Consider the following 72,089-nt stretch of genomic DNA (forward strand, 5'->3'; position numbering starts at 1 on the left):
ATAAATGTATTATTCAGTAACAGTATGGAGGTATTATTCAGTAACAGTATGGAGGTATTATTCAGTAACAGTATGGAGGTATTATTCAGTAACAGTATAAATGTATTATTCAGTAACAGTATGGAGGTATTATTCAGTAACAGTATGGTGGTATTATTCAGTAACAGTATAAATGTATTATTCAGTAACAGTATACATGTATTATTCAGTAACAGTATGGAGGTATTATTCAGTAACAGTATGGAGGTATTATTCAGTAACAGTATGGAGGTATTATTCAGTAACAGTATGGGGGTATTATTCAGTAACAATATAAATGTATTATTCAGTAACAGTATAAATGTATTATTCAGTAACAGTATGGAGGTATTATTCAGTAACAGTATAAATGTATTATTCAGTAACAGTATAAATGTATTATTCAGTAACAGTATGGAGGTATTATTCAGTAACAGTATGGAGGTATTATTCAGTAACAGTATGGAGGTATTATTCAGTAACAGTATAAATGTATTATTCAGTAACAGTATGCAGGGATTATTCAGTAACAGTATGGGGGTATTATTCAGTCACTATGTGGTTATGGTGTGGCGGTATTATTCAGTAACTGTATGGGGGTATTATTCAGTCACTATGTGGTTATGGTGTGGCGGTATTATTCAGTAACAGTATGCTGGTATTATTCAGTAACAGTATGAGGGTATTATTCAGTAACAGTATAAATGTATTATTCAGTAACAGTATGGGGGTATTATTCAGTAACAGTATGGGGGTATTATTCAGTAATAGTATGGGGGTATTATTCAGTAACAGTATGAGGGTATTATTCAGTAACCTTATGGAAGTATTATTCAGTAACAGTATAAATGTATTATTCAGTAACAGTATGGAGGTATTATTCAGTAACAGTATGGAGGTGTTATTCAGTAACAGTATGGGGGTATTATTCAGTAACAGTATGGAGGTGTTATTCAGTAACAGTATGGAGGTATTATTCAGTAACAGTATGGGAGTATTATTCAGTAACAGTATAAATGTATTATTTAGTAACAGTATGGAGGTATTATTCAGTAACAGTATGCAGGGATTATTCAGTAACAGTATGGGGGTATTATTCAGTAACAGTATGGAGGTATTATTCAGTAACAGTATGGAGGTATTATTCAGTAACAGTATGGAGGTATTATTCAGTAACAGTATGGGGATATTATTCAGTAACAGTATGGAGGTGTTATTCAGTAACAGTATGGGGATATTATTCAGTAACAGTATGGAGGTATTATTCAGTAACAGTATAAATGTATTATTCAGTAACAGTATGAGGGTATTATTCAGTAACAGTTTGAGGGTATTATTCAGTAACATTATGGAAGTATTATTCAGTAACAGTATAAATGTATTATTCAGTAACAGTATGGAGGTATTATTCAGTAACAGTATGGGGGTATTATTCAGTAACAGTATGGAGGTGTTATTCAGTAACAGTATGGGGGTATTATTCAGTAACAGTATGGAGGTATTATTCAGTAACAGTATGGGAGTATTATTCAGTAACAGTATAAATGTATTATTCAGTAACAGTATGGAGGTATTATTCAGTAACAGTATGCAGGGATTATTCAGTAACAGTATGGGGGTATTATTCAGTAATAGTATGGAGGTATTATTCAGTAACAGTATAGAGGTATTATTCAGTAACAGTATGGAGGTATTATTCAGTAACAGTATGGGAGTATTATTCAGTAACAGTATGGAGGGATTATTCAGTAACAGTATGGGGGTATTATTCAGTAACAGTATAAATCTATTACTCAGTAACAGTATGGAGGTATTATTCAGTAACAGTATAAATGTATTATTCAGTAACAGTATGGTGGTATTATTCAGTAACAGTATGGAGGTATTATTCAGTAACAGTATGGGGGTATTATTCAGTAACAGTATGGGGGTGTTATTCAGTAACAGTATGGGAGTATTATTCAGTAACAGTATGGGGTATTATTCAGTAGCAGTATGGAGGTATTATTCAGTAACAGTATAAATGTATTATTCAGTAACAGTATAAATGTATTATTCAGTAACAGTATGGTGGTATTATTCAGTAACAGTATGGGGGTATTATTCAGTCACTATGTGGTTATGGTGTGGTGGTATTATTCAGTAACAGTATGGAGGTATTATTCAGTAACAGTATGGGGGTCTTATTCAGTAACAGTATGGGGGTATTATTCAGTAACAGTATGGAGGTATTATTCAGTAACAGTATGGGGGTATTATTCAGTAACAGTATGGGGGTATTATTCAGTAACAGTATAAATGTATTATTCAGTAACAGTATGGTGGTATTATTCAGTAGCATTATGGCGGTATTATTGGTAATGTTGGTCTTACAATCATTGTACATTACAGTGGTGGGGGCTGTGGGGAAGTGTGAGTGGCAGCGGATGATCAGGCTAAGAGACAGTCCGCAGAGTGGCATGTGATGTACTTTGACATGTAGGTGATACTTACGTGTGGGATGTGGGTCCATAACTTGTGGACCGCACAGGGCCAAAGATCATATTAATCCACCACTGGCATCGAGCCAGCACAGGCAGACCACAACAATACAGCAGGTAGAGCAAAGAAACCAGCCCAGGACGTGCCACTTCAAAACAGCGCTAAGCGCGACCCGTCCTGCACTGGCCTGAATGTAATTGCAGAGAGTTTCGCCGCAAATGAGACTGGCTGCCGAGGAGAGATATGGGGCTGTGCAGACTGTACTATTTGCACTGCACTGATTGGCAGTAAGAATAATTCTTTAAATATTTTCCATACTTCAAACAGCACTTTAAGGCTACGTTCACACTGAGTTTTTTTGGTTTTTGAGGCAAATTTTGTCCTTCCTGCACGTCGTTTGCCGCGATTTTCACCGCGTTTTTCGCTCACGGCCATTGAGTGCTACGGGCAAAAAACTCAGCGAAATACCCTCTCTCTGCCTCCCATTGATGTCAATAGGAGGTCAGAGGCGTAAACGTGCGAAGATAGGGCATGTCCCTTCTTTCTCGGGAGGTATTTTCGGCCGGTTTTTGACGAGTTTTGCGGAGCGGTTTCCGCGCCCAAAAACTCGTCAAAATACTCTGTGTGAACAGGGCCTAACAAATAAACATCAAATGTTTTCCTATTTAAAAAATTTATATATTCCGTGTTTGATGTGTAAAGTTAGGAATGAGAAAACTCCGATAGATTTGTGGGGGGGGGGGCGCCTTTTTATAGTTCGCCTCAGGCGGCAGACTGGCTAGGTTCACCCCTGGGTGTTAGGGTATGTTCACACGAGGGCGTCCGTTACGGCTGAAATTACGGGGATGTTTCAGCCTGAAAACATCCCCGTAATTTCAGCCGTAACGGCATGTGCAGGCGCTTGAACGCCGCGTCAAGTACGGGCGTAATTGGCGCTGCTATTCATTGGAGTCAATGAATAACGGCTCCAATTACGGCCAAAGAAGTGACAGGTCACTTCTTTGACGCGGGCGTCTATTTGACAGCGGCGCGTAAATATACGCCTCGTGTGAACAGACAAACGTCTGCCCATTGCTTTCAATGGGCAGATGTTTGTCAGCGCTATTGAGGCGCTATTTTCGGGCGTAATTCGGGGCAAAAACGCCCGATTTACGTCCGTAAATAGGCCATGTGAACATACCCTTAGGGTCAGTGCTTAGGGATAGATCCAGGGATAAATATAGGGAGAGCTAGTTAGGGTAAGCTTGTTATCATGCATCATTATCAGAAATTCTTCCACCTGAGAAAAAACAGCACTGGTTATAGAAGCCTTAAGGGTATGTGCACACACACTAATTACGTCCGTAATTGACGGACGTAATTCGGCCGCAAGTCCCGGACCGAACACAGTGCAGGGAGCCGGGCTCCTAGCATCATAGTTATGTACGATGCTAGGAGTCCCTGCCTCGCTGCAGGACAACTGTCCCGTACTGAAAACATGATTACAGTACGGGACAGTTGTCCTGCAGCGAGGCAGGGACTCCTAGCATCGTATATAACTATGATGCTAGGAGCCCGGCTCCCTGCAGTGTGTTCGGTCCGGTACTTGCGGCCGAAATACGTCCGTCAATTACGGACGTAATTAGTGTGTGTGCACATACCCTAATAGTAAATAACAAATACATTTACAATCAAATTTCTCATTTTATTCAAGAATTACATTAGTAGTAGAAGTAATATAAATGTCAGTAGCAGTTGTCCTGTAACCTCAGTGACTGCAATAATCCATTTAATTATGTGATATAAAATTCAAATAATGTTTAGTAATTATTTTCATTACTGTAGTTGTAGCTATAAATACCAGCTCTAAACAATCTATGATAGTGACTATAAAGTAGAGCAAGGAATGGAGAATAACATAAGTGTTTCATATTTTCCTGTTTAGTTTCTGCAGAATTTCCAAAATGTACAAATAGGAAAGTGACTAGAACATAGATTTTCTATACTGTTTTTTTTAATCAATTACACAATGTATCAGGAGAGGCTTGGTGTGCAACGTGGAGATTTTAAATACTTGTGAGCGCTTTTTACTTTGTCACTTTGTTAGTATATGAAATAAAGTACCAAAAGATTTTATCCAACGCTGCAGTCTGCGCTATGTTTGTCTGCTTCTATCCTCTGCAGAACAACTTTATGTGAAGGCTGGACGACCATGCAGTAGAAAAATCAAATGTGTTCTGATACTATCTACTACATCTAACCTCCTTGCTATTGGGGATGGTTAGAAACTTTTCCTGGATTAAGTTGACAGTGTTGAATTTTATATAATCTTTATATGTGTATTTTTGAGTGGATTGCTGGACATTACTACTGCAATTGGGTACTCCACTGAATACAGATTAGTGCAAACCACGTCACTAAATTATGTAACGTGTCTCTGTAACAAGTGTCCTTTACTGTTAACTTCAGGCTTTAAAAAGATATTGTAACATTTAGGTAAAAACATGCAGCTCAGTATCCCACCCCCTGAAGCCAATATGGCAAATATCTCCACAGTGACCATATGTTTCCCTGTACTGCTCAGATAGGCCGGGATGGCACAGATCCAGACACTGCAGAACACCAGCAAGCTGAAGGTGATGTACTTGGCTTCATTATAGATATCAGGTAATGTCCTCACCATGAAAGCTAGAACAAAACTCAAAGCCGCCAGAAACCCCATATAACCCAACATGAGGGAAAAGGCCAAGACAGAACCTTCATTACACTGAATGATGATCTTACTAGAATATTCCAGATTAAACTCTTTATATGGAGGAGCAATGGACAACCAAATAAGAGAATTCAGAACTTGTATAGAGGAACAGATCAACACTACTGAATAAGGAAGCTTAACTCCCACACACTTTCTCCAGGAGCTGTTGGGTCTGGTGGCCTTGAATGCTATGCAGACTATGATGGTCTTGGCCAGGACAGAAGACACAACTATTGTGAAGAAGATTCCAAAGCAGATTTGTCGCAGCATGCAGGTTGTATCCACTGGACGACCCATGAAGAGAAACACACAGAGTAAGCTGAACATGAGACAGTAGAGTAGAATGAAGCTGAGGTTCCGATTATTGGCTCTGACAATGGGATTGTTCCGGAATAAAGTAAATATTCCAATTACAAATACAGTTATAAGAGAGAAGAATATGGAGATGGTGGAAAAGACTAAAGAGAGAACATCATTCTCATATGACAAGAACTCATAATCTCTGACAACACAATTGTTTTTTCCCTCATTGGGCCATTTATCTTCGGGACATCTCTGGCAATTTTCACTGTCTATGAATGAAAAAAAAAAATGAACTGTTTTACTTTAGTATATTAATTTTGTTTGCAAAACTTAATGGGGGTATTTTCATCTAATAAAGTGGTGGTATATTGCTAGAATATCTGCGTCACTTATCCTGATAATGAAGGGGCTACAGTGCAGGTTTAGCACTTTGGCCCTTTCGCCACTGGAGTAACTACCGCTGTAGCCCCTTAGGATGCAGATACTACACCGTGTTCAAAATTATTATGCACATTGGATTTAAGTGTCATAAACATTTAATCATTAGTTTCTCAATGAATTGGATCATTGTAATCAATCTCAGACACCTGTGATAATTAGTTTGCCATGTATGCCCAATCAAAGGAAAACTACTTAAGAAGGACGTTCCACATTATCAAGCAGGCCACAGGTTTCAAGCAATATGGGAAAGAAAAAGGATCTCTCTGCTGCCGAAAAGCGTGAAATAAGGCAATACCTTGGACAAGGTATGAAAACATTGGATATTTCAAGAAAACTTAAGCATGATCATCGTACTGTGAAAAGATTTGTGGCTGATTCAGAGCACAGATGGGTTCGTTCAGATAAAGGCATAATGAGGAAAGTTTCTGCCAGACAAATTAAAAGGATTAGGAGAGCAGCTGCTAAAATGACATTGCAAAGCAGCAAACAGGTATTTGAAGCCGCTGGTGCCTCTGGAGTCCCGCAAACCTCAAGGTGTAGGATCCTCCAGAGGTTTGCAAGTGTGCATAAAGCTATTATTCGGCCACCCCTAAACAATGCTCACAAGCAGAAATGGTTGCAGTGGGCTCAGAAATACATGAAGACTAATTTTCAAACCGTGTTGTTTACTGATGAGTGCCGTGCAACCCTGGATGGTCCAGATGGATGGAGTAGTGGATGGTTGGTGAATGGCCACCATGTCCCAACAAGGCTGCGACGTCAGCAAGGAGGTGACAGAGTCATGTTTTGGGCTGGAATCATGGGGAGAGAGCTGGTAGGCCCCTTTAGGGTCCCTGACGGTGTGAAAATGACCTCTGCAAAGTACGTAGAGTTTATGATTGACCACTTTCTTCTGTGGTACAAAAAGAAGTACCGTGCCTTCCGTAGCAAAATTATCTTCATGCATGACAATGCACCATCTCATGCTGCAAAGAATACCTCTGTGTCATTGGCTGCTATGGGCATAAAAGGAGAGAAACTCATGGTGTGGCCCCCATGTTCCCCTGACCTCAACCCTATTGAGAACCTTTGTCGCATCCTCAAGCAAAATATCTATGAGGGTGGGAGGCAGTTCACATCAAAACAGAAGCTCTGGGAGGTTATTCTGACATCCTGCAAAGATATTCAAGCAGAAACTGTCCAAATACTCACAAATTCAATGGATGCAAGAATTGTGAAGATGATATCAAAGAAGGGGTCCTATGTTAACATGTAACTTGGCCTGTTAAGTTTTTTTTTATTGAAAGAGCTTTTGATTTCTGTAAATATGACCTCCTGATGCTGCAAATTCAACAAATTACCATTTTAGTTCTCTTTACAACCTTTAAAATGTTTTGATCTCTGTTGTGCATAATAATTTGAAACAGTGCATTTTGAGGTATTTTTTTCTAAAAAAAAATCTGTTATCATTATGAAATTTGTTCAATAAAATTTGCATTATACTCCAACGGTTGATGGCTTGAAGATTAGGCTGGGTTCACACAACCTATTTTCAGACGTAAACGAGGCGTATTATGCCTCGATTTATGCCTGAAAATAGGGCTACAATACGTCGGCAAACATCTGCCCATTCATTTGAATGGGTTTGCCGACGTACTGTGCAGACGACCTGTAATTTACGCGTCGTCATTTGACAGCTGACCTAATTTGAGCCGTTCTTCATTGAAGTCAATGAAGAGCAGCTCAAGATTTACGAGCGTCACAGACACCTCGCATAATGGGAGGAGGAGCTTTTACGTCTGAAACGAGGCAGCTGTTTTCTCCTGAAAACAGTCTGTCTTTTCAGACGTAAAAGCCTATCATCGTGTGCACATACCCTAATACTGACTGTCATTTGCATCGACTATTTAGGAAAATCAGCGAAAAATAACATTTGCATGATGGCGTCACTGGATCACGCCGGCCTACGAAAGGATCCCATTGGTGTTGAGGAGCTGCTCCGTTCGTGAGGGGAACAGGCCTGAGGTGTGTATATTTTATTTTTGTTTGGGGGCGATATATCGCACTATATACAAGGGATGTGGGGGCGCTATCTACAAGGGGGTTTGTATAGCACTGTCTGCAGGGGAGGCTGTGTAGCACTGTACGGGGGGGCTGTATAGAACTGTCTACAGGGGAGGTCTGTATAGAACTATCTATGGGGGGGCTGTATAGAACCTTCTACAGGGGGGCTGTATAGAACTGTGGAGGAGGCCCCAGTGCTAGCGACGACCAACCCCCTCTTGCAGTAATTGTACCTGCGTCTATAGCACGCAGGTAGAAATACATGCATTAGCGCTGAATGGCTGGGCATGTTCCATGCCCGACCATTCAGCGCCTTACAATGACGCTGATTGGCGGGGTAAAATGACTTGTCCCGCCAATCAGCGCCTTTCAATGATGCTAGCAATGCAATGACGTCATCGCGCCGCTTCCATGTTTGAAAGCCGCTGATTGACGGTGCAAGTCATTGTGCCCTGCCAATCAGTGCCTTTCAACGATGCGCCACTTGCGTCATTCATCTCCAGCAGACCTGCTCAGAAGAGAGCAGATCTGCATTGCCACCAGACGGTGCGGGAACGGGATCAGGGTTAGTATGTAAAGTTGTTGGTTTTTTTTCTACTAAAACTGTAAGTCAAATTATTTAGAGTGGGGGCGCTATCTACATGGGGGTTCTATATGTGGGGATGTGGAACACTATATACAAGGGGAGTTATAGGTAGGGCACTATCTATTGGGGTGGGCTATATGTAGGACACTATATACAGGGGTGGGCTATATGTGGAGAACTACCTATAGGGGAGATATTCGTAGGGCACTACCTATAGGGGTGGGCTATATGTGGGACAATATATACATAGGTGGGTTACCTGTGGGCACTATCTACAGGGGCTTCTATGTAGGGCACTATCTACAGAGGCTCTGTGGGGGCACTATCTACATGGGGGCTATGGGGACACTATCTACAGGGGGCACGGTGTGTGTGTGAGGGACACAGTGTATGGTACTATTAAATCAGGGACACTTTGTATGGTGCTATTATGTTAGAGGTGCAGTGTATGGTGTTATTATATTTTGAGGTGTTGAGAATTTTATCTTCGTTTATAGGTGCAGAAATGTTTTAAAAGTGAGAAGCAGAAGACATCTGAGCGGAAAACTGCAGAAATGGGTTGTGGCCGGGAGAAATCCATCATAGAGGTCTGGACCGGAGGGAGAAGAAAAGAGAAAAAGAACTGGAATCTAAGATGTTACTGGTGAGTCACTTAATGTAAATGTTTATTCTGCCTCTAATCAGTACTGTAGCCACTGTATGAGCTACAGCGAGATGATGGGGGGTATAATTTTTTTTTGTGAAACAGCATCTCCCGGCATACCCTTACTATTGTTCGGGCCATGCTGGGAGCTGTAGTTTTACGCTGTACAAACCTATATGGCAGGGGTTGCACTAAATTGAGCTGTATTTGTTCTGGTGCTGTATATATGTACTGATCTTGGTTCTGATGCTGTATTTAAGTACTGAGCTTTGTTATGGTGCTGTATATACAGATAGTAAAAAAAGAAAAAAGAAAAATGATCCAGAAATATAACTAGGCACTCTTGGGTTAGATAAAAATTTATCAAAATACTTTATTTTAAATTCCAGATAATACCGGCAATATTAATATATACAACAAGAGTTTAAAAAATCTCCTGCCCAGGAAAAGAGAACATACAATAGAACCTCTATGCTTAAGTCAAATCCCCTAATGGATAAATAACATTCATTATATATATTTCTTTGACAAGGTTTTGAAAAGAAAGAAATTTAAAAAAAAACGCTCGGTTATGTTCACACTTGCGGTTTTCAACCATATATATTGTTTTATCCAGAGAGTGGCCAGAGTTCCTATTTCAAGTGGTTGGTAATGATTTTTTGGAGAGAATCTTTTTATATAGTATAGTTCTCAGCATAGAAAAATAGCCCTCCTATATTCAGGGGATAAATTTTGCAGCGTGTTTTTTTCTCTCTTTCTATGAACAGATCCTTGGTTTTTATAGGGATCTTATAGTAGTTGGTAGTCTATTCATAGACCCTTTGGGTCAGTATGTAGCCCTCGCAATCTTAAATTTTAGAGCAGGGCACTTTTATTGCTCATACGTGTTTTTACTTTCAACATCCAGCGAGTGCCAGGAAACCATACGTAAGGGCAGTCAGCTCAACAGGTGGAATGGAAGATCTTCACCAAGTTAGTATCCACTTATATGGCCATGTGTTTCGTTTAAGGCCTCCAAATCTCCACCATCACATAAATTGATGCTCTCCTTTTCGATATACGTGGGCATTCCACACAGCACTCCGAGAGACACAGGACCCGAAAAACGACCGCACGCCGGCAGCCAGGTAAGTTTGAAATTGTATGGTATTTCTCTTTCCACGTGGTGTCTCCAACATTGGACAGGGATTCACAGGGCAGGGTTTAGACGTCACTACCTGCCCTGTTTGATTAGGTCAGCTGACGCGTTTCATCCCTGAACGGGATTTCCTCAGATCTCTTTGACAAGTGCTGCCAAATACATTATATTTATAGTGTCCCGAAATTCATTCATTGGCTCCATAGTTACAGATATGATCTTCCATGGAGGTAATCTAAACTGTTATGAATAATGTATGCAGATCTTTCATAAGACACAATAATCAATTTTAACAGCAAATGAAAACAATTTTATGATCCAACAATTAATTCATATATCCATTAATTCATGTTTGTAAAATATATTCAGTATTCTCATAGAGAGGACAATCAGTGGTGCGTCCCCAAGCAATTGAGATAAATTCCTAAAGTACAATAATTACAGACAAATATAAGTCCTCCAAAAGAATATTCACACTACATCATTTTAGTTGTCAATTTGTATACTTATTTATACATGAATGGAATTGGCCCAAATTGTCGGCATTTAAACCTAATAGTAGTATTATGGAGAGATATAATTCTTCCAACAAAAAATCCTTTGCTACACAGTTTTGATTATTAAATTATATTCTTAACTATACATAAATAAGGTTAGCAAAATTTGTTAACATTTTAATGTAATGGGTAATTTTATATTAAAGAAAACAATAAATTAATTCCCTCATGAATATTTTTTCAAGGTAGAAAAGAGAATTAAATAAATAAAATTTGTTTAATTTATGCCAATCTATATATGTATGAAATTCATGAGCCATTCCAGGGGAAGCAGGGAGAGAGGACCCTTGCCTATTAAGGCATCAGGACCCGAGTCCCCACTGACCCCGGAAATTGTCTCAAAAAAGTCATCAATCAATATAATAATAATAGAGTCTTGTAAGAACAATTTTACTACTTAATTTCGTTGTTACTTTTTTATACAACTGTTACAAATGGGAAGAGTTGCCAAGGCATTCAAGGGGGGGCAGGGAGCGAGATCTCATGCCAAGGGGGGCAATAGATCCCGAGTCCCCACCACCCATAGATAGATACATGACAACTTCCCCTACTACAAAGGATTACAGGGAATGGATATTAGATTATTTATTCACCCAATGAATTAAATATTCCATATTGGGAGTAACATTACTCATTCCTATTTTGCAAAATACATTTCTTGGTACATAGGAGATGGGATATTCATACCAGAAGCACACTGTCCAAATCAATATCAAATTCCAAGGGAAGACTATTAAGCTTATAGATTTCATATTCAATTCCAAAAAGAGGTGTAATTAGTCTCCTACTTTTAATCTAACCTTTTCTTTAGAAAATTATTTATTTCTTTATTTTTTTATTTTTTATTTTTCTTATATTTGTATATTTATTCAAGGCATTGAATATTGGAATAAGTTCTTATAATCTATACTAAATTCTAGATTTTTTTTCCTGGGGAATTCAGGAAATTGGAGAGGGAACATAAGACCTTTGAGACTGAATAACCCAATGCAATTCCACTAAAAAGGAGATGGCTACAGAAACGTCCAAAAGGAATGTTTATGTGTGGTTCATGTAGATGCTGTAAGTATGTGTTAAAATCAGACACCTTTTTCGACAGTGAACGTAAAAAGGAATTTAAAGTCTTCAATTTTATCAACTGCCGTTCAACTATGGTTGTCTACTCTATTGTTTGCCCATGTGGGACAGTGTGCTTCTGGTCTGAATATCCCATCTCCTATGTATCAAGAAATGTCTTTTGCAAAATAGGAATGAGTAATGTTACTCCCAATATGGAATATTTAATTCATTGGGTGAATAAATAATGTAATATACATTCCCTGTAATCCTTTGTAGTGGGGGAAGTTGTCATGTATCTTTCTATGGGTGGTGGGGACTCGGGATCTATTGCCCCCCTTGGCATGAGATCTCGCTCCCTGCCCCCCCCTTGAATGCCTTGGCAACTCTTACCATTTGTAACAGTTGTATAAAAAAGTAACAACAAAATTAAGTAGTAAAATTGTTCTTACAAGACTCTATTATTATTATATTGATTGATGACTTTTTTGAGACAATTTCCGGGGTCAGTGGGGACTCGGGTCCGTCCTGATGCCTTAATAGGCAAGGGTCCTCTCTCCCTGCTTCCCCTGGAATGGCTCATGAATTTCATACATATATAGATTGGCATAAATTAAACCAATTTTATTTATTTAATTCTCTTTTCTACCTTGAAAAAATATTCATGAGGGAATTAATTTATTGTTTTCTTTAATATAAATGTAATGTCGGGGTAGGGAAACAGACAAGTGAGCCCTAATCTACCCGCCACTCAGTCCCTGCCTACTTGCAACGACCCGCCCTAGGCGACGGGGTACAACTGGGCGACGGTCCCTACACTCAATAGGTGCACGACAGATAAACAGACAAGGGTACAAAGAAGCCAGGGAAATGGGGAAGTTGCCCACGGGAACACCGTGAGCAACAAGCGAGGTGAACGAGCCGAGTCAAAGCAGGAGATGAGCGAGGTACAAAAATGCAGAGCAGAAGAGTGGTCAGAAAAGCCAAGGTCAATCACAAGCAGAGGATCAGTAGTTCAAGAAGCTGCAGCAGGGCCAGGAAACAAACAGAGAAGAATCACAAGCAAAGGAGGAACAGGAAAGGCAGGTATAAATAGACAGAGGGCGGGAGCTAGCTCCGTCTGGCCAGGCTGTGATAGGCTCTCCCACTCCTAAGCCTGCCATCCTGAGTGGTGGAAGATGGAGTCAGTCTCACAGACATAGAAGCCGGTGCAGACTGATTACCTATGGGCGTTGACACAGAAGCTGTGTCTGGCAGATCCTTTACAGTACCCCCCCTTTTATGAGGGGCCACCGGACCCTTTCTAGGTGGACCTGGTTTATTGGGGAAACGAAGATGATAACCTCCTGAGCAATACCCCAGCGTGAACATCCCGGGCAGGTACCCAAGTCCTCTCAGGCCCGTATCCCCTCCAATGGACCAGGTACTGGAGGGAGCCTTGGACCATCCTGCTGTCCACAATCTTGGCCACCTCGAATTCTACCCCCTCAGGGGTGAGAACAGGGACTGGAGGTTTCCTCGAGGGAGCCAAGGACGGGGAGCAGCGTTTAAGGAGGGAGGCATGAAACACGTCGTATACTCGAAAAGACGGGGGCAACTCCAGTCGGAAGGAGACAGGGTTAAGGACTTCAATGACCTTGTATGGCCCTATAAACCAGGGAGAAAACTTCTTGGACGGGACCTTAAGGTGCAAATTCTTTGACGATAGCCACACCAGATCCCCGACGACAAACAAGGGGTTAGCAGAACGTCTTCTATCTGCCTGAGTTTTTTGTATGCTCTGGGACTCCTCTAAGTTCTTCTGAACCTGGGCCCAGACTGTGCACAGTTCCCAATGAACGACATCTACCTCGGGATTGTTGGAACTACCAGGTAAACCGGAGGAGAACCATGGATTAAACCCAAAATTACAGAAAAAGGGGGAGACCCCTGATGAGTTACTGACCTGGTTATTAAAAGAAAATTCGGCGAGGCGAATGAATGAGACCCAATCATATTGACAGTCAGAGATAAAACACCTTAAATATTGTTCTAGAGACTGATTAGTCCTCTCAGTTTGGCCATTAGTTTCAGGATGGAAGGCAGAGGAGAAGGACAGATCAATCTCCAAATTTTTACAGAAGGCTCTCCAAAACAATGAAACAAATTGTACCCCTCTGTCAGAAACAATATTGACAGGGACCCCATGGAGACGCAGGATGTGTTTGACAAACAAGGTAGCTAACGTCTTAGCATTGGGTAGTTTCTTGAGGGGCACAAAGTGGCACATCTTACTGAAGCGGTCTACTACAACCCACACCACCGACTTGCCTTGAGATGGAGGCAAATCGGTGATGAAGTCCATGGAGATATGGGTCCAAGGTCTCTGGGGAACGGACAAAGAACATAGTAAGCCCGCTGGTCGGGACCTGGGAGTCTTGGACCTAGCACAAACTTCACAAGCGGCGACGTAGGCCTTAACGTCTTTGAGCAACCCAGGCCACCAATAGTTTCTGGCAATGAGGTGCTTGGTACCCAGGATGCCTGGATGGCCAGATAGTGCAGTGTCATGATTTTCCCTAAGTACCCTTAGCCGGAATTGCAGGGGAACAAACAGCTTGTTCTCAGGTAGGTTCCCGGGAGCTGAACCTTGATCAGCCGCAATTTCAGAGACTAAATCAGAATCAATAGAGGAAATGATTATACCTGGAGGCAAAACACAAGCAGGATCTTCCGCCGAAGGAGGGCTGGCCATGAAGCTACGCGACAGTGCATCAGCCTTAATATTTTTAGACCCAGCCCTATGGGTGACCAAAAAGTTGAATCTGGTAAAAAATAACGCACATCGAGCTTGTCTCGGGTTTAGCCTCCGGGCAGATTCTAGGAAAACCAGATTCTTGTGGTCGGTAAGGACCGTAACCTGGTGCCTAGCCCCCTCCAGGAAGTGGCGCCACTCTTCAAATGCCCATTTAATGGCTAAGAGTTTGCGGTTGCCAATATCATAGTTACTCTCATTGGGCGAAAACTTCCTGGAGAAGTAGGCACTGGGGCGGAGATGGGTGAGGGACCTGGTACCCTGGGACAAGACAGCCCCCACTCCCACCTCGGATGCGTCAACCTCCACGATAAATGGCTCCATTTGGTTGGGCTGAACCAGCACTGGGGCCGAGATAAAGCATTTCTTAAGGACCTCAAAAGCCTGGACAGCCTCAGGAGGCCAGTGGAGAAGATCAGCACCTTTGCGAGTGAGATCCGTAAGAGGCTTAGCGATGACCGAGAAGTTAGCAATAAATCTCCTGTAATAATTAGCGAACCCCAGGAAGCACTGTAACGCCTTCAGGGAGGCAGGTTGGACCCATTCCGCCACAGCCTGGACCTTGGCGGGGTCCATGCGGAATTCATGAGGAGTGAGGATTTGACTCAAAAACTGTATCTCCTGCACCCCAAACACACATTTTTTGGTCTTAGCAAATAGTTTGTTTTCCCGAAGGGCCTGGAGCACCTTCCTGACATGCTCAATGTGGGAGGACCAGTACTTGGAAAACACAAGTATGTCATCAAGGTACACTACAAGAAATACCCTTAGGTAGTCTCTTAAAACCTCATTTATGAAATTCTGGAAGACCGCGGGAGCATTACACAACCCAAAGGGCATGACGAGGTATTCAAAATGACCTTCGGACGTGTTAAACACAGTCTTCCACTCATCCCCCTCTTTGATGCGGATAAGGTTATAAGCCCCCCGTAGATCAAACTTGGAGAACCATTGGGCCCCCTGAACCTGATTGAAGAGATCAGTAATAAAAGGAAGGGGATACTGGTTCCTTACAGTGACCTTATTCAAGTTTCGGTAGTCAATGCATGGCCTAAGACCACCATCCTTCTTCCCTACGAAGAAGAAGCCAGCACCTACCGGAGAAGTAGAGGGGTGAATGTAACCCTTGGCCAGGCATTCCTGGATATACTCTCTCATGGCTTCACGTTCGGGACAAGAAAGATTAAATATCCTACCCTTAGGGAGCTTAGCTCCTGGTACCAATTCAATTGCGCAATCATATTCTCTATGAGGTGGTAACACTTCGGAGGCTTCTTTAGAGAAAACATCAGCGAAGTCCTGAACAAACTTAGGTAGAGTGTTCACCTCCTCAGGGAGAGAAATAGAATTAACAGGAAAACATGACGTCATGCATTCATTACCCCATTTGGTAAGATCCCCAGTATTCCAGTCATAAGTGGGATTATGCAACTGCAACCAGGGAAGGCCTAAAACCAAATCGGACGATAATCCCTGCATCACCAGTACAGAGCACTGCTCCAAATGCATGGAGCCCACAAGGAGTTAAAAAACAGGGGTATGCTGTGTAAAATAACCATTAGCAAGAGGAGTGGAGTCGATACACACTACCGGGACAGGTTTAGGCAAATCAATCAATGGCATAGCTAGAGACATAGCAAATTCCACAGACATAATATTAGCAGAAGACCCCGAATCCACGAAGGCACTGCCGGTAGCAGACCTACCACCAAAAGAGACCTGAAAGGGAAGCAAGATTTTATTACGTTTCATATTTACGGGAAATACCTGTGCGCCCAAGTGACCTCCCCGATGGTCACTTAGGCACGGAAGTTCTTCCGGCTGCTTATTCTTACGCTTAGGACAGTTGTTCACTTGATGCTTGTCATCCCCACAGTAGAAGCAGAGACCATTCTTCCTGCGGAACTCTCTACGTTGTTGGGGGGACACAGAGGCCCCAAGTTGCATAGGTACCTCCGAGTCTTCCGTGGAAGAACGAAGCAACGGAACCTCGGGAGGCATCATGGGGGAGTCAGAGGAGAAAACACAAACACGTTCAAGTCGTCGTTCCCTGAGACGTCGGTCAAGTCGTACCGCTAAAGCCATAACCTGATCTAGGGAGTCAGAAGAGGGATAGCTAACTAGCAGGTCTTTCAGGGCGTTCGACAGACCCAATCTAAACTGGCACCTTAAGGCAGGGTCATTCCACCGAGAAGCTACGCACCGCTTCCTAAAGTCAGAACAATACTCCTCAACAGGTCTCTTACCCTGACGTAAGGTCACCAGCTGACTCTCGGCAAAGGCAGTCTTGTCAGTCTCGTCATAAATGAGCCCGAGAGCAGAAAATAAAAGATCAACGGAGGAAAGTTCAGAGGCGTCAGGAGCCAAGGAGAAGGCCCATTCTTGGGGCCCGTCCTGGAGCCGGGACATAATTATACCCACCCGCTGGCTCTCAGAACCAGAGGAGTGGGGCTTTAAGCGAAAATAGAGCCTACAACTCTCCCGAAAGGAGAAAAAAGTCTTCCGGTCCCCTGAGAACCGGTCAGGCAACTTGAGGTGGGGTTTAAGAGGTGATATGAGGGGCACTACCAGGGTAGCATCAGGCTGGTTGTCCCTCTGAGCCAGGGCCTGGACCTGTAGGGAGAGGCCCTGCATTTGCTGAGCCAGGGTCTCAAGGGGGTCCATAGTAGTGTCAGGGACCAGGGTAGACTAGGTATATGGGCTTGTGATTATGTAATGTCGGGGTAGGGAAACAGACAAGTGAGCCCTAATCTACCCGCCACTCAGTCCCTGCCTACTTGCAACGACCCGCCCTAGGCGACGGGGTACAACTGGGCGACGGTCCCTACACTCAATAGGTGCACGACAGACAAACAGACAAGGGTACATAGAAGCCAGGGAAATGGGGAAGTTGCCCACGGGAACACCGTGAGCAACAAGCGAGGTGAACGAGCCGTGTCAAACCAGGAGATGAGCGAGGTACAAAAATGCAGAGCAGAAGAGTGGTCAGAAAAGCCAAGGTCAATCACAAGCAGATGATCAGTAGTTCAAGAAGCTGCAGCAGGGCCAGGAAACAAACAGAGAAGAATCACAAGCAAAGGAGGAACAGGAAAGGCAGGTATAAATAGACAAAGGGCGGGAGCTGGCTCCGGCTGGCCAGGCTGTGATAGGCTCTCCCACTCCTAAGCCTGCCATCCTGGGTGGTGGAAGATGGAGTCAGTCTCACAGACATAGAAGCAGGTGCAGACTGATTACCTATGGGCGTCGACACAGAAGTTGTGTCTGGCAGATCCTTTACAATAAAATTATCCATTACATTAAAATGTTAACAAATTCTGCTAACCTTATTTATGTATAGTTAAGAATATAATTTAATAATCAAAACTGTGTAGCAAAGGATTTTTTGTTGGAAGAATTATATCTCTCCATAATACTACTATTAGGTTTAAATGCCAACAATTTGGGCCAATTCCATTCATGTATAAATAAGTATACAAATTGACAACTAAAATGATGTAGTGTGAATATTCTTTTGGAGGACTTATATTTGTCTGTAATTATTGTACTTTAGGAATTTATCTCAATTGCTTGGGGACGCACCACTGATTGTCCTCTCTATGAGAATACTGAATATATTTTACAAACGTGAATTAATGGATATATGAATTAATTGTTGGATCATAAAATTGTTTTCATTTGCTATTAAAATTGATTATTGTGTCTTATGAAAGATCTGCATACATTATTCATAACAGTTTAGATTACCTCCATGGAAGATCATATCTGTAACTATGGAGCCAATGAATGAATTTCGGGACACTATAAATATAACATATTTGGCAGCACTTGTCAAACAGCTCTGAGGAAATCCCGTTCAGGGATGAAACGCGTCAGCTGACCTAATCAAACAGGGCAGGTAGTGACGTCTAAACCCTGCCCTGTGAATCCCTGTCCAATGTTGGAGACACCACGTGGAAAGAGAAATACCATACAATTTCAAACTTACCTGGCTGCCGGCGTGCGGTCCTGCTTTTTCGGGTCCTGTGTCTCTCGGAGTGCTGTGTGGAATGCCCACGTATATCGAAAAGGAGAGCATCAATTGATGTGATGGTGGAGATTTGGAGGCCTTAAACGAAACACATGGCCATATAAGTGGATACTAACTTGGTGAAGATCTTCCATTCCACCTGTTGGGCTGACTGCCCCTACGTATGGTTTCCTGGCACTCGCTGGATGTTGAAAGTAAAAACCCGTATGAGCAATAAAAGTGCCCTGCTCTAAAATTTAAGATTGCGAGGGCTAAATACTGACCCAAAGGGTCTATGAATAGACTACCAACTACTATAAGATCCCTATAAAAACCAAGGATCTGTTCATAGAAAGAGAGAAAAAAACACGCTGCAAAATTTATCCCCTGAATATAAGAGGGCTATTTTTCTATGTTGAGAACTATACTATATAAAAAGATTCTCTCCAAAAAATCATTACCAACCACTTGAAATAGGAACTCTGGATAAAACAATATATATGGTTGAAAACCGCAAGTGTGAACATAACCCAGCGTTTTTTTTTTAATTTCTTTCTTTTCAAAACCTTGTCAAAGATATATATATAATGAATGTTATTTATCCATTAGGGGATTTGACTTATGCATAGAGGTTCTATTGTATGTTCTCTTTTCCTGGCCAGGAGATTTTTTAAACTCTTGTTGTATATATTAATATTGCCGGTATTATCTGGAATTTAAAATAATGTATTTTGATACATTTTTATCTAACCCAAGAGTGCCTAGTTATATTTCTGGATCATTTCTCTTTTTTCTTTTTTTAATGATCTTTATCAGAAATGGCACCGTGCTATATTATATTGCAATTTTGGGTTCTCTAGGTATGGTTTAGTTATAACCACATCTTTTTTCTATATGTATATACAGTTAGGTCCAGAACTATTTGGACAGTGTCACAAGTTTTGGCATTTTAGCTGTTTACCAAAACATATTGAATATACAGTTATATAATCAATATGGGCTTAAAGTGCTTAATCCATCATCAATTAAGCAGGTAAAAGGTCTGGAGTGGATTCCAGGTGTGGCATTTGCATTTGGAAGCTGTTGCTTTAAACGCACAACATGAGGTCAAAGGAGCTCTTAATGTAAGTGAAACAGACCATCGTCAGGCTGAAAAAAATTAAGAAATCCATCAGAGAGAAGCACAAATGTTAGGAGTGGCCAAATCAACAGTTTGGTACATTCTTGAAAAAAAAAAAAGAACGCACTGGTGATCTCGTGAACTCCAAAAGGCCTGGATGTCCATGGAAGACAACAGTGGTGGTGTAGCATGTAGCTCTTCCCAGGAGACGCCAGTGCTCACTTCTGCTCCGGTCCGCTGTGTCCCGTAGGGTGCGCCTGCACGCTCGTGCCCACACTTAAAGGGCCAGCGCACGCACATGAAGAAAATCATTATCATCAACACACATGATTTCCTGGACTATAAGAAGGCCACAGCCCATGTGATTCCCCATGTGATTCTTGCCTGAGCATTGTTAGTATATCCCAAGTCTGTCTTGCAAATGGTCCCCTAGTGTTTCCCATTCCAGTTGTTACCCGTGCCCTGTTACCTGTTCCTGTATCCCGTGCTGTGTTCTTGTTCCTGTGCCTACTAGTTAGAGTCGTGTCTACTGCACCTGCTATTGTTTGCCATGTCCTGTGTCATCCGCCATGTCCTGTGTCATCTGCCACGTCCAGAGGGATTTGCCACGTCTGGCGCAACCTGCGGCATCTGCTGTTATCCGCCACGTCTGGCGTTACCTGCTGCACCCACCTCCATCCGTGCCAGAGCTGCTGCCTCTGTCTGGACTATCCAGGTACCCTTGTGTTGGACTTTGTGTTGCTGTGGTTCCCTGTTGTTTGGCCAGCTGCCTCCCTGCTACGGTGGTGCGGCCTAGTGGGTCCACATACCCAGAAACTGTGACAGATGGATTATCGCAGAATCCTTACATGGTGAAGAAAAACCCCTTCACAACATCTATCCAAGTGAATAACACTCTCCTGGGAGTAGGTGTATCAGTATCTAAGTCTATTATAAAGAGAAGACTTCATGAGAGCAAATACAGAGGGTTCACCACAAGGTGCAAACCATTAATCAGCCTCAAAAATAGAAAGGCCCGATTAGACTTTGCCAAACAACATCTAAAGAAGCCAGCCCAGTTCTGGAACAGCATGAAACTAAGATCAACCTGTACCAGAATGATGGGAAGAAGGAAAGAATGGAGATGGCTTGGAACAGCTCATGATCCAAAGCACACCACATCCCCTGTAAAACATGGTGGAGGCAGTGTGATGGCATGGGCATGCATGGCTGCCAAAGGCACTGGGTCACAAGTGTTTATTGATGATGTAACTGAAGACAGAAGCAGCCGGCTGAATTCTAAAGTGTTCAGTTATATACTGTCCAAATAATTCTGGACCTAACTGTATATATGAGCTTGGTTCTGGTGTTGTATATATGCACTGAGCTTGGTTCTGGGGCTGTATTTATGTACTGAGCTTTGTTCTGGTACTGTATATATGTATGAGCTTGGTTCTGGTACTATATATATGTACTGAGCTTGGTTCTGGTGTTGTATATATGTACTTAGCTTGGTTCTGGGGCTGTATTTATGTACTGAGCTTGTTTCTGGTCTTGTATATATGTACTGAGCTTGGTTCTAGTGCTGCATTTATGTACTGAGGTTGATTTTGGTGTTGTATATACAGTGCAGGAAATAAGTATTTGATCCCTTGCTGATTTTGTAAGTTTGCCCACTGTCAAAGACATGAACAGTCTAGAATTTTTAGGCTAGGTTAATTTTACCAGTGAGAGATAGATTATATTTAAAAAAAACAGAAAATCACATAGTCAAAATTATATATATTTATTTGCATTGTGCACAGAGAAATAAGTATTTGATCCCCTACCAATCATTAAGAGTTCAGCCTCCTCCAGACCAGTTACACGCTCCAAATCAACTTGGTGCCTGCATTAAAGACAGCTGTCTTACATGGTCACCTGTATAAAAGACTCCTGTCCACAGACTCAATGAATCAGTCTGACTCTAACCTCTACAACATGGGCAAGACCAAAGAGCTTTCTAAGGATGTCAGGGACGAGATCATAGACCTGCACAAGGCTGGAATGGGCTACAAAACCATAAGTAAGACGCTGAGTGAGAAGGAGACAACTGTTGGTGCAATAGTAATAAAATGGAAGACATACAAAATGACAGTCAATCGACATCGATCTGGGGCTCCATGCAAAATCTCACCTCGTGGGGTATCCTTGATCCTGAGGAAGGTGAGAGCTCAGCCGAAAACTACACGGGGGGAACTTGTTAATGATCTCAAGGCAGCTGGGACCACAGTCACCAAGAAAACCATTGGTAACACATTACGCCGTAATGGATTAAAATCCTGCAGTGCCCGAAAGGTCCCCCTGCTCAAGAAGGCACATGTACAGGCCCGTCTGAAGTTTGCAAATGAACATCTGGATGATTCTGAGAGTGATTGGGAGAAGGTGCTGTGGTCAGATGAGACTAAAATTGAGCTCTTTGGCATTAACTCAACTCGCCGTGTTTGGAGGAAGAGAAATGCTGCCTATGACCCAAAGAACACCGTCCCCACTGTCAAGCATGGAAGTGGAAACATTATGTTTTGGGGGTGTTTCTCTGCTAAGGGCACAGGACTACTTCACCGCATCAATGGGAGAATAGATGGAGCCATGTACCGTCAAATCCTGAGTGACAACCTCCTTCCTTCCACCAGGACATTAAAAATGGCTCGTGGCTGGGTCTTCCAGCACGACAATGACCCGAAACATACAGCCAAGGCAACAAAGGAGTGGCTCAAAAAGAAGCACATTAAGGTCATGGAGAGGCCTAGCCAGTCTCCAGACCTCAATCCCATCGAAAACTTATGGAGGGAGCTGAAGATCCGAGTTGCCAAGCAACAGCCTCGAAATCTTAATGATTTACAGATGATCTGCAAAGAGGAGTGGGCCAAAATTCCATCTAACATGTGTGCAAACCTCATCATCAACTACAAAAAACGTCTCACTGCTGTGCTGGTTTTGCCACCAAGTGTTAAGACTTGTTTGCCAAAGGGATCAAATACTTATTTCTCTGTGCACAATGCAAATAAATATATATAATTTTGACAATGTGATTTTCAGTTTTTTTTTTAAATATAATCTATCTCTCACTGGTAAAATTAACCTAGCCCAAAAATTCTAGACTGTTCATGTCTTTGACTGTGGGCAAACTTACAAAATCAGCAAGGGATCAAATACTTATTTCCTTCACTGTATGTCAGAGCTTGGTTCTAATGCTGTATTTATGTACTGAGGTTGGTTCTGGTGCTCTATATATGCTTTAAGCTTGGCTCTTGTGCCATATATATATGTATGAGCTTGGTTCTAGTGCTTTATTTATGTACTGAGTTTGGTTGTTGTACTGTGTATATTTCAGAGCTTGGTTCTAGTGCTGTATATATGTCAGAGCTTGGTTCTAGTGCTCTATTTATGTATTGAGTTTGGTTGTGGTACTGTGTATATGTCAGAGTTTGGTTCTGGTGCTGTATATATGTACTTAGCTTGGTTCTAGTGCTGTATATATGTATGAGCCTTGTTCTAGTGCTTTATTTATGTACTGAGTTTGGTTGTGGTACTGTGTATATGTCAGAGTTTGGTTCTGGTGCTGTATATATGTACTTAGCTTGGTTCTAGTGCTGTATATATGTATGAGCCTTGTTCTAGTGCTTTATTTATGTACTGAGTTTGGTTGTGGTACTGTGTATATGTCAGAGTTTGGTTCTGGTGCTGTATATATGTACTTAGCTTGGTTCTGGTGCTGTATATATGTATGAGCTTGGTTCTAGTGCTTTATTTATGTACTGAGTTTGGTTGTGGTACTGTGTATATGTCAGAGCTTGGTTCTGGATCTGTAATTATGTAGAATATATTTATAATAACAAAATTGCAGGGCAGATGGAATTGTTTTCAATTCATTCTATATTTAATGGGAATCTGTCTGGTAGTTTCAACCCCTTGAACCGCCACCATGTGGTAATCCACTATTTCCAAATGTATGTTTTTTCGGATGCAGCAAAATCTATAAAATGAACTTTTAAAACAGCGCACACTATATGCTAATTACTAATTAAAGGGTCATGGGTCGGTGCCGCTATCCTGATAAGTCACATCTGCCTCCAAACCCTTCCATGTTTGATTGACATCCCCCTGGCTGATACAACTTTCTCGGATGCGCCATTGCTTTGTACTATTTGGGGGACTGTGTGGCACTATACATAAGGGGGGACTGTGTGGCACTATACACATAGGGGAGCTGTGTGGCACTATATACAAGGGGCTGTGTGGCAGTACTAAGGGGGGCTATGTGACCCTATCTACTAGGGGGCTGTATGGCATTATTTACAATGGGGAGGGCTGTGGCTCTATCTACAGGGGGTTGTGTGTGGCGCAATATACAGGGGTCTGTGTGTGGCACTATCTACTAAGAGGGGGCTGTGTGGCACTTTCTAGTAAGGGGGGCTGTATGGTACTATATATAAGGGAGGGGGTTGTATAGCGCTATATACAGAGGGTGCTTTATGGTGATATCTACAAGGGGGAGGTTGGGGGCGCTATCTACAAGTGGGGTGTGACACTGTCTACAGGCGGAGCTGTATAGCACTGTCTACAAGCTACAGGGGACACTATCTATAAGGGAGGCTGCGTGTGGCACCTGGGGGGGCCCCAGTCAAGAGTTTGCTATGGGGCCCAGTCTTTCCTAATTACGCCCCTGGCTGTATACTATTGTCTACAGGGTGGCTGTATAGCACTGTCTATAAGGGGGCTGTATGACAATGTCTACAGGGGGCTGTATAGCACAGACTACAGGGGGACAGGCTGTATAGCACTTTCTACAGTGGGGGCTTTATAGCACTGTCTACAGGGCAGGCTGTATAGCACTGTCTACAGGGCGGTTCTGTATAGAACTGTCTACAGGGGCAACTGTATGGCACTATCTTCAGGGGGCACTATCTACAAGGAGGGGCTGTGTGTGGCACCAAAGGGAGTGGGGGCCCAGTCAAAAGTTTGCTATGGGGCCTAATGTTTCCTAGTTACGCTCCTGCCTTTTGCTTTTTATTCCTGCACCCATCCAACCACTGTGAAGGGAACTGCAGCACAGCTCCAATCAAGTGAATGGGGTCATGCTGCATTTACCTGCACAGCCGGTGGCCAATATCTTTGCTATGCAGGGTAAAATTTAAAGGACGTGCAGCACTAAATTAGCACTGTAGCCCCTTCATGCTCAAGATTGGTGGGGGTCAAAGAGTTTGGACCACACTGATCATAAAGTGATGATATAGCCTAGCGATTCACCATCTCTTGGGAAGACACGTTAAATTCAAGCTAAGAATAAAATTCTTTCTTTTTTTTCTTTCAATCTTTTTTTTTTTACTGTATTAACAATGCTGTATCGGTTACATAACTATATAATCTATATTAATATGTTACTTATTACATAAATGGATATAGCTTATGACACTATATATCCAAATAAGCATCTAAGAATAATAGGGGTTTTCACACCTTTTCGGGAATTCCCTCTCAACTAAAGCAATGACTAGTCTGGTGTTAGGCCTCATGCACACGACCGTATCTGCAAATACTGACCGCAAATACGGTTCCATATTGCTTTCTAGTCATCAGCAAATCAACAGCAACGTACCCATTTCTGCTGAATGGTATCCTCAAATATGGTCCGTAGTGCATCCGTATTACAACCGTATATACTGATCCGCAAAAAAAAGAGGTCTGGTTGATGGGAAATCTCCTTTGTGTCGCTTAGCAACACTTCTGTATTTGCGGATGGCTATCCGTATTTGCGGACGCACCTCCGTAGCCATCCGCAATTTTGGTTTCCCCCATAGACTTCTATGGAGGAGTCCGTGCCGCAATTGCGGACCAAGAACGGACATGCTCCATAATTCCCGGCACAGTTCTGCGGAAAGGACACTCATCCGTAGCGATACGGAAAGGTGTCCGCATTCAATGGAAGTGAATGGGTCAGTTTTTGCGGACCGCAATTGCGATCCGCAAAAACTGAGGCTTTTTACGGTCGTGTGCATGGGGCCTAAGACTGGAGAACTGCTTTATTATGTGGGATGTTTGCATATTTCATGAGTCAATTAGCAATATAACATTATATGGAGTGATAACATGATATATTGGATTGTGTATAGTGTTTCCATGCTTGTGTATATTACTGTGAAATGATGAACGTAAATATGCACATAAGTATAACTCCAATAATGTTCTTGATATGTCTCTGCAATTGATAAAGTGAATTAAAAGGTTGAAGATGAATCAATCTACCAAAATGATCTGTAAATTCTCCTTCTGAGCATGAGATGCAGTTGTAGCAGCATATGTGATATCCTTCCTGGAGAACTTTTCTGGTTCCGGGCAGACAGGGTTCAGAACATCGACCTTTTGGAATCTATATATAAGTGATTTCAATTAATAGTTTTATACATAATACATTGAAATAAAACAAAACATTTTAATATGTAAAAGTAAATATTGACAATAAAGCAAGTGCATCAATGGAGGATAAGGCTTATTTTTTGTGGGTTGAGGAAAACTCCATTCCGCATGATGTGGGCACAGTGTTTCATTTTACACCTTCATTCTGTTAATCAACATTTTATCCAGGATAAATGATAACTGTGTACTTGTACTGAAGGTGTACAGCTTTCTAGAAGGCACAAAACTGCACAAACAAATGGGTAGTTGGGTGAAGCAGAGATGGGGAGCAAGTAAATAGCTTAGCCAAGGCCAGTAGAATGGCACTGGGGGTGGTAGATTAATGCTTTAGGGGTGGGTGTACCCGAGGGCTTAAATTTATGGATACACACAGAAGCTGCCTCTTTCCTGGCCTGTTAAACATATCAAGATGGCAAGCAATGATGGGCATTCCAGACAAATTTTGGAGAGAGTTGCCAGAAAGGGTTCTGCGTGGTTGGAGAGGGCCCTTTATCTACGTCCATCTGGGGATCTGATGAGCTGTAATCTCTTGGTTGCATCTGTTTCAGTCTTGCCCCCATCCCATTTGAGCTCTAGTCCTTCCCCTCCATGTAGAAAAAAAAAAATATTGCATAGTTTCTGCCTCTGTAGTTAGAGTCCAGGAGACAATGCCTTTTGAATGTGGGCCCACACATGCCATCCGCAATATTGGCGGGACGACTCGGTGAGCCAGTTAAAGATGTGTGGTGGACTCCATGGGTCCTCTCCTTTAGTTAATATTTCTCCTGCCCATGGAGGAGATTGAGATTACATCATACATATACTTGGTCTCATGCATATGCTTGGTCTTATAAAATGCTAATTTTAATATCATACAGGAAAGGATATTATTGCCACTCTTACAAGGATTTTCAAAGTTAGTACACCAGCTTTATCAGGTCTATGAGAGATCTATTGAATAATGTATGTAGATTCTATTGTGAAATCTGGTGACTCATACATTTAAAGTCTACATGAAAATAAGTAAAGATCGTTAATCCATGTAAAGCTGTCAAACTTTGTCTTAGGTACAAGTGATAACCCCATCTTTAAAACAGAAACTTCCACCAATATTAGAGTTCTAGAGGATATGCTGATATTTGCATAGTCCTCATCAACTACAGCTTTTGTGGCAGACCAAATTCTTTTCGCAGTGGCTGTGCCACCTTAGAAGTGCTACGTAGTGTTATTTCTCTTTGTCTCCTCCCATGTTTTTACTCTATGTGGTCTTACTCTACAGTGAAGGAAATAAGTATTTGATCCCTTGCTGATTTTGTAAGTTTGCCCACTGTCAAAGACATGAACAGTCTAGAATTTTTAGGCTAGGTTAATTTTACCAGTGAGAGATAGATTATATAAAAAAAAAAAAAGAAAATCACATTGTCAAAATTATATATATTTATTTGCATTGTGCACAGAGAAATAAGTATTTGATCCCTTTGGCAAACAAGACTTAATACTTGGTGGCAAAACCCTTGTTGGCAAGCACAGCAGTCAGACGTTTTTTGTAGTTGATGATGAGGTTTGCACACATGTTAGATGGAATTTTGGCCCACTCCTCTTTGCAGATCATCTGTAAATCATTAAGATTTCGAGGCTGTCGCTTGGCAACTCGGATCTTCAGCTCCCTCCATAAGTTTTCAATGGGATTAAGGTCTGGAGACTGGCTAGGCCACTCCTTGACCTTAATGTGCTTCTTTTTGAGCCACTCCTTTGTTGCCTTGGCTGTATGTTTTGTGTCATTGTCGTGCTGGAAGACCCAGCCACGAGCCATTTTTAATGTCCTGGTGGATGGAAGGAGGTTGTCACTCAGGATTTGACGGTACATGGCTCCATCCATTCTCCCATTGATGCGGTGAAGTAGTCCTGTGCCCTTAGCAGAGAAACACCCCCAAAACATAATGTTTCCACCTCCATGCTTGACAGTGGGGACGGTGTTCTTTGGGTCATAGGCAGCATTTCTCTTCCTCCAAACACGGCGAGTTGAGTTAATGCCAAAGAGCTCAATTTTAGTCTCATCTGACCACAGCACCTTCTCCCAATCACTCTCAGAATCATCCAGATGTTCATTTGCAAACTTCAGATGGGCCTGTACATGTGCCTTCTTGAGCAGGGGGACCTTGCAGGTACTGCAGGATTTTAATCCATTACGGCGTAATGTGTTACCAATGGTTTTCTTGGTGACTGAAGTCCCAGCTGCCTTGAGATCATTAACAAGTTCCCCCAGAGTAGTTTTCGGCTGAGCTCTCACCTTCCTCAGGATCAAGGATACCCCACGAGGTGAGATTTTGCATGGAGCCCCAGATCGATGTCGATTGACAGTCATTTTGTATGTCTTCCATTTTCTTACTATTGCACCAACAGTTGTCTCCTTCTCACCCAGCGTCTTACTTATGGTTTTGTAGCCCATTTCAGCCTTGTGCAGGTCTATGATCTTGTCCCTGACATCCTTAGAAAGCTCTTTGGTCTTGCCCATGTTGTAGAGGTTAGAGTCAGACTGATTCATTGAGTCTGTGGACAGGAGTCTTTTATACAGGTGACCATGTAAGAGCTGTCTATAATGCAGGCACCAAGTTGATTTGGAGCAGTAACTGGTCTGGAGGAGGCTGAACTCTTAATGGTTGGTAGGGGATCAAATACTTATTTCTCTGTGCACAATGCAAATACATATATATAACTTTGACTATGTGATTTTCTGTTTTTTTTAAATATAATCTATCTCTCACTGGTAAAATTAACCTAGCCTAAAAATTCTAGACTGTTCATGGCTTTGACAGTGGGCAAACTTACAAAATCAGCAAGGGATCAAATACTTATTTCCCTCACTGTATGTCTACCTCTTTCTCTATGCATACAGTATATTCAGGTCTACCTCTAGACTTCTCAGAATTTCAGCTGTACTTTCAGCTAAATTTAAGGGGATGCATGCAGTGCTGTGCATGGGCATACTTGTGGACAGCTGAGCAACTGTGTTTACAGTTTGCTGGTTTTATTGATATACATATATTTATAATAGAGCTGTGGCCTTCGACTTTAATAACAAAAGAGTGTGGGTGTCATTATTGTGTAATTTGTATAGCTGTTCTAGTTTATGTTGAAATCCCCCTCCAATTTAGTAGTTTTTTTTTTCCGTGCAGGCTAAAATATTTTTGTTATTTTTTTTTTCTACTTTATGTTTGTTTATTTTTATAGAAAGTAGAAAAGTGTTTACTTTTAATTTTGGGAACAGGGCACTTAAATTTGGTGCCATTTTTGCCGTTTTAGTAGCAGAGACATAATTATTTCAGTACTGAAGGATGGTAGTGCTCTATTAACTGTATCAACCATCAAACTGCCAAGGCGAAAGGGTTAAATCATTACCCCAGTATAACATCTCCTTCTCTGAATGAAGCGACTCCATGGGAAAACTGTGTGCTGCTTCCGGGAAATTGTAGCAATATACAATCATAATAAAAGGGTTGTCCCACAAGGGATTGTCCAATAATAAAGATTTTTTTTTTTATAAGGCTATGTTCAAATCTGCGTCCGGGCTCCGTTCCATCGGAGCTTTCCGTCGGAACGGAGCCCTGACAGACACAAACGGAAACCAGAGGTTTCCGTTTCCATCACCATTAATTTCAATGGTGACCGATCCGGTGCCAATGGTTTCAGTTTGTCTCCGTTGTGCAAGGGTTCCGTTGTTTTGACGTGATGAATACCGTAGTCGACTACAGTATTCATCTCGTCTAAATGAAAGAACCCTTGCACAACGGAGACAAACTGAAGCCACTGGCACCGGATCCATCACCATTGAAATCAATGGTGATGGAAATGGAAACCTCTGGTTTCAGTTTGTGTCTGTCAGGGCTCCGTTCCGATGGAAAGCTCAGGCGAAAAGTCGGAATGGAGCCCTGACGCAGATGTGAACGAAGCCTTACCTTTTAAATAATGGCACTCACACCTTTACCAAGAACAAAGGGTCCTTAGTCCTTGTTCTCGACTGGAGATAAGGATGAGCATGCGCTATCCCTCTCTATAGACTTAAATGTAAGTATTGGATTTAATCACCGCCGGTCTCTCACTGTTGATCACACAGGCCGAGCTTCTATCCTGTAGACAATCCATGATGTACATGTACAAAGCATTAAGGAGTAAAATAAACAGTAAATAGCTTCATAGTAACATACCGAGTTCTGTCTCCAAGTTACAATCTGTGAATTAATCTGCAGCTGTTCATCTTCTGGAAATGATGCATCAAATTTTCCTATAATTTTCCTTAATTTTTTTGCATCCTTTTTTACCCAATTCAAAACAATCAGGGGAGTTATAAAATCTCCATTCTCATTAAAAATATTTTCTCCTTCTTGTATGTACTTTGTCAGCTTTAAAAGATGAACAGCGGTTGTGATTGACACCAAGGAAATTCCAATCTATTAATCATTAGCTTTATACAGGTCATGGGTGTCAATAATAATTATGAAGGGAACAGATATAATTTAGGGAACATTTAGTTAGAAAATCTTTTACTATGACAGGCCCCTTTAATTTACATTTCTTATAGAGTTACTAGTAACTTCTACTAGAACTAGTAAGTGAAACTGCATCAACAAAACAGCCTCTCGAAGTGCCAAACATTGGGCTATTTAGAAAGCACTTGCTATTTCTGCAGTTAGGCTGTGTTCACACTGAGTTTTTTGCCGGAGGAAAATTCTGCCTCAAAATTCAATTTGGGATTTTGAGGCAGATTTTGACCTTCCTGCACGCCGTTTGCCGCTATATTTTCGTAGCGTTTTTCGCTGCATTTTTCGCTCGTGCCCATTGAGTGCTACGGGCAAAAAACTCTGTGAAATACGCTTTCTCTGTCAATGGGAGGTCAGAGGCGTGACCCCACGAAGAGAGGTCATGTCCCTTCTTTCTCCCGCGAGGTGGTTTTACCGCTCACGGGAGAAAACCGCCTCCGCCTCCCATTGAAATAAATGGGAGGCATTTTCGGCCGGTTTTTGACGAGTTTTGCGGAGCGGTTTCTGTGCCAAAAAACTCGCCAAAATACTCCATGTGAACAGGGCCTTACTTGGTGCATCACCTGATCCCTCTCAGCCAGTTAGCAGCTCTGAATAACATCATTCGACATGCACTCCATGACCCCTAGAAACAGAAATCACGAATCACATCACTCTTCATCATTGTCAGAGGCATGATGTGATACACAATTTGTTCTCCTTTCAACCACTCCATTTAATGCTTTATATAATTGTACCCCCTAGTATAAGGGTCCTTTCTATAGCAGCAAATTTTTGCCGGTAAATGAGAGCCAATAATCGAACAGAATGCCGATCAAAGGATACAATCAGCAGACAAACGAGGGTTATTTGCTTAAAGGGGTTTTCCTCGAATCTTTAAATTTCACCTATGGCGTTACCTACAGGGGGGGCTGTATGGCGTTACCTACAGGGGGCTCTGTATGGCGTTACCCACAGGGGGGGCTGTATAGCGTTATCTACAGGGGGGCTGTATAGCGTTATCTACAGGGGGGGTCTGTATGGCGTTATTTACAGGGGGGCTGTATGGCGTTATCTACAGGGGGGGTCTGTATGGTGTTATTTACAGGGGGGCTGTATGGCGTTATCTACAGGGGGGGTCTGTATGGTGTTATTTACAGGGGGGCTGTATAGCGTTATCTACAGGGGGGCTGTATGGCGTTATCTACAGAGGGGGTGTATGGAGTTATCTACAGAGGGGCTGTACGGCGTTACCTACAGGGGGGGCTGTATGACGTTATCTACAGGGGGCTGTATGGCGTTATCTACAGAGGGGGTGTATGGAGTTATCTACAGAGGGGCTGTACGGCGTTACCTACAGGGGGGGCTGTACGGCATTTCCTACAGGGGGGCTGTACGACGTTACCTACAGGGAGGTTCTGTACGGCGTTACCCACAGGGGGGTTCTGTACGGCGTAACCTACAGGGGGGTTCTGTACGGCGTTACCTACAGGGGGGGCTGTATGGCGCTACCTACAGGGGGCTGTATAGCGTTACCTACAGGGGGGGCTGTATGGTGTTACCCACAGGGGTGGCTGTATGGCGCTATTTAGAGGGGGGCTGTATAGCATTACCTACAGGGGTCTGTATAGCGTTACCTACAGGGGGGGCTGTATAGCGTTACCTACAGGGGGCTGTATAGCGTTACCTACAGGGGGGGCTGTATAGCATTACCTACAGGGGGGGCTGTATGGCGTTACCTACAGGGGGGCTGTATAGCGTTATCTTCAGGGGGGCTGTATGGCATTATCTACAGGGGGGCTGTATGGCGTTATCTACAGGGGGCTGTACGGCGTTATCTTCAGGGGGGGTCTGTATGGTGTTATTTACAGGGGGGTGTATGGCGTTATCTACAGAGGGGGTGTATGGCGTTATCTACAGAGGGGGCTGTATGGCGTTATCTACAGAGGGGGCTGTATGGCGTTATCTACAGGGGGGGTCTGTATGGCGTTATCTACAGAGGGGGCTGTATGGCGTTATCTACAGAGGGGGCTGTATGGTGTTATCTACAGGGGGGCTGTATGGCGTTATCTACAGAGGGGGCTGTATGGCGTTCTCTACAGAGGGGGCTGTATGGCGTTCTCTACAGGGGGGCTGTATGGTGTTCTCTACAGGGGGGCTGTATTGCGTTCTCTACAGGGGGGACTCTGTATGGCGTTCTCTACAGTGGGGGTCTGTATGGCGTTATCTACAGGGGGGGCTGTAAAAAAGGCACTATCTACAAGGGGGGGTTGTGTGACACCCAGGGGAGGGGGGGGGCCCAGTCAAAAGTTTGCTATGGGGCTCAGTCTCACCTAGTTACGCCCCTGTAGGGCAGTAAGATGAAATGCTCAAAAACTCCACATGTTCTGTATGATCCTTCACAGCCACAGCTTTTCATTGGTGAAAAACAATATTCACAGATACCAACAACCACCACTAGATGCAAGCGGTCTGAGAGCCATAAGAGGTTTTTGAGCTATTGGTTGTTACTTAGCAGATTTTCAGGCAACAAAATACATCAACGCCCAAAAAGAATAAATATGCCATTGGAATTCGCTCCTGTCCTTAATGTATTTATCTTCTTTCCATATATATATATATATTATTTTTATTGTTCTTCTCTTTACTAAAACACTATAAAGAAAAGAAAAGGAATATTTTGCGCTCATTATACTCACTTTGCTTTTGTAGTCATATATTTTTGATACATTCGGTTTCCCATTGTTAACAAAAATGTTGACTTCATGCAGAGCCTGAGCCGTAATGTAGACAGCGATGTACACTTGGTAAGGAGTTGTATCTTCAGGAAAATAAAATTCTCTGGTGAATCGCTTTTCCGCAGAACAGTTACGAAATGGATTGTTATCTGTTAATGGTATCAGTTTATTCTTTAATGTGTTTCCTGAAAAACAATGTAATGCAGTCATCCAAATATCTTCCAGCAACATATCATTAGGACGACTAGATAGTTGAATGCTACTGAGAAACTCTTCCATTCCTGTAATATTATTTCTAGGAACTGAAAACACCAAACTACAATTAGCAGGAACTAAAGTTTCATAGGTAAATATAAGCTCTCTTGCAAGTGACCATGAACTTGGAAGGATAAGAGTTTTATTACTTAGGACATGAATTGCATTGTGCAAAAACTTGATGTAAGTCAGACTATAGGATCCACAAATAATAATCACATCAGTGGATGATGCCTGTAAAGCTGCAGGGAGTTTATTAAAATTCTTCACAGATACAAGAACGCTGAATTCCACACAAATCTGATGGTTTGTGAATTGTGTGATTAACTGTTGTAACTCCTGCTGTCCACTGTCATCATCTGATGTGATAATCCCAACCCAATTCCACTGGAATCTCTCCAATAACTTCACCAATGCTGAAAATTGCATCTTGTCATCGGGAACTGTTCGAAAGAAATTTGGGTAAAGCTTTTTATCACTTAGGAGAGGTTCTCTAGCTCCATAACTGATCTATTATATAAAAAAATTATAAAAATAACATAATAACAACGGTGTCTATACTACATGACAACAAAGGATGAAGTGATGAACATTAAAGAAAATGACAAAGAAACTGAACACAGATAAAGTTCACTACAAACTAAAATCCTTAACACCAATAAATATATAGTGTTACTATTTCACATTGTTAATATTATATAAAGTCATGAATTAATAATTTAGAATCTAATGACTCGCTAATACAAAAACAGCATTATACCCTCTAAGGGTATGTTCACACGGCCAAATTTCAGACGTATACGAGGCGTATTATGCCTCGTTTTACGTCTGAAAATAGGGCTACAATACGTCGGCAAACATCTGCCCATTCATTTGAATGGGTTTGCCGACGTACTGTGCAGACGACCTGTTATTTACGCGTCGTCGTTTGACAGCTGTCAAACGACGACTCGTAAAAATACAGCCTCGTCAAAAGAAGTGCAGGACACTTCTTTCAGACGTTTTTGGAGCTGTTTTCTCATAGACTCCAATGAAAACAGCTCCAAAAACGAGTTGGTAAAAAAATGAGTTGGTTAGGGTATGTTCACACGGCCAAATTTCAGACGTATACGAGGCGTATTATGCCTCGTTTTACGTCTGAAAATAGGGCTACAATACGTCGGCAAACATCTGCCCATTCATTTGAATGGGTTTGCCGACGTACTGTGCAGACGACCTGTTATTTACGCGTCGTCGTTTGACAGCTGTCAAACGACGACTCGTAAAAATACAGCCTCGTCAAAAGAAGTGCAGGACACTTCTTTCAGACGTTTTTGGAGCTGTTTTCTCATAGACTCCAATGAAAACAGCTCCAAAAACGAGTTGGTAAAAAAATGAGTTGGTAAAAATGCGAGTTGGTAAAAAACGTCTGAAAAGCAGGGTCTGTTTTCCCTTGAAAACAGCTCTGGATTTTCAGACGTTTTGGTTGACTACGTGTGAACATACCCTAAGGGTATGTTCACACGGCCAAATTGCAGACGTATACGAGGCGTATTATGCCTCGTTTTACGTCTGAAAATATGGCTACAATACGTCGGCAAACATCTGCCCATTCATTTGAGGGTATGTTCACACGGCCAAATTTCAGACATATACGAGGCGTATTATGCCTCGTTTTACGTCTGAAAATACGGCTCCAATACGTCGGCAAACATCTGCCCATTCATTTGAATGGGTTTGCCGACGTACTGTGCAGACGACCTGTTATTTACGAGTCGTCGTTTGACAGCTGTCAAACGACGACGCGTAAAAATACAGCCTCGTCAAAAGAAGTGCAGGACACTTCTTTGGACGTTTTTGGAGCTGTTTTCTCATAGACTCCAATGAAAACAGCTCCAAAAACGGACGTAAAAAACGCCGCAAAAACGGCGTGAAAACGCCGCGAAAAATGCGAGTTGGTAAAAAAAAAGTCTGAAAAGCAGGGTCTGTTTTCCCTTGAAAACAGCTCTGGATTTTCAGACGTTTTGGTTGACTACGTGTGAACATACCCTGAATGGGTTTGCCGACGTACTGTGCAGACGACCTGTTATTTACGAGTCGTCGTTTGACAGCTGTCAAACGACGACTCGTAAAAATACAGCCTCGTCAAAAGAAGTGCAGGACACTTCTTTCAGACGTTTTTGGAGCTGTTTTCTCATAGACTCCAATGAACACAGCTCCAAAAACGAGTTGGTAAAAAAATGAGTTGGTAAAAATGCGAGTTGGTAAAAACGTCTGAAAAGCAGGGTCTGTTTTCCCTTGAAAACAGCTCTGGATTTTCAGACGTTTTGGTTGACTACGTGTGAACATACCCTAAGGGTATGTTCACACGGCGGGGGTCCGTAACGGCTGAAATTACGGGGATGTTTCAGCCTGAAAACATCCCCGTAATTTCAGCCGTAGCGGCATGTGCAGGCGCTTGAACGCCGCGTCAATTACGGCCGTAATTGGCGCTGCTATTCATTGGAGTGAATGAAGAACGGCTCCAATTACGGCCAAAGAAGTGACAGGTCACTTCTTTGACGCGGGCGTCTAGTTACGCGCCGTCATTTGACAGCGGCGCGTAAATATACGCCTCGTGTGAACAGACAAACGTCTGCCCATTGCTTTCAATGGGCAGATGTTTGTCAGCGCTATTGAGGCGCTATTTTCAGACGTAATTCGGGGCAAAAACGCCCGAATTACGTCCGTAAATAGGCCGTGTGAACATACCCTAAAAATGCGAGTTGGTAAAAAACGTCTGAAAAGCAGGGTCTGTTTTCCCTTGAAAACAGCTCTGGATTTTCAGACGTTTTGGTTGACTACGTGTGAACATACCCTTATACTCCTGCTACCTCAGGGAGCACATTTACCCTGTTTTGGCCCGTATTGGAGATATTGAAGGCTTCGGCCTAGACAAAGACCCAGATCCCCAGGATAAATTACTTAAAGAAAGTGCACGGGCCGTACTTCCGGCAGAGCGAATGACACAAGTATACAGCTACCAGGTTGCCGATAAGCCCATCGGAAGTTAGGGAGTCACTGGACATCACTACCCAAAGCCTTGGAACCTCAGGTGACTAAGGGTATGTTCACACGGCCTATTTACGGACGTAATTCGGGCGTTTTTTCCCCCGATTTACGTCCGAAAATAGCGCCTCAATAGCGCTGACAAACATCTGCCCATTGAAAGCAATGGGCAGACGTTTGTCTGTTCACACGAGGCGTATATTTACGCACCGCTGTCAAATAGACGCCCACATCAAAGAAGTGACCTGTCACTTCTTTGGCCGTAAATAGAGCCGTTATTCATTGACTCCAATGAATAGCAGCGCTAATTTTGCCCGTAATTGACGCGGCGTTCAAGCGCCTGCACATGCCGGTACGGCTGAAATTACGGGGATGTTTTCAGGCTGAAACATCCCCGTAATTTCAGCCGTTACGGACGCCCTCGTGTGCACATACCCTAATAGTGATCCCTCCTGGACAAATGCACTGAGCCGGAGAGGCCGCCATTTTACTCCCACCTGCATGCTGTAATATACAGCCAGCACAGTAGCAGGTCCCCACCACACACACACACACACACACACAGACACACACACACACACACTATAGGAGGTTACTTCACAATCAGCGGTTGGAATTACTACTATCCACAGACCACCTTTTGATCAGTCGTTCCTGACTGGAGGGCCTTATTCCTAAACCCATACTACAGGGTGGACAACTGTTGGAAAATAGCCTGAGCAGTGATGGTTATGGAGGCCTAGAAGGAGCACTCTACATGCTACACATGTAGCACACACGAGCCTACCATTTACCATACGCTACGACCTTTGTATTGGGACATTCAACTCCCCTTTTGCTTGCCCACTCCTTCTGCAAAAACGATTGGCATACAGTACTACTGGCAAGGTGTGTCGGTACCCAAGAACTTTCAACTGAGGTTAAATGTTAATACGTACTGTAGGTGTTTGTGGCGTACTTATTACTTAAAATCGCTGACCAACCTTATACTGAATGCTTCCACATTGCATTCTATAATCTGGCTTACACCTCCATACAATTTGGACAAAACTACCCAAATTAGCTATCAGCTAAAATACATTTGGGGCCCGAGGCCCAAGTTTTATCTTGCTATATTGTCGGTCTTCCTGTAAAGGTCATAGCCTAAACTGCTACAAAGAAAAAGAAAGGGGACTGATGTTTCCCTGATTAACACTATCAGCATCTTCACTATGCCGTCATCTCACATACCAATAGCAATTACACAAATTGTCCGTCATGGTGAAAGTTGGCAAACGTGAGGGTTGGAGTACTCCCAAACAACACAACAAATCACAATCTGACATGGATAAGTTCCTTAAGCAAAGATCCCCATCTACAAAGAGAGTCCCTGCCAAATTTACACCTGCCCCGACTCCAGTATCAGAAAATATGAACTACGGGGACAGCTCAGGTGAAAAAGATGCTGGTAGGGCTACATCGTCTTTTCACCTATCACAACACACCATGCAGAAAATGATTGAAAATGCTCTCAAACCAGTAGTAAAGGAATTGAAGGGTATCAAACATGAAATGAGACAACTCCATGGCTTGGTGGAACACCTAGAGGACAAACACATCCTTGACCATGGAAAAGCCACAAATTAAGCTTTCTAAACCTGCCAAACCCATCTGAATAGCCTTCTGACCTAAGTCGAAGACCAAGACAATAGGGGAAGGAGGAATAACCTCCGCTTGAGGAGAGTTCTGGAATCTGTCCCTGCCGCAGAGATTATGGATATTACCTATGACATCCTGGGGGCTCTACTCAACACTGAACATGCCTCTTCTTTGACAGTTCACAGGTCTCATAGGGCATTAAGACCAAAACCTAAAGAAGGAGACCCACCGCGTGACATCATTTGTAGGATTCTCAATTCTGCACATTGTGATGCTATTCTTAGGAAGTCTAGAGAACTTCAGTAGAGATGAGCGAACCGGGACAACAGAACCCGTTTTGACCGAACCCGGTCAAAAATATTATACAAATCGGCAGCCACTTGTCTCTATCAATCACTGATAGAGAAAAGAGGCTGCTGATTAAAAATAAAATAAAAAGCATTTCATACATACCCGGTCGTTGTCTTGGTGACGAGTCCCTCTTCTTCCTCCAGTCCGACCTTCTTTTCTGACGCGGCAGCCTGTGATTGGCTGCAGAGGCCTCTGCAGCCTGTGATTGGCTGCAGCGGTCACATGGGCTGTAACGTCATCCAGGAATGTCGGGCCGGATGTCGAGAGGGACCAAGGCAACGGCCAGGAGACCGGTCTGGAGGAAGCAGAAAGTTCTCGGTAAGTATGAATGTCTTTTTTTTTACAGGTTGATGTATATTCTGATCGGAATTCACTGTCCAGCGTGCTGAAACAGTTACTGCCGATCAGTTAACTCTTTCAGCACCCTGGACAGTGACTATTTACTGACATCGCCTAGCAAAGCTGCTGTAATGACGGGTGCACACACGTAGTCATTACGGGGCCTCATGCACACGACCGTAAAAACACCCGTTATTACGGGTCGAAATAGTGGGCCCATAGACTTCTGTTAGCCACGGGCACCTTCCCGTTTTCTCACGGGAAGGTGCCCGTGCCGTTAAAAAGATAGAACATGTTCTATTTTTTTATTTTACGGGCCGTGCTCCTATACTTTATAATGGGAGCACGGCTCGGAAAAACGACCGGCTGCTCGTGGCCGGCCGGTCTCATCTCCTGAAATACTCTGTGCTGCCTTAAACTCTGTGGACAGGTCAGGATCCTGTTTCTTTTAAATGCTGCTGGGGAACCCGCTCGATCCACTATATAAGGCTGCGCTACAGTGCAGCATTTAAAAGAAACAGGATCCTGACCTGTCCACAGAGTTTAAGGCAGCACAGAGTATTTCAGGAGATGAGCGTGCAGATTCAGTGCTGCTGTGAACTCTGCTCTTACCATTACGTAGCTCTCAGTCTATTACCTCTCCTCCACTCCTGTCCTCAATAACACCTTCACATGATTGGCAAGTCACCACGTAATGGTAAGAGCAGAGTTCACAGCAGCACAAAGTATTTCAGGAGATGAGCGTGCGGATCTTGTGCGGGGTGGTGACTTGCCAATCATGTGAAGGTGTTATTGAGGACAGGAGTGGAGGAGAGGTAACAGACTAAGAGCTACGTAATGGTAAGAGCAGAGTTCACAGCAGCACAGAATCTGCACGCTCCTCTCCTGAAATACTCTGTGCTGCTGTGAACTCTGCTCTTACCATTACGTAGCTCAGTCTGTTACCTCTCCTCCACTCCTGTCCTCAATAGCACCTTCACATGATTGGCAAGTCACCACCCCGCACCAGATCCGCACGCTCATCTCCTGAAATACTCTGTGCTGCTGTGAACTCTGCTCTTACCATTACGTGGTGACTTGCCAATCATGTGAAGGTGTTATTGAGGACAGGAGTGGAGGAGAGCTAACAGACTGAGAGCTACGTAATGGTAAGAGCAGAGTTCACAGCAGCACAGAATCTGCACGCTCCTCTCCTGAAATACTCTGTGCTGCTGTGAACTCTGCTCTTACCATTACGTAGCTCAGTCTGTTACCTCTCCTCCACTCCTGTCCTCAATAACACCTTCACATGATTGGCAAGTCACCACCCCGCACAAGATCCGCACGCTCATCTCCTGAAATACTCTGTGCTGCCTTAAACTCTGTGGACAGGTCAGGATCCTGTTTCTTTTAAATGCTGCACTGTAGCGCAGCTTTATATAGTGGATCGAGCGGGTTCCCCAGCAGCATTTAAAAGAAACAGGATCCTGACCTGTCCACAGAGTTTAAGGCAGCGCAGCACAGAGTATTTCAGGAGAGGAGCGTGTGATTGGCTGCAGAGGCCGCTGCAGCCTGTGATTGGCTGCAGAGGCCGCTGCAGCCTGTGATTGGCTGCAGAGGCGGTCACGTGGGATGAAGCGTCATCCCTGGAGGCCGGCCTTCTGACGTCATCCTGACGTGCGTGACTGCCACTACAGCCTGTGATTGGCTGCAGCGGCGACATGGATGAAACGTCATCGCTGGAGGCCGGACAGGAGGAATGTAAGTATGAATGTATTTTTTTATTTTTTTCATTACATTAAAATTGTATTTTCCATGCGCCGAGCATGTACTGTCAAGGTTGCTGAAAGAGTTAGTGCAGCCCATTAACTCTATCAGCACCCTGGACAGTAGCATGCTCGGTGCACGGAAATTACAGGTTCGGTCAGTACTAGTTCGGTCCGAATCGAACTTTTTCGTGAAATTCGGCGAACTAGCCGAACCGAACTTTTCATAAGTTCGCTCATCTCTAAACTTCAGGACCTAACTCATGATGGATACCAGATTTCTATCTTTCAAGATTTATCACCAGTTACACTGAACAAATGCAGACAACTTAAACCTGTCACAAAATGTAAAGGAAGGTGTCCCTATTTATGTATATATATATATATATATATATATATATATATATATATATATATATATGTGTGTATATATAATATATATAATGTCTCATGAGACAGGGCTGTAGAAACACAGCCCTGGTCATGAATACAGTTGTAATTAAAGCAGGACAATTAGCATTGCCCTGCTTTGTTTGGAAACCATGGAGACAGGAGATAGTTTGATCTCCTGTCTCCATTTCAAATCTCCCGCGCGCATGGACGGTATTTCGCGCACGCACGGGATTACACGCAGGCGCTCATGAGTCAGCTGGTGATACATTATATCAAACGCCACTCGTCCCCCGCTGCGAGTGTACCGGCAGGGTTAAATAGCCCTGCGTCGGTACGCTCAGGAGCAGAGCCCACACCACCACAGCACCAACGAGAGCTACCTATCTGCTCCACCACGGACCGGCTCACCTTTCCTGTCCTGCCTCTCTCCTCAAACAACCTGCTCCTGTCTCCTGCTCCTGCTACGGCTCCTGCCTCTGAACCCCTGCTCCACCAACGACACGCTAAGTATCAGTGAAGCTACGGCTACACTTTAAACTCTCCCTCTCTCCCTGTCTGTCCCTGTTAACCCTTGCTTTCTCTATCCCTGAGTAATCCTTGCTGTCCCTATGTTAACCCTTGCTTCCCCTGAGTCCCTGAGTTAACCCTTTCACTGAGTAACCCTTGGGGCCCCTGAGTCCCTGTTGACCCTTGCTACCCTGTGTTAACCCTTGCTGCCCCTGAGTAACCCTTGCTGTCCCTGAAGTTATCCCTTGCTGTCCCTGAAGTTAACCCTTGCAGTCCCTGAGTTAACCCCTTGCTGACCTGCGCATCCCCTGTTGTATCCCTGGTTAACCCTTGAAACATTTAACCCTACCCATTGTTAATACTTTACCTGATTAACCCTCTCTCTCCCTGTCTCCCTTTGCTGTCCCTGAAGTTAACCCTTGCTGTCTCTGAAGCTAACCCTTGCTGTAACCCTTGCTGTCCCTGAGTAACTCTTGCTTCCCCTGAGTCCCTGAGTAACCCTTGCCCTGGGTAACCCTTGCTGCCCTGAGTCCCTAAGTTAACCCTTGCTACCCTGAGTAACCCTTGCTGTCCCTGAGTAACCCTTGCTGCCCTGAGTTCCCTGAATAACCCTTGGTACCCCTGAGTCCCTGGTTAATCCTTGAACCCTCACATTAACCCTTTACCAGCATTTACATGCATATTCCCTGGTAAAACGTTTACCTGATTAACCTTTAGTGTAGAGGGACAGTTATATTAGGAGGGAGTGGGACAGAGATAGTGAGCGTGTGAGAATTAGAAGTAACTTATGTGTATTGTGATGTAACGTAACTTCTATGTATGTTTAGGTAAGTGGGTGGCGGTATAATTAGGATTGTGATACCATGTTTATTCTGTACTGTGATTAGTTACTGTATTTACTATATATGAGAGTGATTACTGTGTTAATAAATATTATCTTTATTTACTATACAGTCTTATTCCCTTGAGTAGCAGCAAAAGCAAGCAGAGGGACATTAGTATAAAGGAAAGGTAGGGGAACTAGGCAACTTTTACAACAACCATTTACCTAGAGTTCATTAACTCTGGTACCTGGCTTGTGTTTTTCCTCTTTCCTGTTTCCTAGTTTACTAGTTTGCTTCTTCTGTTAATTGTATAGTTATTCTATTTTTATATTATGGCTAATGTACATGTTGCCTTTTGGAATGTAAAGGCAATAAACTCACCCACAAAAAGGTCCAGGGTTTTTCAGACTCTCAAATCTTACCATACGAAGATAGTGATTCTGCAAAAAAACAATTTTTCTCACGCCAAATTTCCTAATTTGCCCAACACATACTTTTCTAAATGATACCATTCACACCCAAACTCATCTAAGATAAGAGGGGTTAGAAATGCCTTTAAATAAATCTGTTCCCTTTACTTTGATCTCACAACTGAGTGATACGGAAGGCAGGTTTCTATTTTTCAAAGGGACAATCGCAAATACAGAGGTTACAATAGCTGGACTGTATGCCCCTAATACCCAGCAAGTACCCTGGCTAACTGAAAGACTGAAAGAATTAAAAATCTTTCAATCTGGTATTAGTGTTATAGAAGGCAACTTTAACATCACTCTTGAACCCCTATTGGATTCCTCCACAGGGTCCACGAACAGTCATTTAGAAGTCTAAAAGCTCTTTACAAAATTGTATCTGAATTACACTTGAGAGATATATGGAGAGCATTCTTTCCAACCACCAAAGATTATACCTACTACTCTGCTCCACATCAGTCCTACCAAAGACTCAATTATTTATTGGTTATGTCTCAACACCTGATAACGGCCAGACTCCAATGTCTATTTATGGGAATCACACAAAGTCGTGGTAAGGAATGAGTTCATATCTCTAGGCTCTTATGTAAAAAAGGGAAAAAAAATAATTGACAATATTATGAACAAGATCCTACAATTAGAAGGTTCTCATAAAAAATCATTGGCGATTGAGGTTCAACAGGAACTTAATGTTCAAAGAGAGCATCTGAGGAAGGTGTTGAACCTTAAAGCAGCTGAAGCTTATCTAAATAGTCAGCACAAAATGTATATTCATTCTTAATAAGGGATCGAAACTGATGGCTACAATGGCTAAAAACAGACAGGAACAAACATACATTAAATGCATCCGTAAAAACAGGGGTGATATACTCACAGACACGGCGGACATTGCCACGCAATTTTAAGACGTATTACGAATTACTCTACAATATTATGAGCCAAGAGTCTGGCGAGCACAGGTCTAAGAGAAAATTGAACATTGAAGCTTTTCTGCAGGACTTGCAATTGCCTTCTCCCACGAATCTCAAGCAGGAACTCCTATCTAAACCATTTAGTCTTTCAGAATTGGAAACAGCCCTGAAAGATACTTCCACAGGGAAAAGCCCCGACCCAGCTGGTTTACCATCTATATATTACAAAACTTTTATAGATATCCTTTTACCTCAGATGCTAAACACATTTAAACCCCTTCAACATTCTATGGGGTTCCCTAAACAATCTTTAGAGGCACACATATCCTTTCTGCCCAAAGAAGATAGGGATGATGCGGAATGTAGTAGCTATAGACCGATTTCCCTATTAAATGTAGACATTAAGCTTTATGCTAAGCTACTAGCTAATAGACTTAAACCCCTACTACCTGACCTAATCCATCCAGAACAAGTAGGATTTATATACCATAGGGAGGGCAAAGCCAATACCCTGAGAATTCTTAACCTGATACAGTATGCTCTGTCAAAACATATACCGATGGCCTTTCTATTTTACCGATGTTGAAAAAGCATTTGATCGGGTTGACTGGCCATTTATGAAATCAGTGCTGAAAAAATTTGGAAACCCGGATACAGCCATCGCTCAGATCATGGCTCTATATACCTGCCCTTCTGCACAAATCCGGATTAATGGAACTCTGTCTCCCTATTTTTATATCTCTAATGGGACCAGACAGGGGCGCCAATTGTTCCCCCTCTTATTTGTCCGCACTATTGAAACATTAATTCAACATATCAGACAAAACCCATTCATGCAAGGCATAAAAGTAAGAGGTCATATCCATTACACTGGTGTTTTTGCAGATGATCTTATAATGTCACAGAAAAAAAGAAAAGAGGGATTATCTCATCACAATAATCTGAGTAGATAACAGGCAGTACGGTGCCACCAGGATAGTTTATATTAGAAAAAGCAAAACGATTGCTTCTTCCTATCCAGGAAACATATGGGAGTTTCCATGATTTTATAGTCGTTGATATCTGGTCTAACAAGGGAGCGTAATTGAGTGCGAACCAAGAGTCCGGGGTAGCAGAAATTTGTGAGCCCAAGTATTTTATAGAGGTGGTAGACCAAGAAAATTTAGATACTGATTGAGCTTTTAGTATCATCTGGCGAGGACAGATTAAAATTTGATAGTTCATGAAAAAAGTTAAACATGTCTGATTATATAGAAAAATAATTGTGAGAATTCACAGTGATTATAAGATCATTAAAAAGATAAAATAATGGGTGGACTGCAACGCGTTTCAACGCCGGACCGGCGTCTTCATCACGCTGTTTATATAACGCATGTCTCCACCTTACACCTTTGAACCCTGACCCGCCTTTGTGTTTTGGCGGTTTTTCTTTGAAGTTCCATCCCAATTAGTGCAATCAGCATTATCACAAACCACCAACACGTCTATATATACATACATTTATGGCATATGTATTTCTTTTTTATCTGCCTGACGAAGACGCCGGTCCGGTGTTGAAACGCGTTGCAGTCCACCCATTATTTTATCTTTTTAATGTTCATTAGTTTATACCTACGCTATGTCAAATAAAAACATTTATATCTGAAAAAATGGATTTGTAGTGAACGAAAAACCAGCTACACGGAAGCGCCCGATACAAGGAGCTTTTTTCTCTATATCCCAAAAAACAAATATCTTATATCTAGCGATTTAAAAAATTAATCAGAGAGCAAGTGGGGGCTAGGCAACGTCTCAAGGATTTGTCCTTTTCCCACATTTCCTAATTCAGAGCCACATTACTATTTATGGACCTATCTCGTTTATTTATTTTTTATTAAAATTTGACTATACGTATGTAGCTAGTTGTTATACACATGATGGAAATTAAGATTTACTGTATACGACAGTGAAGAAACAAGTCCATGCATGATTCCTACGTTTTCACATGAATACAGTACAGAACATTAATTAAATAATTATGCCATGACATCCAGAAAAAAATAATCATGGTTAGGATGATCTTTTCTCTTGAGCATCAGTTGATATAATTTTCTGGGGCAAGGAATGATTGCAGCAACAATCAGACTATTGTCCATCGACCTATTACTTACAAGAAGGCTTCAGGAATAGTGGAGTGGATCACTGGTTTAGGGCACTATCGGGAGGAAGTGGATTCTGAAAATCTTGTATGCAAAAACACGGGATCCCATGGGTCAACAGACTTGAGTTTTTTAGTAAACTAATAATAATAATATTAATAATAATTTTGTTTGTATTTTTATATTTTCTGTACTCACCTGTGTATATCCATATAAGTTTAACAGCTGCGCCATTGGTAAAGTAGTGACAGAACGTAAATCTCCAATAAAACCGACCACCGCATCTTTCTCCATACATGAATAGTTTGGAGCTGTTACTTTGTGTCCGGACAGTATCTGCAGAACATCTTTTACAACTTTTTTTACATTTCCACAAGAGTCATATATATGATATCCCAGAGTGACATTGGGCAGGATATCTGGACGCTCATTAATTTCATCAATGGCAAAGAGAAAAGCCAAAATATGTATATATTCTCTCGGGTGAGCACTGTAAAACAATATATGAAAATTGTGAGTTCTTCTATTAGCTTTATTATATGTCTTCTTTAACTGTTATTTTATTTACAATTTGAAAAAAAAACCTACAGATTTAGGCCCCATGCGAACGGCCGTGTCCGTAATTATGATTACAGGCACGGCCGGCTGCGGACAGTCATCCGCATTTGCGGGCCGTGCTCCCATTATAAAGTATGTAAGCACGGTTCCTAAATTGAAAAAATAGGTCATGTCTATTTTTTGCGGGTCATTGCTACGGCCCGGACCTCTTCCATAAATATACGGAAATGTTTCCGTGGGAAATATAAATTAATGGGTCCATAATTTGATCCGCACTTATGGTCCGTGTGCACGGGGCCTTATGGTTAGTAAATGCTTAGCAGAACAACTAGTGAAAAGCCATTGTATGTATATGTATGGTGCTATGTACTACAGTATATAATTTAGATTGAAATAAAAACCCAGTAGAAAACTGATACACAATGTTACTGTATATGTAGTACAAGTCCTGAGTGTGTACTCAAAAGACAGAACTTCTGTGTCATGCGCTGCCTACTCTGGCCCTACACTAGGCATTACACAGTGGATATGTTTTTTCCAAAATCTTTCTATTAGAATAGACCACAGGTAAAAAAAAAAATGGTGATTATCTAAACTAAACATTAAATATATGTACAGTATACCATAAACAGTAAAGAGCACATTAGGTAAAATACAGTATAAACTTTAGTCTTGCCTTTGGAGTTGGAAAATCTGTGATAGATCTTACATCATGAATAAACCAAAATAATCGCACCAGGGTCAATAATAATAATAATAATAATAATAAACAATACCATCATGTCAAAAGTAATGCTTATTATTACATAAAAAGTGCAAAAATATGTATAATACCGCTAAATATCATTCCATTAAATCATACATAAAGAGAATCTTTTGGCAGCGGTGCAAAGAACTAAACTTTGGGGTGTGAGCTGGTGGTCTGTGCAGGGTAGAAGCATGTCTGGTTTGGATTGGTATTGTTTATACTGCCTCTGTTTATTGCCCATTGTGGCTTATTGTATATGGAGGAGCAGGGGCTATGTATATAGATATACCTGATCTATGTGCGTGTGACTCATTGTAACTAATAGTGCTCCACATTGTACTAAAATCTACATGTTATATTTGTTTGCACAGCCACAAAAAGTGTGTTTTTATGTATGATTTTTGTGTAATGTTTTTTTTTATAGATATTGTATATTTGCAGTATAGGTTGATTGATCTTACATAATTATTGTCCGTTTGGCTTTTACATAGTGCTACCACTGTATATGCCTTTAATATTGCAAATACTGCTGAGAATTCTCATCATTTTCACACCAGGAAAAAAAAAAAACTCTATTTCGCAAAAATGCTTTGAATGTTATTTCCTCTCTGGTTCTACTTTAAAGACACAAGTTTCTGCACATACATTTTCCTATTCCTTTTTTTAACACACACTATAGCTGTCATCCATGTTACTCTCTATCTCAACACTTTTCCATGTGGTCACCTATCAGCTGTGTGAGATTCAGCTTTTTACTGCAACCTAGATCCAGATTCCCTGTTCTTCCACTTCACTGGCCAATTCAAACAAAACAGGAGACCACCGCATTGGGCAGTATTTCTTACGTTTTATAAAGTGGTACCAGATAAGGTGTCTGCTGGCAGCTAGCTTCACACTATATAGATACCTATAGCTGAGACACTTCAAAACAATACAATTTCTACTTACGCTGAACACATCTCGTCATAGAACGAGCTGCCTTCCCAACGCAGTTTTGATACCCAGGAATGTACGGTGAAGATTCCTCCTATAATGATATCTCCTTCTTGAGAATATTTATACTCAAAGGTATAATTCTTCATGGCAAGATGACATAGAGCAGTCACGTCCTGTGTCTCAGAATTGCACAATACAACACACAAAACCAGCAATGAGAACATTCTTAGAAAAAAGATAATATGAAAATGCTATAAAATCTCTGGTGCACTTGTTTGATTTTTCTCCCTTTCTGTTAATTCATTTTTGACAGCACCAGATTATAAACACTTGTTCTACAGTGAGGTAAAGGAAGCTTCTAATATAACCCACAATAACCCACCAGGGATGACCCATCAATGAGAATTTAGAATACCAAATATCTTAAAAAATAATTCTAAAGAAAGAACTTCACTGTAAATAAATTCACACTACTAAAATGATATCAGTCAGAAATTTCACCCACAAGTAAAGAATCATGAAATAAAAAAAAGAGGACTTGAAAGATGTCTAATTCCACAGAGGAAGCTGTCAATCATTTGCTGACCTTGGACACACTAGAGTTGAGAAGTGAGTCCACCAGCCACTATTTACATCAGTAATTACAAATTTGTAGTTCAAGGCTCAAAATAAACTACTTATCTATCTTTTCAACGTCTCCACATCTATGACATGTGGCCCTCAAATAGGAAAACATGGTTGGCCAGCTTAAAATCCATCACTTACAACAATATGAAAAGCATAACCTTGTGCAGCACAACAATAAAGTTGGGAGCATGTGAAGGAGGTCATTGGAAGCTCATCAGGGATCACACCCTCAGACTTTAAAGTCCGACAACTGGTTTGTCAGCAAAGCAGATATCAGCAATTTAAGCGCAATCTTTTTTTCATTTTAGCAGAATTTCATGCAAAAAAAGAAAGAGGAAAGCATTACTGCTATAGTTGCCAACATCCTGAAAAAATGCCCACAACCACTTTTCCAGAGGAGCGCAGGTGAGTCTAATATATGTGGCCAGCGAGACACAACATGTAAGAGGTTTTATTATGTGGCCATGCACTTAACCACATCTGCAATAGGCTGTAAGAAGAGCAGCCAGCGATATTATTAATAATTAGTCTCAAAATATATTATAAAGCGGCTTTAATTTTCACTTTTTATATAGAATCAGGGTGAATGTTAAAGGAGTTTTCCAATCTTTAAAAATTGTGTACAAATGGTTTACATGTAGTAAGACATATCACTTACTAATGTAATGTCTGTAGCTGAACTGCCTCTGTAAGCCAGTTTTTCCATGCAGTTGCATAACCAAGCTCCTGGTTTTTATTTCCGTTTTGTGTGACTTTCTATACACTGAACACATTATTTCCCCTCTTCCCCTTTCCTGTAATAAAGGACCTCACACATTTTTGTTTCTTATCTCTAATCAGAGCCTGCCCTAGGATAGATGGCGCCCTGTGCAAAGATCGTGCCATACAGCCCCCCACCTCCCCTTGTAGACAGTGCCATACAGTCTCCCACCTCCCCCTTGTAGACAGTGCCCTCAAACAAAAGCAAAAATTGTTCTTACCTAGGCCTTGTTCCCATGACGAACTAAGCTGCTCCACGGCGGGATCCTGTAGCCTAGTACAGAATTTCCCAACCTTTTCAGACTCGAGGCACCACTGGAAAAATTAAATTTCCACAGGGCACCCCTACCAAAATTGTTTTGAGAAAGACAGAAAACGGCTAAGAACAAGCACTACACTCGTACGGTATGTGTCATGATGCGGGGTGTGGACCCACTGGGCCATACCACGTAGCGGCCCGGCAGCTGGCCAAACAGGTAAGGTACAGAGCCAAATTGTTAAGAGAGGATACCTGAGGTAACGTAGACAGTAGAAAGGCAGGCACAACTGGGACCAGGCAGCGGGTAGACGTCAGCTGTGGTGTAGCAAAACAGGCGTGGAATGTAGTCCAATCTGGCAACAACTCAGCACGACACTTAGAACAGGATAGCACGGTAACAGGAAACAGGATACAGGAACAAGGTACACTAAGAAACTGGAAAACACTAGGAGACCATAAGCATGACAAACTTCGGGTAACAAACAACGCTCTGGCAAAGAGCAAGAGGGCAGAGCCCTTTTTATAGCCCAGAGCATCCTGAGCTAGATTGCAGACTGCCTGCAATATACGCGCACTGGCCCTTTAAGAACATGCGCGCCCTCTGGAGACAGTCTCGTAATCCAGAAAGTGAGTGCCGTCACCTCACAGGAGGATGACCCTGCACCAAAGTCATGAGTCCATGGCCACGGCCGTCGAGGGGTAAGTCGGAACGATGGGCCGTGGCCATAGACGTTACAGTATCCCCCCTCTCACGCCCCCTCTTCTTGGGACCAGAGCGGGAGAGAAACCTTTTAATGAAGACAGCGGCATCAATGTTCTCCTCTGGCTCCCAAGACCTCTACTCTGGGCCGAACCACTTCCAATCCACTAAATAAAATGTCTTTCCTCCCACCTTGTTGGTTGCCAGAATCTCCCTTACTTCAAAAGTCCCAGATGAGCCGCCAGGGACCACTGCGGAACTAGGAGTCCTGGAGTAGCGTCTGCCAGATGCACAAAAGTTCTTCCCGGAGGAATGTCTCTCACTTCCAGGGGGTTCACAGAGAAGATGCAGGACGGATCGATAATATTCTGCGCGGACTCCACAGTGTCTTCAGTTTCAAAGGACCTAGACAAGGCATCCGCCCTCACATTTTTGTCGGCAGGTCGGTAGTGGAGTTTGAACCGGAACCGAGCAAAGAACAATGACCACCTGGCTTGACGAGGATTCAACCGCTGGGCCGTCTGTAGGTAGGTCAAGTTCTTGTGATCCGTGAAGACCAGGATAGGATGAACAGCACCCTCCAGTAGGTGTCTCCACTCCTGCAGAGCTAGTTTGATGGCTAGTAAGTCCCGATCCCCAATAGAGAGGTTGCGTTCTGGTGAGGGAAACAGCTTGGAGTAGTAGCCACATACCACAGCCTTGCCTTTCAAACCTCTCTGGAACAGGAGTGCACCAGCACCGACAGAGGAAGCGTCCACCTCTAACGAAAACTGTAGGGATATATCAGGGTGGTGAAGAATAGAGGCTGACGTGAAGGCTTTCTTTAAGGATTCAAATGCGGCTTCTGCCCCCGGAGTCCACATTTTGGCGTTCATACCCTTTTTAGTGAGGTTGGAGATAGGAGCAGTCATAGATGAGAAGTTGGGGATGAACAGCCGGTAGAAGTTGGCGAATCCCAGAAAGCGTTGTATGGCCCTTAAGCCTTGGGACGTGGCCACTCCAGGACAGCCATTACCTTCTGAGGGTCCATCTTGAGGCCCTGATCAGAGAAGATATAGCCCAGGAAGGATAAAGACTTCTTCTCAAACACACAGTTCTCCAGCTTGGCATAAAGTCGATTCTCCCTTACGCGAAGCAACGCAGGACATGACTTTGATGAGTTACTGGATCTGGGGAAAAAAATCAAAATGTCATCGAGGTACACCACAACACAAACATAAAGAAGATTACGAAAAATTTCATTAACAAATTCTTGAAACACTGCGGGAGCATTACACAGGCCGAAGGGCATAACTACATATTCGTAGTGCCCATCACGCGTATTAAAAGCAGTCTTCCACTCGTCACCTCGACGAATCCGAATCAAATTGTAGGCCCCCCGCAGGTCCAGCTTAGAAAAAATTGCTCCCCGTTTGCGATCGAACAGTTCAGAGATCAAAGGCAGAGGATACTAGTTCTTCACCGTGATCTGATTCAGACCTCGGTAGTCAATGCAAGGTCGCAGCGATCCATCTTTCTTCTTGACAAAGAAGAACCCCGCTCCGGCCGGGGATGAGGATTTACGAATGGAGCCCCTCTCCAGATTCTCCTCAATGTAGGCCGACATAGACTGGGTCTCAAACAAGGAGAGAGGGTACACTCTACCACGAGGAGGGGACGACTCAGGAACCTGGTCGATCGGACAATCATAAGCACGTTGTGGCGGCAAGGTCTCAGCTTCCTTTTTATTGAAGACATCTGAGAACATGGCGAAACAAGAAGGCAGCTCTGCTAGTGACTGAGGCGGGGAAGACTGTGGTGACTGGACATGGCCAGACAGCGGTCTTGACACTTCGGGCCCCACTGAAGAACCTCTCCGGTATTCCAATCCAGGACTGGGGCGTGCAGACGGAGCCAAGGCAAACCCAGCAGCACGGGGTTGACGGCCTTGGACAGGACAAACAGAGAGATGAGCTCAGCATGAAGGACTCCTACTTGAAGTCTCAACGGCTTGGTTACAGACACAACTTGGTAAGGCAATGGCAGTCCATCCACGGAGGCAACGATCAATGGCCTTTCTAGCAGAACAGTAGGCAACTGAAAAAGATCCACCAGGTCCTGACAGATAAAATTGGCAGCAGAGCGGAGACCAGGTAGGCAGAGACCGGACGGGGCCTCTCTCCAGCAATGATGGTTACGGAAAAGAATCGTTTGGAAGAGAGTTCGCGATTAGATGCAGTAACGCCCAGCATTCTCTCCAACCAAACCTAGGCGCTGTTTTTTTTTTGCTTCTGCAGAACAGACGCACGACATGGCCTGCGAGACCACAATATAAACAGAGTCCAGAGGTGCGCCTGCGCTGTTTCTCCTGAACCGACAATTTTAGCTGGTTCACTTGCATCGGAACCTCGGGCGAAGGAGTAGGCACCGGCAAGAGAGGTTGCTGGAAGTTGGTCGCCAGTCTAGGAAGCCTTCTCTCCTGATGAACTTGATGAGATCTCTCCCTTAGCCTTATGTCTACCCGAGTGGTGAGCAGAATCAAGTCATCCAAGGCAGGGGGCAGATCACGAGCGGCCAGTTCGTCCTTAATATCGGACGACAGGCCATGCCAATAGGATGCCACCAAGGTCTCATTGTTCCAGGATAGCTCTCCTGCCAGAGTTCGGAACTGGATGGTATATTCGCCCACAGAGGTGTCCTCTTGGCGAAGGTTGAAGATGGCTGTAGCTGCCAACGAGACTCACCCTGGTTCCTCGAAAACAGTCCGGAATAACCGCACAAATCCCTGAAAGTCTTGGGTCTCGGGACCCTGACGTTTCCAGATAGGGTTAGCCCATGCCAAGGCTTTGCCAGCAAGTAGAGACATGATGAATGTGATCTTGGTTCTCTCCGACGGAAATGCATGGGCGTGCAGGGTAAAATGAATATAGCATTGGTTTAGAAACCCCCGACACGTACTGGCATCTCCGTAGAATAGAGAGGGCAATGGCAGTGAGAACCGAGGATCCAAGCCGGAACTGCCAGGAGGTGTAACAGGAGGATTGACCTGAGGATTTTGCATAGGAACAGGAAGAGAAGCAACTAGCATCCCTAGCTGCTGTGCCATAGCGTCCACAGCCACAAGGAGTTGATCTTGTCTAGCTCGGAGATCCAGCAGGTCCGCCTGCATAGCTTGGGAGGGTGCCAAGCCTTTGAATTGGCCAGCGGAGTCCATGGCCAGAGCATACTGTCACGATGCGGGGTGTGGACCCACTGGGCCGTACCCCATAGCGGGCCGGCATCTGGCCAAACAGGTAAGGTACAGAGCCAAATAGTTCAGAAAGGATACCTGAGGCAACGTAGACAGTAGAAAGGCAGGCACAACTGGGACCAGGCAGCGGGTAGACGTCAGCTGTGGTGTAGCAAAACAGGCGTGGAACGTAGTCCAATCTGGCAACAACTCAGCACGGCACTTAGAACAGGGTAGCACGGTAACAGGAAACAGGATACAGGAACAGGGTACAATGAGAAACTGGAAAACACTAGGAGACCATAAGCACGACAAACTTAGGGGAAAAATCAACGCTCTGGCAAAGAGCAAGAGGGCAGAGCCCTTTTTATAGCCCAGAGCATTCTGGGCTAGATTGCAGACTTCCTGCAACATGCGTGCACTGGCCCCTTTAAGAGCGTGCACGCACGGGCGCGCCTGCCCTCTGGAGTCTCGTAATCCGGAAGTGAGTGCCGGTGCCTCACGGGAGGACGACGCTGCACACAAGTCGGGAGTCCATGGCCACGGCCGTCGAGGGATAAGTCGGAACGATGGGCCGTGGCCATAGACGTTACAGTATGTTCACACACGTTTTTTGTAAGGCAAAAAAAATTTGCTTCAAAATTCCTTCAGGAACTGACAGCGTTGTGTGACCTTTTTTGTGTGTTTTTTCTTAAAGAGGCTCTGTCACCAGATTATCAAATCCCTATCTATTATTGAATGTGATGGGCGCTGCAATGTGGATAACAACAAAGTGTTTTTTGTTTTTTTTTAAAACGATAATTTTTGCCAAAGTTATGAGCAATTTTATATTTATGCAAATGAGCTTTTCAATGGACAACTGGGCGTGTTTTCTCATTTTACCAACTGGGCGTGTATTGTGTTTTTATGAGCAATTTTATATTTATGCAAATGAGCTTTTCAATGGACAACTGGGCGTGTTTTCTCGTTTTACCAACTGGGCGTGTATTGTGTTTTTACCAACTGGGCGTGTATTGTGTTTTTACCAACTGGGCATTGTGAATAGAAGTGTATGACGCTGACGAATCAGCATCATACACTTCTCATCGTTCCCACCCAGCTTCTTTCACTGCAGAAATACAGCGTGACGTCACCCACAGGTCTTTCAACATTGTCGTCGGATAGAGAAAACACATGGGCTCCAGGCGTCCAAAAGGTTAATATGCTCGTCTCTAGGGAGTTTGCTATGCTTACCTGCACATACCCTGCACTGTACTCCCTGACGCCTGGAGCTGATGTGTCTTCTCCCTTCTGACGCCAATGTTGAAGGACCTGTGGGTGACGTCATTATTCCCAGCCAGCTTCTTTCACTCCAGACACACAGCGTGATGTCACCCACAAGTCCTTCAACCTTGGCGTCGGAAGAGAGAAGACACATCCGCTCCAGGCGTCAGAGTACAGTTGAATCTGCAGCAGCATCACCGTGTCAGGTAAGCATAGCAAACTCCCTAGAGACGAGCATATTAACCTTTTGGACGCCTGGAGCGGATGTATCTTCTTTGTCCGATGACAAGGTTGAAGGACCTGTGGGTGACGTCACGCTGTGTCTGCTGTGAAAGAAGCTGGGTGGGAACGATGAGAAGTGTATGATGCTGATTTTTCAGCGTCATACACTTCTATTCACAATGCCCAGTTGGTAAAAACACAATACACGCCCAGTTGGTAAAACGAGAAAACACGCCCAGTTGTCCATTGAAAAGCTCATTTGCATAAATATAAAATTGCTCATAACTCGGGCAAAAATTATGGTTTAAAAAAAACCAAAACACTTTGCTGTTATCTACATTGCAGCGCCAATCATATTCAATATGAGATAGGGATTTGATAATCTGGTGACAGAGCCTCTTTAAGTCGTTGAAGCGAATGCAAAAGACGCAGGAAAAAAAAGCTCCAAATGGGCGCCACAGGTGTTTTCTGCCTCCTGTTAATTTCAATTGGAGGTCAGAGGCGGAAACCACTTGAAGACCATCAGCCCCCCACTCACAGTAAAATGACCATCAGCCTACCACTCACAGTAAAATGACCATCAGCCCACCACTCACAGATTCCCCCTGTGGGTAGCTCCACACAGCCCCTTGTAGGTAGCGCCACACAGCCCCTTGTAGGTAGCGCCACACAGCCCCCTTGTGGGTAGCACCACACAGCCCCTTGTAGGTAGCACCACACAGCCCCCTTGTAGGTAGCGCCAGACAGCCCCCTTGTAGATAGCGCCAGACAGCCCCTTTGTAGGTAGCGCTATACAGCCCCCTTGAAGGTACCACCAGACAGCCCCCTTTTAGGTAGCGCCAGACAGCCCCTTTGAAGATAGCGCCACACAGCCTCCTTGTAGATAGTGCCACACAGCCTCCTGTAGAGTGCGCCACACAGCCCCCTGTAGGGAGTGCCGCACAGCCCCCTGCTAGGGAGTGCCGCACAGGCCCCTGCTAGGGAGTGCTGCACAGTCCCCTTCTATGGAGTGCCGCACAGCCCCCTGCTATGGAGTGCCGCACAGACCCCTGCTATGGAGTGCCGCACCGACTCCTGCTAGGGAGCGCCGCACAGACCCCTGGTAGGGAGTGCAGCACAGCCCCCTGGTAGGGAGTGCGACACAGCCCCCTGGTAGGGAGTACCGCACAGCCCCCTGCTAGGGAGTGCCGCATAGCTCCCTGGTTGGTAGTGCCACACAACCCACAGTCCCCTGGTTGGTAGTGCCACACTGGCCACAGCCCCCTTGTAGGTAGTGCAAGGATTACAAAATGACCCTGTAGGGAGTGCCACAAGGCCCCCTGTAGGGAAGGCCACACAGCCCCCTGCTATGGAGTGCCACACAGACCCTTGGTAGGGAGTGCCGCAAAGACCGCTGGTAGGGAGTGCCGCACATCCCACAGCCCCCTCCTAGGGAGTGCCACACAGCCCCCTGGTTGGTAGTGCCCCACAGCCTCCTGGTTGGTAGTGACACACAGCCCACAGCCCCCTTGTTGGTAGTGCCACACAGCCCCCTGGTTAGTAGTGCCACACTGCCAACAGCCCCCTGGTTGGTAGTGCCACACTGCCCACATCCCCCTTTTAGTGCAAGGACTACGAAAGGACTAGGGCAATAGACATTCAAAAAAGGACAACTGTGCAGGAGCACACAAAATACCCAGCTTTCCCAGCTATCAAATAAATGTGTGGAATTAAACTAAGATATAACTTTTATTTAGTCTAGCTAAAAGGATTAATCCTTCCCTACAGGTGGCTGTGTGGCACTCCCTACAGGGGGCTTTGTGGCGCACTCTACAGGCGGCTGTGTGGCGCACTTTACAGGGGGCTGTGTGGCACTATCTACAAGGGGCTATGTGGCGCTATCTACAAGGGGGCTGTGTGGCGCTACCTACAAGGGGGCTGTCTTTGGCTACCTACAAGGGGGTTGTCTGGCGCTACCTACAAGGGGGCTGTGTGGTGCTACCCACAAGGGGGCTGTGTGGCGCTACCCACAAGGGGCTGTGTGGCGCTACCTACAAGGGGCTGTGTGGCGCTACTTACAGGGGGAATCAGGGGTGGACTGATGGTCATTTTACTGTGAGTGGTGGGCTGATGGTCTTCAAGTGGTTTCCGCCTGTGACCTCTAATTGAAATTAATAGGAGGCAGAAAATACCTGCGGCGCTCGTTTGGAGCTTTTTTGCCTGCGTCTTTGCATTCGCTCAACAGCTTAAGAAAAAAACACAAAAAAAGGTCACACAACGCTGTCAGTTGCTGAAGGAATTTTGAGGCAGATTTTTTTTGCCTTACAAAAAACGTGTGTGAACATACCGTACGAATGTAGTGCTTGTTCCCGTTTTCTGTCATTCTCGAAACAATTTTTAGTAGGGGGGCCCTGAGGAAATTTTTTCAAGTGCTGCCTCGAGTCTGAAAAGGTTGGGAAACTCTGTACTAGGCTACAGGATCCTGTCATGCAGCAGCTCAGTTCGTCATGGGAACGGGGCCTAGATGAGTACAATTTTGTTTTTGCTTTGGGGCACTCTCTACAAGGGGGAGGTGGGAGACTGTATGGCACTGTCTACAAGGAGGAGGTGGGGGACTGTATGGCACGATCTACAAAAAGGAGGTGGGGGATTATGGCACTGTCTACAGGGAGGCTATATGCCAAAATCTACAGGGGGGCCCTATCCTGTGTGGGGGCCACTAAGCAGACATTATACTGTGTAGGGGTACTACAGGTGGCATAATACCGTGGGCACAATTAGAGGACAAAATGCTGTGTCCTTGAAGGGGTTGTAATATATTATTAAATATTATTATTATACTGTATGGGGGCACTAAAGGGGCATTATCATTTTTTCATGGGTCATTTTTTTTTAATGATGGGGTGGGGCGCCGAAAGATCATTTCACACAGGGTGCCATCTATCCTAGGCCCTGGAACTGTAAATATAAACAATGTCTGTGATGTGGGAAGGGAATCATGGGAATGAGATCGCTTTTTATGGTAATCCCGACCACAGCAAGCCCTAGCAAAATGAAAACAACAGTACTGCACAGATTTGGGCAACATAATAAAAATGAAAATGAACTATGTCTGAGCTAAGGGGGTATTCTCTGGTGATCATTTAGACACATACAGTATAGGAACTTTAATTCATATTTATAAGCTCAGAAAACACCTTTAAATATGACATAGCCCTCAGGCACATGGCCCACCTTCCTTATATCCACATACAAGATAGCTATCTAAGAAGGCTAAAGTCACCAATTACTCTCACGCAAAGGGAAGACAGAGGAGTAGGTTAATGCTGGACATGTAGGAGGAGGAGGATGTAGGGTCCTGCTTTTCTGAAGAAAACCATCAGAATAAGACACAGATAATTTCTCTACTGAGAGGACCAATTTTAATATAAATCTGCTGTGGGAGAATAAATTGATTGTAAAATCGAAATTAATTTTGGATTCAGGTCTGGGATATGTATAAATGTTGGCGTCTGGTCTTGAGGTCTCACTATATTTCGGTGTCTGGTCTAGGAGCCTAATTTTTGTATCTCGTCTGGGCTATCAATTAATTTTGGAGTCTGGGTTTTGATGCCTCCCCTTCCCCCTCCCTGCTTTTTTTTTTTACTTAGGTGGCTGATAGTGTGTGTGGTACCATTGCTTGTAGAAATACCACTCCTAACATGCTGTAATCATTTGTAAAGTCATGCTTGGAGTTACACTTTCACAAAAATGGCGTCTTATTTTTTTAACCCTGATTCGGCCACCATGTATTGGCCACCCTAGCTTTCACATGGAGCTTGTAAATGCTCTGGGGAAAAATTGTGTCTAATTTAAACGTTTTCTATGAGACCCAGCATTTTCTAGTTACTCTTTAGCTTTTAACTGTATCTGTGTCCTTGGGCATTATTATTTTGGCAGCATAGAATGTTGGGGGAATGAGCAGCACTGTAGGTAAATTAACAAGGGCAACAGGGGCATTAGGTATGCCACAGGCCAAGTATAAATAGTAGCAGCAGCGGAGCAATGTCAAGGGTGGCGGTTTTATGTTGTTAGAGAGAATGGGAAGGACTGCAAATGTAAGGACCAAAGATGTATGGGCAGCAATTTGCAGTCAACAGGAGAAGTTGTCATGGTATTTTGGGCTGAATGGAGAAGAAAAGGAAAGAGAATGACCCCAATCAAGGAGAGAAGATGTTACCTGTGAGTCACTGAATTTATTAGTTATATTTTCTGCCTGTGACTGTTTTTGATCAGTACTCTTAAAAAATTTGCACATGATGATACTCTGCAGACCAGGCAACCAGACTTACCACTACTCGCACCAACAATGACTCCTTCTGTCAGCTGCGCCCTGGCTAGTTTTGGCAGAACTTTTCCTCTCCGCTAATGGCTGCATCATGTTGCCAAGGCTACTGTCAATGCTTGATGATGTTGGACCTAGTGGCATATTTAAAGGGGTCTCTGACCCTACTACCTTGATCTTAAGGTACATTCTTTGTTTGGCTTCGGTTCCTGTTTGTTATTTGACTTTGAATCTGATCCTGACTCTGGTGGTTTATTTTCTGGAGTGCGCTTCTGTCTCTCTGCTTGGATTTGTGAACTGGTACATGTGGTCGTAATTCTGGTTCTGACCCCTAGCCCATCCTCTAAATATGTTTCCATCTAATTCCTCGGCTCTTTATATCCTAACCACATTCCAATTGACAACCCTTGGCTATATCCCTGACTTCATTACAGTTTCATCTGTGCCGCACCTATTGCCAATCATTGATTATTCCGCGACCAGGGAATCTGACCTGCGAAAGTCCCTACCTATTTGCATTGATTAATGGTGTAAAATAAGAAGACAACTCCACATTAAAGTCTAGCCAGCGCCAAATCGATTGTGGCCTAGAGGATCTACTTTCCTTGTAAGAGACATTACATCACAGTTATTTATGTCAGTATGTCATGGTATGTGGGTTTAGTGTATTTGGGAAGGCATTCTACTTCGTTTCCCCCCTCACTCCAGACTCTTTCTTAGACTCTGAATCACTAATTTCTAGTGCCTTTGCACCTATAGGGTCAATTGTCCCATTTATATTTGACACTTCCACTTCACCGTTCCTGAAGAATGAGACATTTAGTGATCCAGTACAATGTTGCATCCAGCAAAATTGGGGGAAGCCATCCGTGTGCTGTCCGCATATTGCGGAGAAGTCGCTAGGAAATGCCTGGGTAACATCATTGTCGACCACGTGACCTTTCTATGGATGTAGAACACAAAATACGGGGAAATCACATGGCTGAAATGTACGGACAAAGGGAACGGTTGCAGAAGCAACTCAGAGGCATTATGCGGTAGTGGCTTCTGTGGGGTGCGCGGCATGAGGGGGCCTCTGCCGCCCACCGTCACGGCCCACCCATGACCTGTGGCGCCGCTAGCAGCCTCTATGGCTGCTACAGCAATAGTGATGCCACATTCAATAGTATCTGCCTCCTAAGGACGCAGATGCTATTGAACGCTATTGTTGAGCAGGGAGGTATCTCAGCATTGATTCGCTCCGTTCGTCACGGGAACTAGGTGAGTATAGCGTTTTTTTCGTTTTATTGGTTTTGGGTGTGCTATACGGCACTATCTACAGGAGGTGGGCCTGTATTGCGCTATCTACAGGAGGGGAGCTGTATAGCGCTATCTACGGGGGACGTTGTATGTTGCTATCTACAGGGGGCTGTATGTGACTATCTACAAAGGGGCTGTTTGACACAATCTACAGGAGGGGGGCTGCAATGTGCTATCTACAGAAGGGGGGCTGTATGGCACTATCTACAGGAGGGGGCTGTATGGCGCTATCTACATTTGGGGGCTGTATGGCACTATCTACAGGAGGAGGCTGTATGGCGCTATCTACAGGAGGGGGCTCTATGGCGCTATCTACATGAAGGAAGCTGTCACGCACTATATACATGCGGGGGCACACGCTGCGTAAAAATCATGGACTGTCTGCACTGGCCCATAGACTAATATAGGTCCGTGCGACGCGCGTGAAAATCATTCGCGTTGCACGGACGTATATCACGTTTGTCTGAATAAGCCCTAACTTGGACCAGCAACCCAATTTTTTATAGTTTCCTCTTTCTTGCAGCACGTGACTATGAGCAATAACTTCACTTATGTCATTTTTCGAAGATCTAAACAAAAAAACTGTGAAAGGCTAGACTGCAAAATGGATGGCAGAATAACTTGGAACTCAGAGGTTTTAACTCTGCCTCTCCCCTTTACTGATCCCTTCACAACCTACCCATTGTCTAGCAAATTCAGTTCAAACTATTAACAATGACATGCAAGGCTGTTCAGAACTTGTTCCCATTATACATCTCTGTTCTGATATCCATAATAACTACCCAAATGTAATCTCCGGTCCTGACAAGTCCTTCTGCTTTACTTTCCTCTTATCTACTCGTCATATCAACATCTCCACAAATTCTCCCGTGCATCCCTGGTAAGAGAGAAACAGGATGGTTATAGGGTCAATGTGGCGGCAACGTCTCTGTCGAGGCCGAGTAACAAGGAGGCAGGCCAATCAGGTCCTGTGGCACAAGTGGTGAAGAGACAGGTTCGATCCGTGCCAGGCACTTGGTACGGCAGCTTGACCAGCACTGAAGGACTTGGCCGAAGTTCCATTCAAGGACTGGGACATGTTGCCGTAGCCAGTGTAGGCCCAGAAACAAGGGATTAATGAAGATCGGCAACACATAGAAGTAGATCTGCTCCACGTGAATCAACCTCACCTGCAGAGTCAGAGGATGTGTGGCAAATAAAATGGGGTCAGGAAAACGCTGGCCATTTATGGATGCCACTGCCAAGGGTTTCTCTAGACAAATTAATGTCAGGCTAATATAAGTCACCAGCTCCTGATGGATGAAGTTTCCTGCAGCCCCAGAGTCGAGAAAAGCTTGGATGGTGGCAGAAGGGTTACCACAGAATAACTTCACAAGCATAGTCAACTTCGGAGTGAGGATCTGTCCACCTAGAGTCATCCCTCCTACCAACCCTAGGTGGTGGAGTCTCCTGACTTCACAGGCAGTTGCGCACCAAGTGTCCTTTCCAACCACTTTTTTTTACTCCTCCGCTGGCATTCTTGATCAATGAGTTTGACTCTCTCGACTTGCATAGTTTCCTCTGAAACCTTGGTGAGCAGGGGTCCCTGAAAGGACAGAGCGAGTCTAGGAAGATTCTTTCACATACAGCCTCCTGGGCACGCCCCTGGGTACATTCTCTGAAACAGATGTCAATTCTTGTGGCCAGCGAGGTGAATGCATCCAGAGACAAATGATGGCCTGCCAGCTCGTCCTATATTCGGCGAGCCAACCCCTGCCAGAAGGTTGCGACCAAAGCCTTGTTATTACAGGCCAACTCCTCCACAAAAGTCTGCTTCTGTACTACTTATTGGCCCATTGTAGAACTGCCTTGGTGGATGTTCAGGATGACAGCTGATGCCGATGAGGTTCGGCCAGGCTCCACAAAGACAGTCCAAAAATTTGCTAAATCGATGTCTCAAGTCCCTTGTGCTCCCATATGAGATTGGCCCAAAAGGAGAGAGACCCTGAATGCAATGTTAATCTGGTCGGTGGGGAAATAGTGGGCATGCAGTCGCAAATGGATCTCGCACTGGTTGATGAATCTATGGCAATCCTTGGGGACCACATCATAACGAGGTGGCAGCGGCAGGTTAATTTATGTAGGAGCAGGTGGAGGGGTTGACCCTTTTCTGTGCAGCCGGAGAGTTTATAAATTTCAGAATTTGATTTTGACAAATTTTGGGGCCCTTCATGGCATCATAGTGCACCCTTACCGTAGGTTTTAGGTTTCCAGCGGGGTCCATGGCCTGAGAAAACTGTTATGTCCAGTGGGTGGTGGACTCATTGGGCTACTCCACCGGTTTGGCTTGGGGCCACTGCTAAGGGTGTTATCTAAGTAGCCTTCCCGGTCTTTATCCTTTAACCATAATTCCCCACTTACCGGAAGCCGCAAGACTCTGATGCTTTGCCGATGTCTCCTCATTGAGACGCTGGCACTCACTGCTCTCTCCTCCGGGCCAATGCCCGTAGGGTGCGCACGCGTGCTCTTCCCCGGTCTTAAAGTGCCGATGCGCATACCAAGAATTTCACCCGAAACCAATCCCAGCTCACCTGGGACTTTAAAAGAAACTCTGCCCACTTCCACATTGCCTGAGCAATTTTGTGTCTTACCCTGTGTTGGTCTGCAAAGGTTCCCAAGCGTTATCCTGTAACTGTATCTTGTATCCTATATCCAGTGTCTGTGCCAAGTCAAGTTTCAAGTGTCCGTGCCAAGTCAAGTGTCCAGTGTCTGTGCTAAATCAAGTGTCCACTGTCCGTATCAAGCCAAGTTTCCAATGTCCGTGCCAAGTCAAGTGTCCCATGCCCGTGCCAATTCAAGTGTCTAGTGTCTGTACCAAGTTAAGTGTTCGAGAAGTCTTCATTATCCGTGTCCGGTGTTTGTGTTGAGTGTCCGTAACAACTACAGTTCCCGTGTCCTGTATCTGAGACAAGTCCAGTTATCCAGCATAGGCCAGCTTCTAATAGTCCGGCACAAGCCATCTATCCAGGTACTCTCACCCTAAAGACTATTATTTACTCTTGTTTGACCAGCTGCTACTCCGCTGCGGCCCAGTGGGTCCACATACCCCACAGCCATGACAGTTTGCTCAGGCCATGGATCCCAGTGGTCAATTCAAGACGCCGTTCCAACTAATGCAAAATGCGTGACCACCAAGCACGATGGGATCAGCTTCTAAAACTGGTTAATTATATTGCCACACGCTTGGATCTTGTTTCTGTTGCTGCTCCTTCTGCTCCACTAACCACCATCACTCCAGTCAGTTTTGGGTCATGGGGGCTCACAGGCATTTAGCCGCTGAGCCAGGGACTGTTGCAGGGAAGGGATTAAGTGAGGCTGAGGAGTTGGCTCCCCTCCCCCTCTCTGTTACAGGGGTGAGTCATTTAGGCAGGGGGGGAGTTAGAAGAGGAGAGGGGGCGGTTTTAGTGTATGGGAAGGGGTTATATAAGTTTTTCTCAGACATGGATCGCGCACATCTCCTTCAGGCGCTGCGCGACACTATCGCCGCAGGAGGGAGCGACTGGCTGCAGTCCCTGCTGAGGGAGTCAGCTGTGCCTGCTCCTCCTGCCGGGCTGCGGCGTTCGGCTCGGGCCTCTCGTATGCCGGTCCGTCTCTCTCTCTCCACTTCCGGTGGGGTGCGGTCGGCGGCGGGGGCTGCGAGCGCGGTGCTGATTCCGGTCCCTCCCCCGTCGGTGATGTCACCTCCTCCGGCTCCGGTGCTTCCAGGACCGGGAGTGTTGGCGGCCGTTGTGGGGGATGTGGTTCCCCCGACACAGGTATGCAGGGGAGCCACGGGTGTGGTGGGCCTTAGGCCCGCCCTATGGACGGGGGGGGGATTCGTGGGACAGGCCCTGGCGGCGGCCTCCATTTCTGCAGCTGCGGCTGCTTCCCCGGCGGGGAGCGTGCCGTTGCTATTTGCCTCAGAGGGACGGGAGGTGGGGGGTTTTCTAGGGGAGGGGGAGGAGGGGGTAGATGAGTCGGGGGAAGATGGATCTTTGACGGGTCAGAGCTTTTCTTTTCGGGCCGGTCGGCTTGGAGGGTGGAACGTCAGGCAGTGGCCCCTCCAGGCGGCGGGGGCAGCTGTGTCGGTGGCTGGCGTACAAGGAGAATGCCGGGATCGGTCCCATAGCAGGCATGGTGCGAGTAGGGCTGGGTCAGGGCGGCGCCACGTGTCCGGTCGCAGTCGGTCTAGGAGCCTGTTGGCTCTTTAATGAGGGACACTGTAGATTCTATGCCTCTTGTAAGTTCCGGCATGAGTGCTCTTCCTGTGGGGGTACCCATGCGGTGGTCAGGTGCTCCCGTCGGGTGGCGACAGTCGCCCGCCCTGCGGGTGTTGGTAGAGGGGAGGACGCCGGTGCGCATGTACGCGATGCTCCCGTGGTTAGACCGGTACCCCAAGATGGCGGAAGCCGCCCTGCTTAGAGTGGGTTTTTGTTTTGGGTTCTTTATTCCGTTTACAGCGCAGGCGGACCCAGTTATGTCTAGGAATTTGAAGTCAGCGGAGGAGTTCCCAGCCGTTATTAGGGAAAAGGTGGAAAAGGAGGTGGAGCTTGGCCGCATGGCCGGCCCGTTTGCTGCATTGCCCTTCCCGAATCTTCGGGTGTCGCCCCTGGGGGTGGTTCCTAAGAAGGAGCCTGGAAAGTTCCGGCTGATTCACCATCTGTCCCATCCCAAGGGGCGGTCGGTGAACGACGGGATTGACAGTGATTTGGCAACTGTCTCGTATGTTTCATTTGATCGGGCGGTTGAATTGGTTTGTCGGGAGGGGGCGGGCGCCTTATGGCCAAGGCTGATATTGCATCTGCTTTTCGTTTGTTGCCTGTTCATGTGGATTGTTTTCACCTGTTGGGTTGTGCATTGGAAGCGTTTTTCTATTATGATATGTGTTTGCCGATGGGCTGTTCAATTTCTTGTTCGTATTTTGAGGTGTTCAGCTCATTTCTAGAATGGGCGGTGCGGGATCTCACCGGTTCTGGGTCGGTGACTCATTATCTGGACGATTTTTTTGTTTGTTGGGCCTTTGTCCTTGGGGCAGTGTCAATTTTTGGGTCAGTTTCTGGCCCAGCGCTTTGGGATCCCCCTTTCTGAAGAAAAAACGGAGGGGCCGGTGACGGTATTGAGTTTTCTGGGTATTGAAATTGATTCGGTTGCCATGGTCTTTCGCCTCCCGGCGGAGAAGGTGGCGAAATTGCGCGCTGCATTGGAGATGGCCCTGGCTGCGCATAAGTTGGAGTTGCGGCAGATTCAATCGTTGCTAGGGCTGTTGGTCTTTGCGGGTCGTATTATGCCCATGGGGCGTGTGTTTGCCAGGAGGTTGTCCTTAGCTACAGTGGGCGTTTCGGTGCCTTCTCATCATGTTCGGATTTCTAGTTCTGTTAAGGCGGATCTGCCCGTCTGGCGCACTTTCTTGGAGGACTACAATGGGCGTACGTGTTGGAAGACGCCTTCCATTTCCAGCGTGGACTTGGAATTGTTTACGGACGCGGTTGGCGCGGCAGGGTTTGGGGCGTTGCTGGGTTCGGCCTGGTGCGCGGAAGCTTGGCCTGATTCCTGGAAAGACAAGGGTTGGTGCGCAAATTTGACGCTGTTGGAACTTTTCCCCATAGTTGTCGCCGTTGAATTGTGGGGGCTGCGCCTCTCCAACAGGTCTGTGGTGTTTTGGTCGGATAATATGAGTGTTGTTTTTGCTGTTAACCACCTTACTTCTTCCTCAGGTCCGGTGTTGGCTTTGCTCTGTCATTTGGTGTTGCGGTGCTTGCAGTGTAACATCAGTTTTCGTGCTCTGCATATTCCAGGTGTTCATAATGTTGTTGCTGATGCTTTATCTCGTTTTCGTTGGCAGGTTTTTCGCTCTCTTTGCCCGCAGGCAGAGCTGGAGGGAGCCAGCTGCCCGGAGTTCATGTGGAGGATGCTGGATCGGAGCTAGTGCCCTTGGTGAGGTCGTCCCTGGCGCCCTCGACTTGGGCCACTTACGGTAATGCGTGGAAGGAATGGTTGAGTGCTGCGGGGGATAAACTGGTTGGGGAGGATCCGGTGCTGCGCACGGTGGTGACGCTTGAATATCTGACAAATTTGCGTGGGCGGGGGGTTTCAGCGGTGGTGGCGCAGCGGCGTCTGGCCGGGGTGGCTTTCTTTTCTAAGTTGAGGGGGTGGTCGGATGTGACTAAGTCCTTTTTTATTTTGCAAGCCTTGAAGGGGTGGAAGAAGATGGCTTCTAGGCGGGAGTCGCGGCGGCCGGTGTCTTTTTCTTTGTTGCAGGAGCTTATAGGGGCGCTGCCGTCGGTGTGTTCTTCTCCATATGAATCTGTTTTGTTTTCTGTGGCTTTTTCGTTGTATTTTTTCGGGGCTTTGCGGGTTTTGGAGTTAGTTCCGATGGGGGCGGCGCGGCCGGGGGGGTTTGCTTTTGGAGGACGTCGTAGTCTCCTCGGTGGGGGTTCGGTTGCGGATTCGTCGCTCTAAAACGGATGTGTTTGGGCGGGGTTGTTGGGTGGCGCTTCGGGCAGTCCCGGGTCCGGCCTGTCCGGTGGCGGCGGTGTCGGCTTTCTTGGGGGTGCGTAGTTCCGGGGCCCAATTTTTGTCACACTCGGATGGGCGGCCGCTTACTAGGTTTCAGTTTTCTGCTATTTTTCGGAAGGCTTTGGTTCAGGTTGGACAACCGCCAGGGGATTACGGTACTCATTCGTTCAGTATTGGGGCGGCCACGATGGCCAGTGAATTGGGGTTATCGGATGCGGCTGTGAGGCGCATAGGGAGATGGAAGTCGGATTGTACAGCCTCATACACAAACCCTAACATTACTACAGTGTCCTGATAATGAATACACATGACCATCCAGCCTGGACATCATGTGTACTCAGAATCCTGACACTTCTGACTCTTTTTTTGTGAGATTCCGGCAAGTGAAACCAAATCTCGTTTAGCTCCGTGATCTCGCGAGATTTTGTATCTGTTGCTGGAATCTCACAAAAAAGAGTCAGAAGTGTCAGGATTCTGAGTACACATGACGTCCAGGCTGGATGATCATGTGTATTCATTATCAGAACACTGTAGTAATGTTAGGGTTTGTGTATGAGGCTGCACATATCTATATCGCTAGTGCAGTGTAAATGAATGGAGAGGAGTGCATGATGCCGATTGGTCAGCATAATGCACTCCTCTGTACAACGCCCACTTGGTTGAAAGTAAAAGTACGCCCACTTGGGCATTAAGAAAGCTCATTAGCATAAACCAAAATCGCTCCTAACGTTGTGAAAAAAGATCGTTTTTTTAAATAAAAAGCATTACTGTCACCTACATTACAGCGCCCATCTCCTTATGTAGGAGATAGGGCACTCATAATGTGGTGACAGAGTCTCTTTAAGGTCATTGCGTTTAATATTTGGTAAATTTGTTATTTACATTTATTGTGTTAATAAAGCTGTGGCCGACCCTCGGGTCAACTCCACTTTAAAAGAGAGTTATGTGTCGGTGTGATGTTAATTTTAGTATGGGGAGGGGAGACTTATGGGTTAAATGTTGCTGTATGCATACAGTCTGGAGTTTCTTTGCCAATTCCACCTCGTTATAATAGAGATGCAAAAACCGGTAGAAGATTTATCAACCAGTGCAAGGTCCACTTCCAGTTGCACGCACATCTTTTCCTCTCTGATTTGACCAAGGCTGCCTTTATTGTCTCCCTACTCTGTGGCAAAGCTCTGGCATGAGCGAACCTTATCTAGGAACGTTATTTTCCAACCTGCAATTAATATTAGAGACCTTTCATATAGTGTTTGAAGAACTGGGCCGAACGTCTTCTGCAGCTGCTCCACTTCTGACTCTCCGTCAAGGGGAATCGACGGTAGGAGTACGCCATCCAGTGCCTTACTTTGGCAGACTTGCAACCTTCTGGCAAGGATTGGCTCCCCATATAAAAGATAATCTGATGGCTCGTTATCTCCCAACGACCTTGGATGCCCTAATTCTTCTGGCTACACGGATTGACATGAATTTCCAAGAACAACCGCAGGAAGTTTGTCGTGAAAAAAGCTCCTACAGACTGGCGCCTAAGTTCCAGAGACCCCTACTACATCCTTCAGTTGTTGTCCATGTAGAGCCTATGCGGGTGGACAGACTCAGACTGTCTGACCAGGAGCGGCAGCGCAGACGTTCAACAGGACTATGTTTGTACTGTGGCCATAAGGGACATTTTGTGCGTCAATGGCCCCAGAAGCCGAGAAACTCCAGCACCTAGGGTTGATAGAAGAGACTACTATAGGTGGATCGATGCCTTCTGCAAAATTCCCTCCAAAATGATTGATTCCTGCGACAATCTCTTCTGGTGAAGAATCACGCTCTGTTTCTGTTTATCTGGATTCCGGAGCAGCTGTGAATTACGTCCAACAGGCCTTAGTAGACTGTCTCCACTTGCCCACGACTCCTTTAGAGAAACCTCTAGCAGTCGCTTCTGTGAATGGTCAACTTCTGTAAAAAATATACAAGAAAAATTGGTCCGCTCACCACTCATTCGAAGTAAAGACACCACATTCCATGATTATTCGGTGCACCGGCAAGAGAGCTACGTCGGGAGTACGTAGAAATCCAAGGAAAAAAGTTAGAGGTAAAGCACACGATATGATGTGAAAAAGTACAAAACTGTTTATTTAAGTCAAAATTAAAACAAGGAATTAAAAAGTCCCGGGATTTTTTAATTTCCTATTTTAAATTGGACTTAAATAAACAGTTTTGTATTTTTTCACATCATATCGTGTGCTGGACCTCTAACTTTTTTCAATGGTCAACCTCTGCCAGACTTGATTCTTTCCAGTACTGTACCTCTGAAGTTGCACTCCGAATAAATAGCTTTTTATGTTCTGGCAAAAGCTATTAACCCTATCCTACTGGGACTACCATGGCTTCGCCAACACACCTGTTTTCGACTGGAATTCATGATGTCTTCACCGCTGCCTGCCTCAGGTTCATCCTTTCCAGTCCCCGATACCTCAGTCACTCTCTGGGCTGACTTCACAGTATGCCTGTTTTGCATATGTCTTCAGAAAAAAGAAGGCTGAGGTCCTTCCTCCCCATCGTCCGTACGATTGTGCAATCAAATTGCTCCCTGAAGCTTCACCTCCTCATGGAACCCAAGCCCTGTCAGCATACATCAAGGAGAACTTCGAGAGGGGGTTTATCAGGAAGTCTTCTTCTCCAGCCGGAGCTGGATTCTTCTTCGTATAAAAGAAAGATGGATCTCTCCGGCAATGTATCGACTAGCGCGGTTTAAACCAAATCACCGTGAAGAACAAATACCCCTTGCCGCTAATCTCTGAGCTCTTTGAATTTGTGGGGCCAAGATTGTCACAAAGCTGGATTTGCGCATGGCTTATAACTTGATCTGTATCAAAGGTGACAAATGGAAAACTGCATTCAACACCCGAGACGGTCACTACGAATATCTCGTGATGCCCTGTGGATGGTGTAATGCTCCAGCTGTACTCCAGGAATTCTTGAACAACATCTTCCGGGATCTGCAGCATGTTTGTGTGGTGGTATATCTGGACGTCATCTTGATTTATTCACCAGATCTGACGTCTCACTGGAAGCATGCTCGCCAAGTCCTGTCGCGGTTAAGGGGAAATAGCCTCTACGCTAAACGTGAAAATTGCGTATTCAAAAATAAATTCCAGAAAGGGCTATATAATTTCAGATCGTGGACTCCAGAAGGATCCGGAGAAAGTGAAGTCTGTCTTAGAGTGAACACGTCCTCAAGGTCTCCGTGACATACAGGGTTTTCTTAGTTTGGCAAATTTCTACCACCAGTTCAGCCCAAACTTCTCTTCACTTATCGCTCCTATCTCTGCTCTCACCAAGAAGGGAGTGATCACTAAGGTCTGGATCCCTGAGGCAGAGTCGTCATTCACCAACCTCAAGAGAGCATTTTCTTCTGCTTCTGTTCTTCACTATCCCGAGGTGTCTCGGCAATTTTCGTTGGAGGTTGACACTTCTTCCAATGGCGCTGGAGGACTTCTCTTTCAAAGAAATAAGATCACAAGAACCTCACTTATTTATAGTCTGCACGACTGATCCCTCGTCAAGCCAGATGGTCGCTTTTCTTTGCCAGATTTCAGTACCCACTTCATTTCCGTCCTGCTGATAAAAATATTGGTCGTTTGAGACAGACTCAGAAGAGGATCCTCAGCATATCATTGACCCTTCTAGAATTATTTCTGTTAATCCTCTGAAGAATACAGACATTCCTCCTGGAATTATTTTTTTTTTTCATCCTACTGGCAAGAAGAAAGTTCTCATCTGGGGTAATAATTCCAAGGTGGCAGGGCACTCTAGTATCCATAAGACTTGGCACTTTATTACTCGTCATTACTGGTGACTTACGCTGCTCAAAAATGTTGAGGACTATGTCTCTTTATGTACCAACTGTGGCCAAAACAAAGCTACCCATTCCAAGCCTGCCAGTCTACTCCAATCTTTGCATGTCCCTGATGGTCCCTGGCAACATATTGCCATGGATTTTATTAAAAATCTTCCTTCCTACTGTCTTGGTCGTGGTGGATTGTTTTTCTAAGATGGCACATTTTGTTCCTTTGTCTGGCCTTCCCTCAGCTCCCCGCCTGGCAAATTTGTTTGTTCAACATATTTTTCCTCTACACAGATTGCCATATCGTGTCTGATCGGGGTGTACAATTCATGTCTAAGTTCTGGAAATCCCTGTGTAAACTCTTGGATGGGAAATTGGACTTTTATTCTGCATATCACCCACAATCCAACTGCCAAGGTAAAAGGATTAATCAAGTGCTAGGAAATGATCTTTGTAATTTTATATCTTTTCAACACGTCAATTGGGTGCATCTCCTTCCATGGGCTGAATTCTCTTACAATAATTACACAAGTGAATCTAATGCTTCTTCCCCATTTTTTATTGTCTACAGCCAACATCCACGTGTTGCTCTTCCTGTACCGGCTACATCTCAAGTGCTTGCAGCCAATTCTTCTTTCAGTAGCTTTCTTC

General features: G+C 44.4%; 1 protein-coding gene across 1 annotated transcript; it reads right to left on the bottom strand.

The window, feature by feature from the left end:
• Positions 1–4,900: 4,900 nt before the first annotated feature.
• LOC142646420 (vomeronasal type-2 receptor 26-like) lies at positions 4,901–53,619 on the bottom strand. The gene is made up of 7 exons (XM_075847422.1): positions 53,498–53,619; positions 48,442–48,654; positions 46,386–46,677; positions 33,551–34,354; positions 30,540–30,734; positions 26,185–26,308; positions 4,901–5,805 (listed from the first exon to the last, which is right to left on the bottom strand). Exons 1-7 carry the CDS (start codon positions 53,617–53,619, stop codon positions 4,901–4,903), a joined length of 2,655 nt encoding a protein of 884 aa, XP_075703537.1.
• Between the last annotated feature and the right edge of the window lie 18,470 nt (positions 53,620–72,089).

The sequence above is a fragment of the Rhinoderma darwinii genome, chromosome 1, assembly GCF_050947455.1.
Source record: "Rhinoderma darwinii isolate aRhiDar2 chromosome 1, aRhiDar2.hap1, whole genome shotgun sequence".
Taxonomy (NCBI): domain Eukaryota; kingdom Metazoa; phylum Chordata; class Amphibia; order Anura; family Rhinodermatidae; genus Rhinoderma; species Rhinoderma darwinii.

Bases quoted from the DNA above. Each gene is read 5' to 3' on its own strand.
- LOC142646420 (XM_075847422.1), bottom strand. From the start codon at position 53,619: ATGTCTCTACTTGCTGGCAAAGCCTTGGCATGGGCTAACCCTATCTGG. The intron at 48,655-53,497 runs GTGAGTCTCGTT...CTTTTTTCTAAG, and splicing joins ACTGTTTTCGAGGAACCAGG to AATGTTCTCATTGCTGGTTT. The intron at 26,309-30,539 runs GTATGTTACTAT...ACTTATATATAG, and splicing joins TAACTTGGAGACAGAACTCG to ATTCCAAAAGGTCGATGTTC.